General features: G+C 31.1%; 2 protein-coding genes across 3 annotated transcripts; both read left to right on the top strand.

Annotated features, from left to right (window-relative positions):
• Window positions 1–19147: 19147 nt before the first annotated feature.
• Window positions 19148–23141, top strand: LOC139528338 (uncharacterized). Of its 2 annotated transcripts, none has more exons than XM_071324276.1 (2): window positions 19148–19217; window positions 20486–22298. In XM_071324276.1, exon 2 carries the CDS (start codon window positions 20495–20497, stop codon window positions 22187–22189), a length of 1695 nt encoding a protein of 564 aa, XP_071180377.1. In that variant the 5' UTR covers window positions 19148–19217; window positions 20486–20494; the 3' UTR covers window positions 22190–22298. The 2 variants fall into 2 exon arrangements, with proteins under 2 accessions (XP_071180377.1, XP_071180378.1); XM_071324277.1 differs by having other exon boundaries at window positions 19156–19201; window positions 20486–23141.
• A 3346-nt stretch (window positions 23142–26487) lies between these two features.
• LOC139526602 (uncharacterized) lies at window positions 26488–48682 on the top strand. Its single transcript, XM_071321762.1, has 2 exons — window positions 26488–26526; window positions 47435–48682. Exons 1-2 carry the CDS (start codon window positions 26488–26490, stop codon window positions 48680–48682), a joined length of 1287 nt encoding a protein of 428 aa, XP_071177863.1.
• Window positions 48683–52684: the final 4002 nt, after the last annotated feature.

Genomic DNA, 52684 nt, shown 5'->3' with positions numbered 1-52684 from the left:
GTGAAAAATAATTGGCAAGTCCCTAGTATACATAGACTGATCGTATAAATAATAAGCTGTTGTCCTGTGAAAGAATTTGTTTTCCAACGACCCACAAAACTCCTTTTTAACGCTGAAGTTAAATTATCAATTATAATGTAATGCGATTATGATTTTTTTTTATTTGACCAAACCGGGTTATGCATTGTGAAATATATGACAAAACCGGGTGGTAAACATTGACAAAACCGGCCAGTTCCATTTTGACATGGCTCATTTCTTTCGTGCCATACTCAGAAATACAAGTATTGAGATGATCATAATGACTAGTTTTGCAATCTCCGTGTCAGTATCGATCTTCCCGTACATTTCTTTCCGTACAGTGTGATTAATTTTACGAGAAATTAAACAATTTCGAGGCAAGGTTCACGCAATTCTTCAATTCGACGTGCATCTTTACTCATTTCTCCGTTAATATAGAACGATTGTAGGAAAGATTGCATCTCACAATAGAAAATAGTTGTATATGTATATATGTTCTTCGATATCATAAAAAAAAGGAGAAACCTACTTTTCTTCTGTCTATTGATGTTCCAACATTGTGCTGGATGTTAGATACCACCGAGTCCGAACAATTTTTGCCGGTGTTGTTTAGACACAGTGGGGTTTATTTATACATTTTGTAAATGCATTACTAAAAAGAGTGTGCGGTAAATTGTGTTGTTTGGCTAGTATGTCATATCCGGTAAAATGCTAGTAGGAATTAAAAAAAAAGCATTACTTTGCAATGTACGAACTCTTATTTAAAGTCAAAATCGTAGGGTTTTTTTTCTGAGTCAGAATTTATTTTTCGCGCGAACGTTTTATTTAGTAAAACACAGTAACAGTGAAAAACACATTCGCGCGAAAAAAGTTTCGTCACTTTCAATCAATTTTTTTTTCAATATTTGTCACTTTATAAGGTACAGGGAAAATCTGGATTCAGACCAGAATATTTTTTTTTATCGAATTAGGGATCAGCATATATTTTTTAAGGCGAGCCCCCCGTTTTGAAGTTAAATGGTCGTTTCCTTATTGCAAGAAAGGTTTTCCAGACATTTGAGATCGACTTTATGTGATGATGTTTAAATGACATATAGTTTACAAGTGTGAAAAAAATATTATGTACAGGTAATTAAACCAGGTGACGTGTATAGATGTGAACAAGTTTAATGAGAAACCAGTGTACATTACATGTATCCAATTGTAAACAGGTTTACTGTACACAGCCTTATTCGTGTCACAGTATTTGTGATTTAAATAAATAAACAATTATAATCAGAAACAACTTGTTACTGACGGATTAAGGTAGGAAAGTAGAGTGCGTAAACAATCATTTTGTATGATATTTTCACCACTACAAACAATTATGCACCTGGTCCCTAATTGTTCTCGAACCTTTTTTATTCTCCTAACATTGTCTTAACATGTATGATTATTTTATCAAAATCCAAACTCCTTGTAAAATTAAAATCAGAATTTTCAATGGCAAACATGTTTTAAGGGGAAATTTGATACCACTAAATTGTATACGCCTTTGGTGTTACCTATTCTCTTCTTGACTCTAGACCTTAACACGGGAAAAAATTCACCTGTCTAATCCATCTTAAATCTTAGATCGAAAATGGAGGAGAAAATTGTGTGGGATTTCAAACAACAATTTTATTATGGACCCACTTGTAAGGGAAATAGTTCTTATCGAAGGTTCCAGGAATATTTTAAGTGGTAACAAGTGGTATTAATTGTATGATCCTAGACCTTTGAACTCATTGACGTGTAACTTGATGAGGATCGAAGATTAATATTAATATGAACTTGTTTTGAGATGAACTCGAATATTGATATAGCTAGTTTGACCATTTAAACACGTTTTTCTTTAACAACAAAATGTACAGCCTTATAACAAAGCAAATTGTTCAGACATAATACAAAACTATCATAATTTAAAAGTATCAGCCTAATGTCAACTGTTGCATGCTATTTTGTACATGTAGGTTTGATTACTTTTTTATTTTCGAATTCAAGGGCACTTAATGTTACCGTCTCCCTTATCTACATATTCACAACAAAACTAAATAATTTGGGAATTTCTAAAAAAGTGTTTTTGTATACCGGGAAAGGCCTTCTGAACAATAGCCTTCATTATATTTGCATCAATATTATATTGCAGTTTTGTGATATGGCCTCATTCTCCCAAAAGTGTGGTGTGTGTGACCTTCGAAATATCAACAAACCATCAATAATCTGGTGTACTGAATGTGATGAAGGGCTTTGTCAAGAATGTCAGGAACATCATAATTTATCCAAGGGAACAGTAACCATAACACCATAGCAATTACATAATACCAAACATTACATAGTGATGTACTGAAAATCACTCAATATTGTAACATACACAAAGAAAAATTTATAATTTACTGCCGGAAACATGAACGTCCCTGCTGCAGGAAATGTATAGTTGAAAGCCACAAGGAATGCCGGGATATCGACAATATAGAAGACGTCATTCAAAATGTAAAGTGCCATCTCCGATATGGAAGAAACTTTGGTTGAATTAGCAGAAAATTTAACGAAAATCAGTCAACATCAGCAGAAAAATCTGTTGAATTTGAAAGAAAAAAGAAAACAAATCGAAAATGAAATTCAAAAGAACCGAACAACAATCAACAAACATCTGGACAAATTACAAGAAGACTTGATAAAACAACTAAATGCTCTTGAAAAAAAAAGAGAACTCGAAAGTTTGTCAGTTGTTGTCATCACTAGAACCGAGAGAAAAAGAAATAACCAAATACCTGCAAAACCTTGCAAGCATTAAGAAACACGCCTCAGACCTTCAGATTTTTCTTTCACTTAAGCAAATCGAACAAGACATTAATATAAATGATAAATTCCTACAAACCGTAGTGGAAGGTGAGGAATTGAAGCAATGTCATCTAGAATATAGAACCAACATTGCTATTCAAGATATCATGTCCAATATCAAAAGTTTTGGAGAAGTACAGATTGAAACTAAACCATGTGACATCGTTCTCAGCAGGAAGAAGACTACACAAGCACAGATAATGGTACCAAACGTTCAAACAGGATCCATTGAGAATATAAAGCTGCAGAAGCACAAGACGATAAAAATACAAGGAAAAAACATCTTTGGATGTTGCATAATACCAGATGGTAGAATTGCGTTAACTTCCTATACTGAGTGTGCAGTTCGAGTATTTAGTTTTACTGGATTTAAAGACTTTGAGGTTGAGATGCCGTTTAACGTACAAGATATACTGTACAATATTAAAGACGAAACTTAAGCCGTTACATCGGGTAGTTCAAGTCAGAAGGGTATTTTTATTATAAACGTGAAAAAAAAGCAAATCATAAAAACAATTTCACTGGATTCGTTTGTTTATGGCATAGCCCTAAAACAAAATGAAATGATATATTCCGGTAGTGACAACGGCGTTCGAATGATCAATCTTTACGACGAGTCTATAACTCACATAGTCCAAGATAAAATGCACATGACTTGTTACATTGCAACATTTCGGAACCAATTATATCTCACAAACTCGAAAACATATACCGTTACTTGTTACGATCAACAAGGTGGACCGAAACGGAATTTCAAAAATGGAAGCCTTCTAAAGGCGCCTCGTGGTATTTGTGTAGATATGGATGGTAATGTGTACGTGGTTGGGGTAGGTTCGAACAATGTTGTAGTTATATCCCCTGACGGACAACACCATCGAGAAGTATTGACAGCAAATGATGGTCTTGATGGTCCTATTTCACTTTGTTATGATAAATCAAAGAAGCAGTTGCTAGTGGCTAACTGTAATAATGAGGCACACTTGTATGCTTTTATTAGAAAGGTGTTTAGACAATATTAGATAAACAATTGTATTTCAATTTTGATCGTCACAGCTACACATTTTTCGATAAAATGATTTGTTTGACAATAGACATAAATAATATTATGGAATTATTTTAATGTTTTGAATATGTTTTTCCTAAGATTTTTCATAAACAAACATAATAAACACCATCGAGAAGTATTGACCGTAAATGATGGTCTTGATGGTCCTATTTCACTTTGTTATGATAAATTCAAGGAAGCAGTTGCTAGTGGCTAACCTTGATAATATGGCAAACTTGTATTCTTTTATTTAAACAGTTTTTAGATAAGGTATGGATTAAATTTTTTTTTTTTTTTTTTTTTTGAAATTTGATCATACTTTATTGATAGTTTGACATTTATTAGTGGATACATCAAATACCGGTACCTTATCCCGGCCACGTTAACCGTTAGTAGCATATAGTCAATTTGGTTAGTATTTGTTAGTTTATTTAACTGTAATATATACATTTATAAATCATTGTGAATTATAATATATCCAACTAAAACATTATCAATATAGAATGATCAATAAATCTGAATAGATAAAAAAAAATAAAGAATAAATAAATAAAAATCAAAGAAATTTGGAATTTTGGAAAAAGCAAAAATAAAAAAAAATAAAAATAATAAATATATTTTACTTACAACATTCATAATATAGCTTGCAGGATTTATTTATTCAAATATTTGCGTATAGGCAATAACTTAGAGGAACATATATGTAGTTATAAACATAGACAAAAACATCAAGCATATATATAAACCAACATATAACAGTATCAAATCATAACATAGGTGGTGATGTGGATAAGGAAAGCAATGTATATAAAAATAATTCCGGTACATGATGTACCAATGTTTTGATAATGAACCTAGTCTTCTAAAATTGGAAGCCAGGGGTCCCAGCAGATATTGGCCATATGAAAAGGTTTTCATTTAAAAAATAAATTCTTTTCTAGTGCCAGAGATTCTTTGGGGTAGTTTTTAAGTCCTGTAAAATTTACCTTATTTTCTGTAAATATAGAATTTTGTCAGGAGTATAATTAAGTTTTTTATCATATTATTTCCGTTGTTACCTAAATTTCCAAATACAATAATATCTATATTAAATGGAATCAATATTTGTGTTTGATTATAAATCCAATCACCAAGTTCAATCCATAAATCTTAAATTTTATGGCATGTCCAAAATATGTGCTCAATATCTTCAACAGCTTCATTACAGAAAGTACATTTATCTGATTGTTTTATCTTAATTTTAAATAAAAATTCATTTGTGCCTATGATTCTGTGCACTATTCTGTACTGTAACCAATGAAGTTTAGAGCTTTTTGTGGTGTAGAAAGACATATTATGCACTTTTTTCCAATCAAAATTTTTATTTAATCTTAGAGACCATTTATTTTCACAACTAGGCCTTGTTCTACTTTTTTCTAAGAAAACATTATACATATCTTTTGACCCTTTATTTGACAAAAAAAAATGTTCTAATATTATTTGGTAGAATTGGTCATGAACTTTATAAAGATTTTCTATAGAGATATTATGTTTAAGAGAATTTTGATATGATTTTATTGCTGATATAACTCCATTATAAACTAGAAAGTTAGATTTAATTTCATAAATATTTTTGCATTGCTCAAACGCCATTAATTTACCCTCATTATCTACCAGATCATTAATCAACAAAATACTGTTATCAGCCCAGTCTTTATAGAACACAGATCTGTTACCTATTTTAATATTTATATTATTCCAAAGTGAATCTGTTAAAAATTCTTCTTCATTTTATGGTTTAAGTATTTTTAGCATTTCTGTCCATGCTTTAAAAACCTCTTTCCAAAAGGGGTTTTTACATTTGTTTGGTGGGCCTAGAAATACTAGATTTTCAAAATCAATATTTTCTGTGCTTTCTATAAGCTTTTTGAGTTTTGTATTAATTTTTAGCAATCGTCGGACCAATGTTAATTTTACCCTTTTATATATTCTTCAATATCTAACATTTTCAGCCCCCCAAATTTATGTTCCAGACATAATATTTCTCTTTTTATCTTGTCAGGCTTGTTTTCCCAAATAAATGAATATATTGTACGAATAAGTTGTTTAAGAGTAGTATTGCATGGTGTTGGTAATGTTAAAAACAGATGATTTAATTTTGAAATAATTAGTGTCTTGATAATTGTTATCTTTCCCACTGGAGTAAGTGTTTGTCTAGACCAAATATTGATTATATTTTCAATTTCTTTTATTTTAGGATAATAGTTCAAAGATTCCATTTCTTGCAAATTGACAGAAAAGTTTATTCCTAATAATGTAAACCTACTGGAACCCCATTCCAATCCCCACTTACACACATGGTGTCTTGACTATATTTTTTCTTTTCTATCCACACCACCTTTGTCTTGTCTAAGTTCATATGGAGACCAGACATTTCACCATATTTATGTAATAAGCGGAGAGATGCGTCAAGGCACTCTGGTGAACCGTCAAGAATAATTGACGTGTTATCAGCATATTGAGAGATCAAATATTCAGTATCATCTATTTTAATTCCCTTTATATCTTTATTTTTTCTAATTAATATTCCAAGTATTTCAGCACATAAAAGAAATATATAAGGTGATAAAGGATCTCCCTTGTCGACAACCTCTTTGAATTTCAAAGAATTCAGATAAAAAACAATTTTGAGAAACAGCAGAACTTATATTTTTGTAAAAGGTTCTTACCCATTGTTTTAAAGAGGGGCCGAAATTGAAAAAGTCTAAAACGTCTTTAATGAAATTCCATGATACAGAATCAAAAGCTTTTTCAAAATCTATGAGAAGGAGCAGTCCTGGTTAATCATTTAGCTCTGTATGAAATAATATATCGTAAATAAGACGAGTATTCTCCCCTATAAATCTACCCGGAATAAAACCGGTTTGATCACTGTTAATAATTTGAGGTAGAACTAATTTTATACGCTCAGCTATGCAGCTTAATGCTAATTTATATGTGGTATTTAGTAAACTTATTGGTCGCCAATTTTTCATGAATTTTCTCGGTTTTTCTCCCTTTGGTATACAGGTTATAATACCTTGTCTTTGAGTAATTGATAATTCCCCCTTTTCGTAACCATTAATTATAGACCGAAATACAAATTTTCCTATATCTATCCAAAAAAACTTGAAAAATTCATTTGTGAAACCATCTGACCCAGGGCTTTTTTCATTTTTCATTTTTCGCAAAGCAGTTGTCAATTCACCATAAGTAATTTCACCCTCCAAAGATTCTCTAATGGTATTATTTATTTTTTTAATATCAGTATTAGGGATTTCATTGTTTAGGTTAACGTTATTCAAACTTTCTGTTTTAGTATATAGCCTTTTGTAATAATTGTTTGCTTCTTTTAATATTTTGTTTTGCTCACTGATAGTGACCCCTTTTTCATTGACTAATTTTGGAATAGTTTTATTTATAAAATGTTTAGTTTCTAAATTTCGAAAAAAGTTTGAAGGTTTTTCTCCTTCTTCTATCCATTGAATTTTGGATGTGATGTAGGACCCCCTCATCTTTTCTTGTCTTAATACTTTTAGATCAGTTTTCTTTTTTTCAGTTTCAATAAATATTTCTTCTGTCAATATTTGTTCTTCTAGTTTTTTAAGAGCAATTCTCTGTAACCACCAACCTTTTTATATAGGGGGTCCGGTACGCATAGTCACCGATTTTCATGAAACTTAGCCAAAACATGTGATCATGTAAAAAAGTAAGAAAAATGCCCACTCAAATGTTGCTAGGTCATGGTTGCCATGGCAACTAAGTGAATGAGATTTCCCGCAAATTTTGAGGAATTTAGCATCGAAAAAACAACTACTTTGCAGTCATTCGTAATCAAAACTAGGTTTTATTTAATGATATTTGTAAATATTTTTTAGAAACATGAAACTTAAAAAACAAAATAGCAATGTCATATATACAAAAATATTAGGGCTGAATATTGTCACAACTGCAGAAGCAGAGGTCATTTTTCAATATAGTTCAGAATACAAATTTTACACATTTTGTATGAAAAAAATAGACATTTTTGCATCCACCTCCATTTAACCTGTGGTTATAAATGAAAAGTATCGATGTTTCTCATCAAAAAATTATAACAAAATGTTTGGGAAATAAGGTTCTAGGATGGTTGCTATGGAAACAGAAATGTGTCATTTTTTCCTTTTACCTCTAAAATTTAGCCGTTTAATTAAAATAATCCACAAAAAGTAAATATTATTGAATGACTATGATGTGCAAACTATTGGCAATTTAATTACCAATAATTTGTCCAAAGGTCAAAGGTCATTGATGACCTTGACCTTTGACCTTGTGAATATTTATTGAAATTTGAAAGGAAATATAATAGAAAGCGGCTACTACTATACATGGAGAAAATTATCAGGATGTTTGAAGCCACTTTTTATCAACATATGAAAAATAAAGAGTCAAGGTCATGTCAAAAGTGCTTAGCAACCACCCTTATTTGATAAAAAAATGTACCTAGCAACCATACATGATTTCATTCAGGACTATATAAACTATTACATAGACCTAACTTCAAAGGTCTAGAGGGTCTCATCACATAAGCTGTAAACAATCATTCATTTAAAGTGTAAAACTGACTAGCAACCATTTATTCATATTAGGAAAATGCCTAGCAACTATCGATTTATATTAAAAAAGTGCATAGCAACCAATAAATTATTTAGAAAAACTGAACAGCAACAGTTTATTTTAGATTTCATTTGGACCAAAATTAGATTTTTTTTTTTTTATAAAAAACACATTTCTAATCCGGAAAAGTCAATAATATAGCAAATTTAATTTCATAAGACTGATTACACATATATACAAAAGTTTAAAAGATGTCGTCTGATGAGACAACTCTCCAGAAGACAACCAAATGTTAATTAAAGGCAAATTATTTATATCTACAAGAAGAAGAGAAAAGGAATATAACTGCTAAGAGATTGACCAGTTTATTTTGGTTGGAGTTGGCCTTTCAAGCAAAGAAGTTATGCAAAGACAATATATTCATTTTCACTCGTTATAACTTATAAGGCTTGATTATTTCATATTTTTTGTCGAAATTTTTTTCATTGCATACACACTGTTTTTGTATTTTAAATAGTTTTAAATGTGCATCTCAATGTACAAACATTTGTTTTTAGCATGTTTTGGGCAATATTATTTATCTTCAGATCAAGACACTATTACTTTCATTTCGTTAACCTTCCATCATCCCCATCACAAAAGATAAAATGCTCTTTCCTAACTTATATAAATACCCTGCATCTATCCATTTGCTATTTTTGTTTATCAACAGTGGAAGATTAAAAAAAAAAAATATTAAAAAATACTTTGTGTGCTTAGCAAAAGTTATTTTAACAGAGTCTCAGTGCCAATTGAGATTTAGTAATCGAACAGACTAGGCCAATCAGGACCCCTTTTGGCCCCAAAATATATAATTAGCTTAAAAAATAAACTCTAACGCTATTTATAAGAAAGTAGAAAGCGAGTGTTAGATAAATATGAGTCATCTTTGACAACACATTGAAACAAGCGTTAGGAAATTAAGCACAAATGTTGAGACAAGAGATGAATTCGATAACTTCCATTTTAGACTAAGTCAAACAAAATGAAATGTAATAGCCAATTTGATTTATTTCCATATTTGAACTTGAATTTAAGTACATGTATTTGTAATGACCAAATCAGTTCATATCTTTAACACAAACTGATTGATTCAAGTGAAGTACACACTTTTAAAGTGTCTAAAATGTAACATTTTTGGAAAATTCATCTTTTAACCGGACATCTCCACAAACCAGATTTGGACACAATCATCATTAGAGTTATAATGTACTTTTAAAATGTATCCCATGATGTCTTACATGGCTTAAATAGAAGATAGGAATAAAATGCAAGTTTAAATTGTCCATCATCATAAAAATTGTTATAAATAGAATGCGTGAAAGGACCTTTATTATTCCGCGTGAAAGAGTCTACCTACTATCTATTTACAGGGGAATTTCTGGCCTGAAATGATGAATGTTAATCTTTTTATGAGCAGACGTGGCATTAAGTGTTACCCTTTTCATCTATTTGCACGTTTGTCCGTCCTTACTTGCCAAAAGTTGGTATTCGTTCTCTTATTTTAGTTTGCCTTATCCAAATATTGTTTAACTTGCATACCATGCTTATTGCCACATAATACAGATCAATTTGAAAATTGGGTGGCGTCAACTTTATCGTTTTGGAGTTATATGCCTTTATAAACATAATAATAATTGCACTTGTACAATTCTTTGGTTATGTCCCTTTATAATTTCATGATATGCAAGCGGAGGGGGGTATCATCTGTGTTCAACGCACACATTCCCCACTTATGGTTTTTTTGCCTATTATCTTGAAAACAATAACTAATATAACTTCCCTTTAGAAAGAGAAACATTACATTTAATAGGTTATCAGCAGCACTAGTTCTTCTTCGTCGAAATCGTCAACTGATTTTTATTGCAGTTATTGCCCTATAAAGACTGTGTGTGCTTTTTTGCCTTATATAAAAAATACCATATTATAGCAGGAGGAAACTAGAAATTCAAAAATTATCAACAAGATACCATTACAAATAATTTAATGGTTCAGGTAGATCATGAAAATATACTTTTTGAGACAGAATTTTCTTATTATTTGCTTAAATAAAGATTTTACTATGCTTTTTTTTTTAAATATAATAAAAGGGTTGGGTCTTAAACCGTGCTATTTCACAAGCTACGAATCATTGAAAATTGCCTAAATTTGGTAAAATTGTTCTTGAAAAAAACACTTTGAGATAGAATTTTTAATAATTGTGGGAAGATAGGTTTCATCATATGTTTTAAGAAATAAAAAGAAACAATGGTGTCACTGAACTCGTTTTCTCGCTATAAGTAATAATTAAAAAACAATCCCTAGAGGTCCAGTATATTTTTTTTTACTGAAAGAGTTATCTCTCCTTAAATGGCTCATTTGAAAAGAAAATTTTTATTAAAAAAAATAAGGACAATTGTTTTTTTATGAAATTTATGTTGCTAGATTCATACTTCAGAGGACACAAATCACAATTTATTAACCGTTGCTCAGGAATTTTTCTGTTGCTAAGTAGTTGCTAAGCAATTTGTGAACTCAAATTGCAGTGACTATTCATTTGTAACTTCAAGTTATTCTCAAACCAACCATCTTATTTGGAAAATATGGTTATTTGTACAGATACATTAATTCGTATGTGCTAATTATATTAAGAAGTAAAAATGGTTGCTAGGCAACCTTCTTTTTACCGGAACAAAAAAAATCATTTTTTTTAAAGTTTCTATACTAAAGCTAGCAATGGTTTGAATGAAGACTTCTTTTGAGAGTTCCTTCTCCGTTGTCGATTTAGGCAAATAACAAGACCAATTTGTACTGTGATTGTGCAATCCAAGATGGCGGTATACCATGAATCTACCTTAGATTCATTTGACAACCCTAATAAGAGTAAATACCCTTTAAAGTCAATTTGGGGTAACTATCGATTATGTAAGTATTTACATAATCATATTAATATACAATAAGCTATACATGTATAACTACAAGAGTAACTAAAAAAGAGTACATAATTGGGATAAGGAAACAAGAAAAAAATGTTGTTATTTGAATTTTTCTCCTTAAGTACTAGTATTCATTAAAAGGCAAAACGCCTATATGGAGTAAAATGAAATTTTCAAATATTTTGAGTAAATGATTGAGTCTTGTTGGTATTTTTTACTATTAAATTGTTCATTTATCCATATAAGTTTCAATAAAAATAACTTTTTTACATGCGTTGAAGATTCAAGATTAAGAACATAAAAGTTAAACACGAGCCCCCTAGTAAATGATATAATGATTCAACTGGTATTTTTTCGTAATCTTGATGAAATACTTTTGAAAAAAAACAGCATTTGAAATTTAAGTAAGAACAGGATACAAATTTGCTGGCGATTAACTGAAATTTACATGAGTACACTCATGTATGTGAATTATTAAAGAAACAAAATACATGTTCTTTAAAGAAATTTGAGAGTCTAAATGGAAGAATGAATTAAGTCTTTAGTAAAGCACCAATACAAGGATGGTTGCTATGCATTTTCTGATTATATGAGAATGGTTGGTATAGTTTATGTTGAAAATATTGACCCCTCAACTTTTTATTAGGATGTATATCATAGTTCGTATCAATCTGAACCCAACTATGCATGGTTGCTAGGTACTTTTAAATCAAGTAAGAGTCGTTGCTATGAACTTTTAACATGACCTTGACCTCTGGTATTTTGCTTTCAAACAAAATGTAAGCAAAATTTTGTTTAAACACTTTTTCTAAATACTTTTTGGGTTTATTTGATAAAATTTCTAACAAAATTAAATAAAAAAAGACCGAAGGTCAAAGTCAAGGTCATAAATAACCTTTGACCTTGAGCTCAACTTTCAGGTCATTGAATGCACAACATGTCCCAAGTAATTTTTATTTTGTATTTGTCACTGTTTTTGAACTATTTAAATAACAATGTCAAAATTTTTCTTCGAAATACCAAAAATGACACTTTTATGTTCCCATAGCAACCACCCTAGCTACCTATTTCCCAAACCTTTAATGATAAATTATTCCCAGGCAACAGCCATAATTTACATTTATCACTGTAGTATAATTGGTTGTGGATGCAAAAGTGTGAAATTATGTCATGCAAAATGCCTATTATTTGCCTTTTTGAATACATTGAAAATTCCACTTTTTGAACCAGTGCTGCCCCTTTCTTCCCCTTTTTTCAGGAATAATTTTTATCTTTCATCTTACTCATAAAGTGTTATATTTTAATTAATTATAGTCAAAATATTCATAAAACTTGAAATGTCTGCATGATAACTGCTTAAAATGGGTCATTTTTTATCCTCAAAATATGCATTTTTGAGGCAAAATTCAAGGGGACCCGTAACCATGGCAACGGGGGCATAAACAAATTTTTTGTCAACATTTTTCTTGATAGTTTATCGATAGCTACCAACAGACCAAGTTTCAAGAAAATCTGAGACTATGCGTGCCGCAACTTGGTTGGTGGTTACAGATCTAGAGAATTGCTATTAATATCTTCTGACAGTATTCTTTCTTTTTTATCTTTTTGTTTCTTCCTAAAAGAAGCATATGAAACTGATTTTCCTCTAATTTCTGTTAATAAAGTTTCTAGAAAGAGTTGATCGTTTATAGTAAATTGAATTTCTAAGTCATTTATCTTTTCTAATGTTTCTCTGTTGTATACTTGTGATACATAATGTTCTTTAACTTTATTTATAGTCTCTTTAACAGCGGTTGAATATTCAATATCATGTAAAAGTGAATTGTTAAATTTCCATAGACCTTTACCAATTATAAAGTTATTCATCTTTAAATGTAACATTATTGGGGAGTAATCGGATCTATAACTGTTGAGAATGTGTATATCATGTACATGTTGATTAAGGCCTTGCGATATTAAAAAGAAATCCAATCTTGCTTGTTTAATGGGATTATTTTTTCTCCATGTAAATTTTTTTAGTTCAGGGTACAATTTCCTATAGTGATCTGTTAAATCATAATTTTCTATTATATTTAAAACTTTCTCTTTGGATTTTGGGTTATTTACATTTTGGTAATTATAAGTATCAAGATTTTGGTTTTGGACTAAATTGTTATCTCCAGTTATTAAAACTCATTGGTTGTTCAAGTCTTCAATTGTATCACTTACTCTAGAACAAAATTCAGATGAATCTTTATTTGGACCATATAAGCTTATCAAAGTTCTTTTTTTTCCTTCAATTTCAATATCAATTCCTAACAGATTTCCTTGATCATCTTTTTTTATCCTATGTATCTTGTATTCAAAGTTTTTGGTAAAAAATATTGCTACCCCTCTTTTGTTTGTTGCAAAAGAATTGAAAATACAGTCTCCTCCCCATAGATTTTTTATTGATATTTCTTCTTTTTCTGAAAAATGTGTATCTTGTAAACAATATGTGTGGCATTAATTTCCTGCTATATCCTAAATATATCATAGTTTCCATACAATAAGTAATACTGTGTCAAAATGTAAATCAAACATAAAAATTAAAAAAACAACAAGAAAGAAAATTTGAGATCATAGTGTAAATATCAAACATCTAATAATAATTAAAAACAAATTGCTATTGTAGTGAAGAGTAACCTATCCACTTGTGTTCAAATATTTTTTAATACAGAATACTGTGTACAAAGGGAGATAAATCTATCTAATTTAAATTATAATAAAAATTATCTCCATTATATAATGTGTTTTCATATCAAAATCTACATTAAATATACACTGTTTTGGTTGATTTAAGTAACTTCTTATTTCATTTCAATTCAAATGAGTCCGACCGAAAGAAATAATGGGTTAATGAAGACAATAAATATGTGTATATTTAGTTTTTGCTTTCAACATGTACAAACAGACAAACAAATGTTTGTTTTTCAATGAAATCAATAGATTTGTTTTATCTATATTGTTCATGTAGTCCTAACATTTTCAGGATTTTGCAAGTAACAGGCTATTATTTGAACTTGGAACTATCTCCAATCATGGAACCTGCCCAACCTCCTGTTCTGGATATCCCTAACAAATTCCATGTTTAATCTGTACTTAAATGTTCTGTGCTGCGCACAACACTTTCTATTACAAAAACAGATAGTACATTTTCAATAGAATGTACTGTGCCGCGCACAACACTATCTATACAAAATACATTGTATGAACTGCTCAAAACATTATAATACCAAATAAACATGGAATTCATCAAAAATTCCAAGCACAAGAAACCATGCAAATTCCATAGCTAAAAATAATTCCAAGTTGAAACAATAGCCTGTTAAGTGTTTATTTTTTTCGTAATACACTTCATGATATTTACACCATGAGCACTGGAAAGCATGTATATGTAACTAATAATTAAAAGCAGCTAATCTAAAAGCTATTGACATGTACAAATTAAGCTTCAGTCATGCACAAATTAAGTTTCAGGCAAGTAAACACAAATAAAAATCATATAAAAATAAGCTAAGCAGTAAGCAGTAAGCAGTAAGCACTAGTAGAAAACATAAAGCATGTTTGATAGGGCTACACGATTGATTCTCTTTTAAAAGAAATAAAATTTAAAATTTCGCAATAAATTTTCAATTATTGGTACTCTTTGTTAAGCCAGTTTCACTTATTCATTCAAGTCATTTGTAATAATCTCACCTTCTATCATGGTATTATTTGAGACAAGATAACAGTAAAAAAATTCTGTCCCATAAAGTTTCATTAGCTTCTAATGATGAATTTTGTGTAACTTTAACTGTTTTACGGTTTCTATTATCGGGTGAGTGCTGACCTTACAACCAGTCATTTAAGCGTGAGAAATAAATAGTTGTTAAGCTTAACATAGTTTAACCTAGTATCCTATCTTTGCTATTTTTTTGGGGTAGGAAAACATTCCTGTTTTACCGACATTACATGCTGGAAAGCACTAAAATAAAAATATAAAGCTGTAGCAAACAAAAACGCAAAAAACCCAAAACCCAACATACACACATCACAAAAAAAAAACAAAAACAGAACATTAACACATCTATACTTACTGCTATGTCACACCCTAAAAAATATAAAAGTATTAAATATACATTTTTGTATATTTGTTTATGAATATATACATATTTATACCGAACAAGTAAATATACCAAAAAAACAGAGATACATATATAATTTATGTACTGTTTGTTCTACATGTACATGTACAAGTGTTGATCAGACACAACTGATATCTTTACGGACGTTCCAAACATCTCGTGCATTTAGACGGGTTTCTAAAACCAAGTGTACACCTCTTGCTCTTATCCTTGCTTGTAGTTTTTCTTTAGTCCTGATGTTATAGGCTATTTTCGCAAGATCGTTACGTGCCTCTTTCATAATAACGGGGAGATCATCAACAATTCTTATCCTCTTTTTTTTGCAAGTTTGTAAGCCTGAGCCATAATACATTGCTTGTCGTCATAATGCATGAACCTAACAATAATTGCATCAGGGCGTTTTTTACCGTCAACTTGAGCTTTAGCGGGAATCCTATGTGCATTTGCAATAGGGAAACTGTCGGCTTTAAATTTTTCTATACCAAGATCTTTAACAAATAAGTTATCAATCACTTCCCAAATTATCTCATTTGGTTTTTGTACGACTCCATAGATGAGGACGTTGTATTTCCTATCATGTTTCTCAAGTAGTACTTGACATTCTTTGAGTGAAGCAAGTTTTTTGTCTATGTCTAATTTGAGCAATTCTAATTTCTCGGTTTCTAAACAATTGAACTGAGATTCCAAATGTCCCACACCTCTCTCAAGCTCGTTGTGGTCTTGCCTAAGTTGTTGTACTTCAGTGTTTGTGATACTAAGGTCAGATTTTACTTGCCCTACTCAAGATTTCACATCACTAATGAGTTCAGTCAAGTTTTTCTTAACGGAGTCAAGCTTAGATGAAAAGTTTGTGACCTTACTGTCTATACTCATCATTATATTTTTAAGTTCAGCAACGTCTTCTTTCGTCGCCTTGTCTATTTCATTTAAATTTCAATCAATCAATGTACGGATATTTTTTTCGATATATTGTTTTTGTAGTGTTTATTTGTTATCACACTATTCTGAAAGTTTTATGACTGTTATATGACTATTAATTTCATATTTTCAACAACATAAACACATAAGAAATGGATACGTTACTCTTTTTTCTTCAGCTTGAAATTTTCATGGGCGCCGCTATGACAGGGGCGATAATACCATCTTTAAATAGATTTAAATTTTGACTGTCATAACAATAAATTTCAACAGGACGTCATTGTTTCTAGTTGGAAACATTGACAAGGCTATAGTCTAATATCCCAATAAAACATTGGTTGCACGTAAGCTGTGTTTTGAACAACACTAAAAATTCAAATGGACATCTGTGTGTGTGTTGCTTGCTACGAAATTATAAAAAAATGTATAAAAATTTTTTTTTAAATGTTTTTGTTGATTGGTTTAATCGTCAAACGGTTGGTTCTTTTTTTAATTCTATGTTTGCTTCATTAAATGGATACCTTACAAACCTGTGTTATAGGTCAGCTACGAAGTACAAAAGTTCATTTTTATTCTTTTATATTCGAAATAATTATTACCTACCATGTTCGGTGAAAAAGAGGGGCAAAATATACGCGAGGAACATTTAAACTCATATATCAATAATAATCTGACAACGCCACGGCTAAAACAGAAAAAGACAAACAGACAAATAATATTATACACAACATAGAAAACTAATGACTTAGCAACATGAACCCTACTAAAAACTAGGGGTGATCGCGGGTGCTCCGGAAGATTAAGCAAATCCTGCTCCACATGTGGCACCTGTCGTGTTATTGTAGTTGTTACAAACCAGGTAAATAGTATAATTTGGTAGGTCGCATTTGTGAAATTGGAACGAGATTGTAGGTACGGATGTTGACAAAAATAAAGCCCGCCCATGTTAAAATGAACATAGATCATGAGATAAAATAAATTACGTTCAGGAATTATCTTGACGTATTTTCAATGTTTTTTTAAAAGATTTTTCATCAACGAAATAAGTGAAAAAGAACGTGTGTTGTCAACCGTTTCTTAAGAAAAGGTTTGACATATTAAGAGACAAGTCAGGAATATGACAGTTGTTGTGTATTCATTTGATGAGCTTAATCAATTGATTTTGTCATTTGATTCGGGATTATTCGTTTTGAATTTTTACTCGCGGTACACTATTTCTGTGATTTTACTTTTTTCTTTTTTTTTTTTTTTTTAAATTTCTGATTTTTTTTTTATTTTGGCATTAGAAACAACTGTGATTGGGTGGATTTAATAAGTACTTACCGAATCTGACATCATAGCCACATTTATGATTCGTGTAAAACTTCGAAAGTATGAATTGTTAGTTCATGAGGTTTCACATTCATAATCAATATTGTGCGCTTGCTTTATATGAACCACGTTCAGCTTACTATACGGTGAATAATGTACTCATTTTTGAAAACCACAGGTTCCCATGTACATGTTAATATAACTGTTTCTTTTGTTTCTGATAGAATGAAGTGCCATTGGCTACTACTTACCCATTAATTTCACATTCATAACGTTTAAATATAATCATAAACATAATGAAATGAAATATGATAACCAATGAAATAATTATTCCCCAGAGACCAAATAACATGGATGTTAGAAACTATACTGATCACCCTGCTCATTTGAACAATAAAAAAAACGTAAGTCAGCTATGAAGGCAGGTAAATGACAAAATGTTAACCAAGAAAACCAACGGTCTTCTGTAAGGTAAAATAATAAACGAAAAACAAATATGTTACACAACATCCAACGACAACCACAAATAAATAAAGGTTTACTGATTGTTGACAGGCACATAAAAAAATGTGACAGGATTACTTTGTTAGCGTTCAATCGTTCCCTATCAGCGGTGGAACAGCACGTGTGACTCAACTTTAAAGATGATCGACTCTTTAGATAAGAAAACAATGACAAAAAAACAAGAAAACACAAACTTTCAAATAGATTTTATATATTTTATCTTTCATAACATGCCATATTCCATAATAAGCATGAGATAAACCCAATGAAATCCAAAACATGTCTAGCCAGATTGAGATTTGTCCATACTTGTTTTTGAATAAAACATATTACAAGTATTAGATTATTAAACCATTACGAAACACAGTTTTTTTTCCCAAGTCAACATATTTAAAACAGCTTAGATTAACGAATTTTGTAAAGAGTTTTCCCTTCAATGAAGACAATCAATATATCAGTATCTGTATTTACCTAAATTTAACTTGTAAAACAAATATGAGACTTTCTTGATTTTCAATGCTGACAAAAACATTATAGAGCGCAGATAAACGAAAAACAAGACCTCTAAAAAATAGAATAAAATAACTTTTTCAACACATTTATTTAAAACTCTAAAGTATTAAATCACTAACACAATTCGTTTGTAAAATATAAATGTTATATGTGATCTTTTATCAAAGCTTGGTTTGTATAAAAAGACAACAAAGATATATGATATTTGTAATAATAACATTTGTACATTAAATGCAAATTTAAATATTCCCGCCAGATAAAAGTTTCTATAACGATCACGTGACCAATTACCATCCTAGTTGAAATACCATCCGGTGCGTATTTACTAAGGTAAAAAACATATTTTCTTAATGTTTATAAGAATAATTATGCAAACAAAAGCTAAGTAGACATTTAGAATGATTTATTGGTAAAAATATTTCCGGCCTACATGTACGTATTTACCTTTGAAAATATCGACTTTCGTTTTTGTAATGTCAACTAGCTGTGGTGTGTTTTCATTATTTTTTTTATTTTTTTTTTCGTATTTGGGATCCAATTGAAAAAAATTACATACTTAATTTTTCGTTTGTGTTGTTTTACATTTGGTCATGTTGGTTCTTTTGTAGATTACTTCATGATATGGATTTTGCATTGTTGCATATCATACGATGACGCGTATGTCATTTGATATGTTGTGGATCATTAATAACTTCATATTTTTGTTTTTATTTTTACACTGATAATTTCTTTGTTTATGTCTTATTCAAGTGACAATATTTATTTTTATTTGTCGTGAAAACGATATCTTCAACAGGATTACTAGAAGCTAGTAAGTGTAAATGTACATAAACAAGTACGAGAAATATGGTTCAAGGGGACATAATTAAGCCAAATCCATCTAACATATTATGGGCTATATAATATTCGAGTTTGGCATCTTATAGTCATTATGATTTAGAAAGAAGGTATGAATGAAGTTGACATTTCAAAAATTGTTATAATAAGTCTAGACTATGAAAACAATGTTGATTAAATAAATAAATGAACAGGTTAATATAAGCTGGACACTTAAGTGCAGAAAGAATCCTCTGGTTTTATAAATGCTTCAAAATGCACTTTACATATTTATGATATAGTTCTTGAAAAACATATGCGAACAAAGGATTTATACAAAAATATGTTTTATACAAATTAACATTTTATTTAATACAATTTGTTACAAAAATGATTTTGGTATATGTCCCTGCTCCACTCTTAATACTTTGGAAAATATCTCTACAAACTATAGACTGTTTCAGGAGTTTTTCAAGATTGCTTTTATCAAAGAAGTTAACAGCCAAATATGTCATACAGAATACAAAACTATCATTACAATTGAGTATAAGCTTAATGTCTAACAAACAATTGCTGCATGCTATTAAGTACACTTAGTGTTTAATTACTTTTTTATTTTCGCATTCAAGTCCACAACATGTTACCGTTTCCTTTATCTACATATTGACAAATATTTTCAACAAAACAAAATAATTTGGGAACTTGTATCCCTTCAAAAAAAGACCGGGAAAGGCATTCTGAACAATAGCCTTAATTATATTTGATTTGATATTATCTTGCAGTTTTGTGATATGGCCTCATCCTCCCAAAGTTGTGGTGTGTGTGACCTCCGACACATCAACAAACCATCAATAATCTGGTGTACGGAATGTGATGAAGGGCTTTGTCAAGATTGTCAGGAACACCATAGTTTATCCAAGGGAACCAGAAACCACAACACCATAACAATAAAGGAATATAAAACATTACCAAGTGAAGTACTTAAAATCACTCAATACTGTAGCACACATAATGACAAATTTATAATGTATTGCCGGAAACACGAACGTCCCTGCTGCAGAAAATGTATAGTTGAAACTCATAAAGAATGCCTGGATATCGATAATTTAGAAGACGTCATTAAAAATGTAAAAACCTCAAATGCCTTCCACGATATTGAAGAAACATTGGTTGAAGTAGCAGAAAATTTAAAGAAAATCAGTCAACATCAGCAGAAGAATCTGTTGAATTTGAAAGAAAAAAGAAAACAAATTGAAAAAGAAATTCAAAAGACCCGTACAACAATCAACAACCATCTGGACAAATTACAAGGAGATTTGATAAAACAACTTAATTCTATTGAAGAAACCCAGAACTCGAAAATTTGTCAGTTGTTGTCATCACTTGAACAGAGAGAAAAAGAAACAACCAAATACCAGCAAAACTTTGCAAACATTAAACAACACGCCTCAGACCTTCAGATTTTTCTCGCACTTAAGCAAATCGAACAAGACATTAATATAAATGATAAATTCCTACAATCCATAGTGGAAGGTGAGGAATTGAAGCAATGTCATCTAGAATATAGAACCAACATTGCTATTCAGGATATCATGTCCAATATCAAACGTTTTGGAGAAGTACAGATTGAAACTAAACCATGTGACATCGTTCTCAGCAGAAAGAAGACTACACATGCACAGATAATGGTACCAAACGTTCAAACAAGATCCATTGAGAATATAAAGCTGCAGATGCACAAAACAGCAGTAGCAACTGAAGGAAGATACGTCTACGGGTGTTGCCTGATACCAGATGGTAGAATGGCATTTACTTACTACAATGATCGTGCAGTTAGAGTTTTCAGTGATAAAGGATCAAAAGACTTTGAGGTGAAGATGCCGTGTTACGTATTAGATATACTGTATATTAGTAAGGACGATACATTAGCCGTAACATCTGGTGGTTCAAGTCAGCATTGTATTTTTATTATATACGTTAAAAGAAAACAAATCACGAAAACAATTACACTCGACTCGTGTATTTATGGCATAGCACTTAGAGAAAATGAATTAATATATTCCGGTTATAACAAAGGAATCAGAATGATCAATCTTTCCGATGAGTCAAGTACACAAATAGTCCGAGATAAAATGCCTTTTGACTGTTACATTGCAACATTTCGAAACCAAATATATCACACAAACTCGGAACCACATGCCGTTACTTGTTACGATCAACAAGGTAAACCGCAATGGACATTCAAAAATGGCAGCATTCTGAAAGATCCTCGTGGTATTGATGTAGATATGGATGGTAATTTGTATGTGGTGGGTAAGGGATCGAACAATGTTGTAGTTATCTCCCCTGACGGACAACGCTATAGAGAAGTGTTAACAGCAAGCGATGGGCTTGATCGTCCTACTTCACTTTGTTTTAATAATTCAAAGAAGCAGTTGCTAGTGACTAACTTGAATAATGAGGCCCGACTGTATGCTTTGATTTGAAAAGTCTGTTTAATTATGTATTATCTTTAATTTTGTATCGTCACAGCTACACATTTGTCGATGAAATGATTAGTTTGACAGTTGACATAAATTATGTTATGAAATCATCTTTATGTTTTAAATATGTTTTTATTAAATTTTTCATAAATAAAATACATAAAATAGAACGATTTTACACGATCCATTCTCTAAAAAAGTGTTGATTTATAATTTACAAAGTTGCGAAATAATTGTGTTAGCACATACACTGTATGTTCTGATCAGAAAGTGCAAAAGGAATTTTGCCTTTTTCCATTGATTAATGTAAAGAAATACATGTTAATTTTAACGTCGAAGATAGTACCTGATACATCGATTTTTCATTCTACACTTTGAATTTTTTTGAACAACTAGGTATGTTCTTATCCCAGGAATAGATTACCTTAGCGTATTTGGCACAATTTTTTTGGAATTTTCAATCCTCAATGCTCTTCAAATTCGTACTTGTTTGGCTTATAAATAGTTTGAAATAAGCATCACGGATGGGTCTTATGAAGACGAAACGCGCGTCTTGCGTACTTACTTATAATCATGGTACCTTTGATAACTATATACATCAATTTTCATTCTACGATCATTGCATTAACTATGTTATATTGCGATTTATTCAACTTTAGTATTTAAAGTACCACGGGAAATGTTTTGTTGGTTAGGCCAAGTGAAGTTATTCATTCAAAACAACCTAGGGAGGACCCACACACGCAGCTTAGAATAAATGTCTCTATTCCTAGAACAGATATAGGTGCATATATATTTTTCCTCCCTCGCCTTTTGCCAAAACAAACACTCCTCTGTGGTGTTGATTAACTGCCGGTATGATTTATAATTTACTATTTAGAAATTAATCGAATCTTTGATTACATGTTATCACGTTTGCTTACTTCGAATAAAGTTTTATAGTATGGAAATAAAACAGTATTGTTAGTACTCGCTCAAACCTTATCATATTCGTGAAAAATTTCATTAGTATGAATAGGTAGTTCGTAAGGTACACATTTAAAATTGTACGCCTGGTTGATATAAACAAGCTTCAACTACATATACGGTATAAGTTGTGTTCATTACCGTAGACATCATGGTGACTCCTTGCTGTTTATATTGATAACTGTTTTTTTATTATTTATGAAAATTTTTGTCATAAGCACTCATACTACTAGTACCTCTCATTACTTTTATCTTCATAATAATCAAATGTTAAACTCATAAACATTATGAGAATTATAGAAGGTTACACATTTAAAATTGTGCGCTTGACTGGTATTACCAAGATAGCGCTACTAATGCGGTATGTGTTGTGTTTATTACTACAGACAGTATGGTGTCTTGTTGCTGTTTATATTGATAAATGTAATAATCATAAACATTATGAGGTTAGTTATGATTACCAACGAAATAACTATCCGTTAGAGACCAATTGTTGTGGATGTTAAGAACTATAGGTTACCTTACGGCTTTGAACAATAAGCAAAATCCATACTGTATAGTAAGCAATGAATGCCACAAAATGAAAAATCTTACACGAGAAATCCAACGGCCGTTTATAAGGTAAAACAAATAACGAAAAAGAAATATGTCAGAAAACAAACAATGAAAACCATAAAATTACAGGTTACTGACTTTAGTCAAACACATAATGAATATGACAGGATAACCATTTTGTTAGCGTCATCCCTCCTCACCTAGCACAAGGGAATATGAATCAGCTGTAAAATTCAATTGGAAAGGGGTCGACTCGTTATATAGGCACGATCAACAAAAGGAACACCAACAAAACACAACCACTCATCATGTTTTAAAAGAAAATGTTTCAAATACATTTAATAAAGGTTATCAATGAAACCTTATCATTGATTCAACATTAATGACTGAACGGAACTTGTAAATGCCTTTTTCACAGACATAAGATGTATTAATATGAATTGGTGTACAATTCAATAAATCGACGATAAGAGACAGTACAAGGTAAAACACTGTCTGGAATATAAGAGTTGACAAACTACCTCTCAACATATAAATTTTAACATGAATTCTAAGATTTAGGGATAAACCATTTGCAGTATTTCAAACGGTGAAATGCTTATCTAACTGAATATTTATATTTAAAATTGTTTTATCATTAATTTTACCTCCCTTTTAAAGTTACAGATTGTGCAAAAGTAGTGATAACGAAATTATTAACATAATTAGCAATACTTTAATAAAGCATTGTGGTGTCATGGATATTCTTAGTTGAAAAGGGAGGGAGTATTCTTCAACACTGCTATTTGTGATAGTGTTTCTTCTTTTTGTCTCTTGCTCAACGCGTTACAGGGGATATAGAAACATCGGGCGTGTGTCCCTCCTTTTAGATACCTACGGGTATGTGCGTCCGTCTGTCTGATCTTGTTAGCGCTCTTATCTATAATGTGTTTTTACAACCACTGGGTCGCCACCACTGCTGGTTGAGTTTTAATTCCCCGAGGGTATCACCAGCCCAGTAGTTAGCACTTCTGTGTTGACTTCAGTTATCATTGATACATTCATAATTGTAAATCAACTGTTAACAAAACTTTCAATTTTTGAAATACTAAGGCTTTTCTACCTCAGGAATAGATTACCTAAGCTGTTTTTGGCAAAACTTTTAGGAATCTTTAGTCCTCAATGCTCTTCAACTTCGTACTGTATTTGGCCTTGTCAACATTTTTTTTTATTCAAGCGTCACTGATGAGTCTTTTGTAGACCAAACGCGCGTCTGGCGTAAATATAAAAGTTCGTTCCTGGTTATTATGAAGAGTTTATTTACATTCTTGCCATATTTTTATAACATTTGTATCATATGTTTATATCAGCAGTCTCTTAGGCAAGTTCGAAAATCAGTGCCAATCAATATGATTTTAAAAAGAGTGAAGCCCCTTGTAAGGAGCACCAATTTAATCGTTGTTATCTGAATTTATACTCTGTAAAAACAGGTTACATTCTAATTTTACTGCATTATATACGCGTGTTGACAATATATGTCACATCAGTGATTCTCTAAGCTTAAGTGGACAATTGACAAAATTAAACTAATAGAAATATTAATAGAAATAGACTTTCTGTGGGAAATATTATGCTACTCTTCAATAACACCAACTTAGCTCTTAAAATTGAAAAGGTTAAAAGTATGTAACGGGTTTTTAAAATTTGACTGGTGGTGTGTTAAAATTTTCTAGATAGGTTTCCCCTCCAGATCTGAAATCTTTACAGGTCTTTGAAAATAATATGAAGGCATCATCTAAAATGGATGGAGGGAGAATAATTTTTAGCTTCAAAGAAAATGCGTGCATAAATTGCTGACAATAAGATCAACTGGAAGTTCAGTTACTTTCTCCTTATATTTCCTATGACTTATGATGGCAATAAGAAAAAGTTTGGACTTTACAATCTTGAGATCAAGAGTTTCTTTTTTAGAAGAACAATAATTATTTTAACAGATGTTGAAGGCTTATAGTATTATCGTAGTAAATGCCGATCTTCTTCTACTATGTTAATAATTACGTGTAGAATTTAGGTAAACCTACATTTGTATAAGTTTTGTTTCTTTAATATATATATTTGTAACATTCTAACATGACGTTCTTCGACCGCTTTGAGTACACACCCGTGGTAAAATATGAATATATTGTTTATGCTGTTCCGATCGTACTCCCAAGTCATATGCTTTTATATGAATGAGCTACCCGACGTCATAGATTGAAGACATAAGAATACAAGCATTTTACTGAAAAAACACACGCATGTGAAACCGAAAATCATCACTACAATGAAACGTAAACAAAAGATGCTAAAATGCCTTATATAAGTCATTTTTTGTATACATATAAGACATATTATAAATGCAATTGTCATTTAGATACATCCAAACCTATTTTAATATGTTATTGTTCCAATCGTTCTCCCACGTTATATGCTTTTTTTATGAATGAGTTGCCCGATGTAATAGAACAACGAAGTAAGAATATAAGCATTGTAGAAATGATTGATACAAAGGTTCCTGATAAAAGAGATAGTAGAACCTGATTTACAATTTATCAGCTTGACTGGTAGATAACTTTATGTCTTCAAACTTAGTATTAAGATGATATTTGTTTTTTACTGGTCTAAAAAAATGAATGAAATATTAATTAACTTCGTGCATCTGAGGAGAATCTTCTCCAGAACGCTTTAACCCATGGTTTGAGAACTTTTTCAAATAAAGGATGTACAAAATTGTCAGATTGTGTAATGATTATACAAGTAACATGGAAAAACCTTATATCTATGTTGGATTAGAAAGAAAAGTAAGTAATAGGATTCATAATAAAATATGAATAGTTTGGTTTTAGAAAGTGTTTTCAGTAAGTGAACAGAAAATTAGGAATTGTCGTAATCGTGTTGTAATTATATAACAAATAATGATAATTCTTATATCATTTAATTATCTAAAAATACTTGGATTGGTCAATTAGAATTTTTCTCTTGGTTTACACTTCGATAAACCATGTTTCCAAAACTGCTTTCGTAATCTATTCATGCGCGATACATATTCTTGCAAGGGTACTGGGATTTTCAGCAAATTGAGATTACAAAACACTTGCATAACAGCATGAACAGTTTATTCTATTCTAATGCATACATAACACAAAAAAAGAAAAAAAAAGAAATGCCCTAAAGCTTCGAAAATGTATAAAAATATAATGTTCATAAAATGCCGCGAAATGTCATGAAGGATTTGGCGAGTTTACGTCATGGCAAAACACGACGTCACACGAATGAAAATGTTCAAGGGAAAGATTATTTCGTTACGTGTACGCTTCAGGATAATATCTAATTAAAATGAAATTTTTGAGGTAGTTGCTATTTCATTTTAGATTCTGTTGCATTTATTGGACATCTATGGCTTTTAGAAAGTCAAGATGGCGGCGTACTCCTTAGTTACGACATGCCATTGTGCTTTTGATGGTAAATAAAGAAGCCGTCAAACAAATGATGTAAATAGATAATGGCGTATGTTTGGCTGAAGAATTATAAGGATTAAACACATTTTTTCTAGAGGTTATTGATGTGTAAACCGGGTCTCTTACTCACAAACATAACATAAAAGTCCTTCGGACTCTTATTCAGCTTGTGAGTTAATCGCCCCGGTTTACACATCAATAACCTCTAGAAAAAATGTGTTTCATCCTATAATAGCCTAACTATATCACTTTCTAAAATTATCTATCTTCGATTATCTATCCAATGACATGACAGTTCTTTAATTTTTGGAATCATTTAATGATTTTTATAAATTTCCTGTTTACAAAACTTTGAATTTTTCGAAAAACTAAGGATTTTATTATCTCAGATATAGATTTTCTTAGCCATATTTGGCACAACTTTTTGGAATTTTGGATCCTCAATGCTCCTCATCTTTGTACTTGTTTGGCTTTATAACTATTTTGATATGAGCGTCACTGATAAGTCTTGTGTAGACGAAACGGGCGTCTGACGTTCTAAATTATAATCCTGGAACCTTTGATAACTATTGAAAACATGTTTTGTTTGGATTAAGTTGTTGACAATCGATAGACCCTTTTTTCTCTCCATTCAAGTGACAAATTCCATTATTGTATCCCATTTGCTACTTTAATCAAACTTGCATTCAAAACAAATATTAAGACCTATCATTAAAATTTTATTTCAACGTAGGAAGTCCTAATGTTAAACGAAAGAAACACCTGCGATCAGAACCTTTTCGCGTTTGTGAAATCAGTTTTTGATTCCATTTGGTATGTTTTGTTTTGATTATAACATTCAAAAAGTAACAGCAGCCAGGTTTACGAACCGGAATATTGGGAATACATGTACTTTACACATGTACATGCCTCTTTGCAAGGAAAATACTGTACACATTGATGTGTTTTCAGACACCTTTATTGAAACATAAATTATTTTGTATCCACATAAGGTACTTATCACTTAAATCAAAGTGTGTAAACGGTTAATGTTATATATTGAATTTCATATCGACACTAAATCAGTCATGCACCGATGTTGCTCTTCATTTAAAAATTCTTCGTTTTGAAAATTCATTGGGGATGTAAAAGCGTTGACTGCGATTTATTCTGAAAATTTGCGCACGGTCAACACTTTTAAAAATCTTGATAAAAGCGATTGCTATCAACTGTTTCTTTTATTTACCTGTCCACTTAACTGCGGAGGCTCGTGTCATCATTAATGTTAAATTTCAATTTGTAATTTCAGAATGACGCGAGATTGCTGTTACCAATTCAAAATAAAAAGCGATGTAAAATATCACAGTTATCTTTCTTTCCATATAACTTTTTAAAGTGCTTTCTATTTTAATGGTGAATTAGATTCGATTAATAAGATATTGGTAAGACTTGAAAATCATGAAGAACTCCATACCCAAGAGAAAAGACAAATAGAAATTAAACAGATACTTTGTTGCTCTACAAAAAATACTCATAACCAAAAACTTTACATATTGCAATTCAACAATCTGTGCCAAGAACCAGGTTTCCCATTGGATTCAGTTGGGGGTAATTTTCGACAAAATGGCAGGTGTTTATTGACGTTGACATTTTTAGAACTTTTAAGGTTGAATAGTTTTTATATACTCTTATCTTAAAAATAAAGAAGATTTGAAGGGTTCTGGTCTAAGAAACAGCAAACCAACGACAAAAGTAATAAATTGGAAACAAATTTACATAAAGGATACATCAACATTTGTGCCATCATCAACAATTTTCAATTCTCTTTTGTATATTTTGTATTTTTCTTATTTTCTTATTCTTTTTTTTTAAAGACGTGAGATTGGTTTTATTTCATTGCAATCTACTAGCTGAAAAGTATATATTGTATGAATTTGGTTTAATATTTAAGCTTTTTATTGCTTTGCCATACTTTACGAAGCTTTTATAGTTTCGTTTGACATTCACGCCACATTGAAATTGTTTTTAACAACTATCGATTTTGATTAGTTGCCGTATGAGCAATTTATGATACAGCGATGTGTTCCGTGTCTTTTAAAATCATTAGAATTAGATTAATTTCAGCAAGCCAGGAAACGGTCTTCTAATTAATATACTCAAAATACTTCACCATGTTTTATAAGCATTTAAAAGAAAAAAATCTGAAATACACTTCATATGTAAGGTGCATTTAAACACATAAGTTCTTTTTTGAAAATTAATCTTCAAGCGACTATTTTTAAAATTAACATGATAAGCACCAAACATTATAAGTACCTAAACAAAGTTGTTGGTTTTATTTCAAACGAAGCAGCATGCTATATTCATACATGTAGTGGATTTTTATACATGCTCATCAAAATCACATCTTTGTCTATTATCTAAATGTCTTAAAACATAAGTACTGGTTTGATTTTAAAAAATTGCTCTATTTAGCAATCGAGCCACTTTTACCGCTGAAAATACAACAGAAATATATACCTTGTACAATGATATCGGCAATATGTTGTTTCTTCTTTCCATCCATTTTGTCTGTATCCATTCTTGCAGTTTCACTTTCACTTCTTCTTTCTCTCATTGTTAAATTAAATACTGATTGAAGTTGTTGGAAAATCCCGTTCTCTGAACAAAGACCAAGTATAAAATGGACTTGGTATTCGTTCGTCATCTATTATAGTCAGACGATCGGGGAGGGATGTCTGGTACATTTCGCCTTCTTGTCAGCCGTACTTAATGGGTTTATAAATGACAAAGGAAAAAGTTCCGGTTGTCCTTTTGTTAAGTGGGAAAAAAATAAAATTGGAAAATTGCATATCTATTTCTTTACTGTTTTTATTTTCATATTATATGAAAGGTTGACGTTTTATCATTTAGACTGAATACCGGAATTGAATCAAGCTGCGCATGTCGACGTAAAATAAACCTAATGAAGCCAGTTTTATATTACATTTGTACGTTTATATTAGTAATTATGAGTAGGAATACAAATATATCGAAGAATTCATTTGACGTTATAGAAACATTTTTATTGTATGCTTTTTACTTATCATGACTTTAATGCACGAAAAATATAAAATTTTGCTGCATAAAGGTGGAGGTATGATCCTTTGTTCCGTTTTTTTTTTGTATCGAAATTTGAAATTCATCGGCAGTTTCAGAGGAGTGCGTACGGCGTTTGTTTCATTAATTGAAAACACAATGTTTGCTTAAAACCGTAAAAAAATTACCTCGCGAGTATTTCACCATTATAGTCAATTATGCTCCTCCCATTTCCATACCCTTGATTGGTTTCTGAAAATGGGAAGGATTGAGCCCTTGAAATACTAGAATAAGGCACATGTTCAAATCTAGTATTTTGTTAATTAAAGACCCCCATTACAATTGGAAAACTGAACCCTTAATATTTTTCACATGTTTTGTCATAGACGAGCATAAATATATACTTATTATCATAATTGTAAATAGTAAATAGTAAATCACATTTATGGTATACATTTTTTCGTGACACATCAAATCTATTCTATGCTAAAAAAAATACTCAGGACAAACATTTCTTGTAACAACCGAAACTAAACTAAAAAAATTACTAACTTTCTAAAGAAATAAAATTAACATTTTAAAATCATAAAAATCTGATCCCCCAATTTGATTGAGAAAAAAACTATTGTGGTCAAGCAGATGACAAAAAAATGTATTCTGAATCCAGATTTTCCAATATTCTTCTAACTCAGACAAAAAAATCACTCCTGAAGTTAAAGGGTTGCTACCTAATGTAGACCAAGAGCGGTTAATTAACATACAACGCTAATCCAGGACTCCCTATCACACTCCATCAGACAATCACTGTGATAAACATGCTCCGGAAATACACGATAAAAAATTTAAATAATATCACATCTGGCAGAACAACTGACCACACTAATACCCGACTAGGATGTAAAGAAATATGGTCATCATCGGGATGCATAAATACACATGTACGCAGCCACGTGATATCATAATGCTTTGTATAGAGAGATTGCCACATTCTGCACATTAAAAACCCTAACTTTAACTCATTCCCTATTTCATCAGTTTTATTACTTATTCTGATTTTTGTTATCTGAATTCTTTGACTCATGCTCCCTATAGACAGAAATGTCCTCTTAAAGGTACACTAGCTGTGAAATACATGATAACTGATTTGACTCAAATTCTCATATTTGATTTATAACAATGTAAAACATTTATCCAAACTATAAAAAGTCTAAAAAAACAGTTTACAGAGCATGGGGTAGATAATATATAGGTTCGTTTCGTGTGTAATTTAGTCCAGACGCCATCTAATTAACTATCGATTTGACCTCAGATGACCATATAAGCGATGTATACATAAATAAAGATATGGATAGATTAAACCAGAGACATTGTATTATATGTCTCTAATTAAACCAACACATGCAATTGGATTTGTATAGGTCTGTTTGATTTTATTCTATAGATTAAGAATAGATGTTTCTCATTGTTTTAACCGTATAAGAATGATTGTATATGCATCGAATTAGTAATCAAATGATTTACCGTAGTTTCACTTTCATTGTTGACATTCTTTTTCTTTAAATAACCAGTACACGTACAATGCATGCGTTGTCAATCTTTAGCTAGATATTAAATTGAAGTTCACGTGAATACGGATTTAAAGAGGTCGATTCATTCACTTGCAAGTTAATAACTAATTATCAATGTTTCTTAGCGTAATTTGACAAAATTGAACCTTTTTTGCTGCAAAAAGCGAATTGTTATTGCACTATTTCACTTTCATAATTGATTGAACAAAAAAAAAATAACTTTAGATTTTTTATATATCTCGTAGCTAGTGCCCTTTAAAGAGCTATATATGTTCTGGTTTTATTTACAACTGGCATATTTTTATGTCATCCTTTAAAGATAAATACCTTAAGTGATTGTACGTGTGTTTAAACCAATTTAAAATAACTTTTAAAACTAGGCATAGTATTTTAAAATTCGAGATAAATCCATAATTAAATACTTTAAGTTTTGACCTCATAGAATTATACCCGAAAAAATCATCATTAAGTCCAGGATCGTTTAATGTTATATTTAACATTGCCATTCAAGCAGGAGGTTTTGCATTCCACATTTTTTTTTACCTTGTAAATATTGTATCGTGAATAACAACATGCCTTAAGCCAATGTTTTAAAATTATAACAAAAACGTTTGTACTTCAAACTTTAATATTGTTTAGGAGAGAAATCTAAAGTAGGTGTTTCAAATGAAAGAAATCCCATTTGATTGATATAGTGTCTAATCAAACTTCAATTCTTTAGATATGAAACAGTCATTGTTTAAGAACGAATATACAAGGTATACATTTAAAAATGCCTGTACCAAGTCAGGAATATGACAGTTCTTGTCCATTCGTTTTTGATGCGTTTTGTTATTTGATTTTGCCATGTGATTATAGACTTTCCGAATTGATTTTCCTCTAAGTTCAGTATTTTTGTGATTTTACTTTTTTCAATATTGAAATATCAACTATCAATACGTAAATTTGAGAAATTGAGAAACGTCAATTCTATAGATATGAAACAGCCATTGTTTGAGAACGGATATACAAGGTATACTAAATCACACTTACATACAGTAAACGTGTGTCAATAAATAAAGTGTACTGAGTTAATTGAACTTTATATTTGTTAATAAATTATAAACAACCAGCTTATTTCTCCTGCTATCAAACACAACACATTTGATAATATTTCTCAAAAGCGTATTTTTCATTCACAATACGTTCTTAAGTAAATGCAGTTTAAATCTTACTTAAAAAGAAACAGAAAGAGGAGCGTAGTATACAAATGACGAAACTGTCAAAATGTTTGATACTAACGTACGTGTATTCGTCCTTTCTACCTATTCAAGTCGGTACGTTTTTATTAAATCAAACGTTGGCTTTTTTTTTCATATAACATTCATCTTTAAAAAGTGCAATAAAATGCATAGATTAAAATAAAGTATTTCCCGATACATGCACCAGTGTACTAACGTAACTTAAATGAACAAGGTACTGCGCCGTATCATATAAGAAACGAGATAGCAGTTAAAACTTTGAAAAAGCATCTAATCTTTTAGTGCCTCAAGCACAAGGTGTTCAAATGCGATATTCTGAAGGAAAAAAAACCTTCTGTTGATTTCATTAGAACTTAAGCTACTATAGTAAATACTTAAGGCGCACATTAATTTGTCGTACATGTATATCATCTATTTTGAAAACCAAAAGCAATATCAAAATGAATGCAACATTTTAATTAAATCACTTGACATTTTTGTCCTATGGTTTAAACATCCGTTTTAAAGCTTGAAATGAAACCAGTACATATTTGTACCAATTTCAATCGTAACACATCCATTAAGTTGTGTATGAAACTTGGTATAAAATTAGATTATACTTCGGACTAATTTTCTTCGGCAGCAACAGTCTTGCTGAAATAAGACAAATGTTTGGTTATGAGGGGTTAACAAATATATGCAGCCACGTTGATCAGAATATGTACGTTCAATATGATGACGTTGATCAGAATGTGTACGTCAATATGATGACGTTGATCAGAATGTGTACGTACAATATGATGACGTTGATCAGAATGTGTACGTACAATATGGTGACGTTGATTAGAATGTGTACGTACAATATGATAACGTTGATCAGAATGTGTACGTACAATATGATGACGTTGATCGGAATGTGTACGTACAATATGATGAATATATAAAAAAAGAAGATGTGGTATGATTGCCAATGAGACAACTATCCACAAAAGACCAAAAATAACACAGACATTAACAACTTTAGGTCACCGTACGGCCTTCAACAATTAGAAAAGCCGATACCGCATAGTCAGCTATAATGGGCCCCGATAAGACAATGTAATACAATTCAAACGAGAAAACTAACGGCCTTATTTATGTAGTTGATCAGAATGTATACGTACAATATGATGACGTTGATCGGAATGTGTGCGTACAATATGATGTCCTGTCAAGAGAGTGTGTCAATTAACCATTGCAACAACTTCTTGGTGGGTCCGCAGATGTCCCATATGAGGGCACTGATCCATTGACGAAATACCACCATTTTAAAGTAGTTCTCGACATTTGCGTCTTTCATACCGGTCGATCTACTTTTGAAGAACCTAGCTTTTAAATTTTTAAATATTTTTCAATGGACATTAAATGGGTACGAGCTACGAAATATATAAAAAATCAAAAGTATGATTTTTTTTGGTTCATTCATTAACGTAAGTGAAATAGTGAATTAATAATATGCTTTTATCAGCTAAACTGATTCAATTTTGTCAAATTAAGCGAATTTACATTGATAATGAATTATTCACTTGCAAGTGAATAACTCGACCTCGTTAAATGCGTATTCATGTGAACTCTAATTTCACCCCGTAAAAAGAGACAGAATAAAGCATGTATTTTCCGTCTGAAAGAGGCCTGAAACTCCTCTTATTTCATATTATTTATTTCATAAAATAATATCGACTTTCACAGTACTCTCACTTACATAGTAAAATGATTCGCCTAGCGCAGCCCTTAACGAGCACACAGACACAACATTTGAGGCATGCTATGACACCCTTTTAAAGCTTAATACTGTCGAATTTGGATTATAATAATATGTATGACAACATATAGGTTTCTGAAACAAAAAATATGTGGTGAAAGATATTGAAAATTTTAAATGGGACAGTCAGTTTCCTTAGTATGGTGTGATATAAAAAAAAATCTAGTAACATGGTTAGATTCAGCATATCCAACAACCACGTAAATATAGTCTACTGGCTGTAACAAGCACATACTAATTAGTCGGGGTTAAACCTATTTATGAATGTGCAATCATGCCGCTAACGTTGTGTGCAAGAATGTGTTGATTGTAATATAAGAGATTAAATAAGGATAGACAAATTCATCCCAAACAATATAAGACAAACTTAGGCGCGATTCAGTATGTTGTACAAAAATTAAGAAATTTGATATTCAGTTTATACATTGCTTTATTTAAACTATGTGCCAAAATGCTTGTGATAGCCTAACCATCACACTCAGACGTTTGGGTATATGAAGGGTTAGATATAAAAAAATAAATGTATTTCTACTTATATTTTAATGTTTGACCTTAAATAGTCACCTAAGAATAAAAACATATTTTATCATCAGAATATTTAAGTACAATGCATGAATAAAGGTTTCTTGTTGTTGCGTCGTATACACAGTTTATTGCATATAACTGTATTTATAAACTATCATTTAAAAAAAATGTCGTTTGGCAACAAATAACAGCTTCTGCTTATCTATCCGTTTATACGTCATTTAGTTCTTTCATTCTTACTTATATCTCCATTCCTTGCTAACTTAAATATAGAAAAAGTACAATAAACCCGTAGTTTCTGAAAATTTTAACGTAAAACTTTGTACTCGAGGGAAAATATATAAAGAAATCGACAGGTTGTTTATGTTACTATAAATTCTCTGTCATTTTCAAGAGCTGTTGGCGTTGCCTTTCTTTATCGATCTTTCTGGGTATTTGGCGTCGTCTGTGGTATTCTTTTTCTGTATCGATCTTCGTGAATATTGAGCATCAACCATGCTTTTCCTTTCTCTAACGATCTTCCTGAATATTGAGATTCGTTTGTTGTAGTCTTTCCTATATCGATCTTCCTAAATACTGAGAGCCGTTTCTTGTACTCTTTACTCTATCGATCGTCATGAACATTGAGCGTCGACTATGCTTCTCTTTTCCCTAACGATCTTCCTGGATATTGAGCGTCGTTAACAATATTGTACTCCTTTGAGTTGGTTGTCATCTTGGTTGGTATTCAATGCCAGCATTATGTACTATACAAGTAAAGACAAGAGTACTCCGATTAAAAGGCCTGAAAAGCAGAAACAAATAAAAGTATTTTCAAGCCAATTTATTTAACATCAATATTTTTTTTTTATTTCTGACATACATATTTATAAATGTAAACACATATTTATTAATATGATATCATCAAATAAGTAAACAATAACCATACTAATAAGATTTTCTTAATGAAAATGCTAATGAAAATAATGTATTCACATTGTTCTCTGGCTTATTGTTCATTAGGATAGCTTGAGTCTGGTACATTTACAATGGTATTTCAGTGAATGAATCGGGTCTTGTTAAAATACTGTGGACTTAGTTGGATTCAATTTGTTTCGAAAATAAAAATGATAAAGTTAAATAAGTGCAATAAACAATCTGTATATAATCTGTACAATATACTGTATCAACCTATATCATGTATGTATAGAATAATACACGGGATTCTAATATCAGTACCAAGGGCTGATATTGGTCGAGTGTTGATTCAGCATGCCATACGGATCATGTATTATTCTGATTATAAAATAATTTGACAGAATCTGATTCATGGAATATCTGTTTTTTTTTCAATCGTCCTAAAAATATAGGCAAAAAAAGGAAATTATAATTTTCCTGTTTTTTCCAGCTGACTTTTTTTTTACAGACTTCCTTATTTGCTGAGTTTCCTCATCGTTATGTCCACTATAACCTAATTACATTCTCAATATACTTTTAAAACCGTTTATTTAGATAATTCACTTAGTTAACAAATCTGAGAAATGTTTCAGGTTAACGACAAATCTGTGTTACAGTGCCCACTTTTTTCTCCTCAAATGCAAAATAAGTGGTTTAAATAGTATGTAACTTTTGGAAACCTAAAAAGAAGAATTTACTAATCAAAAGTAACCTTACATATAACCTTGTCAAATTACATTAAAAAAAATGTATTTTTGCTATTCTATTTTTAGAAATGTGTTATTGTTACTATAGTATATTATTATAATAATAGAAAAAATAGAAAGTTTAAAATTTGTCAATCTTATATCTTCGCAAGTTAAAAAATAAATGTTTTAGCAGAGCATTCAAAATTAACACTTACATTAACTTTACATTTTTTCCATTCTAAAAACAAATTTGAGAAACTTTTACCGTATCGATTTCGAGAAATTTTGATTAATAATGTCAAGGTCAAAGTTACTAAATGGAGATTTGACATCACAGTTTTGTTGTTTTTTATTTTTGGTATAGACCATGTAAATCTTCACAAAATTCACAATACTTCGTATAAACTTATAATTATAATAAACTATGACATCTATGACGCGTAAAGTTTAAAAGGTCAAAGGTCAAGATAATTTTTGAAGCTAGAATAAGTCAATAATCTCCTTTTTGCTAAGTTTTCAAAAATAAATCTACCTATTGGCCCCATAATTGTTATAACCTTTGTTAATAAAGACCATTTGATAATATTCAAAAGGTCAAGCAAGGGTTTAATCCTTTAGGGGTCAACAGGTGAAAGGTCAAGTAATTTTAGGAGCGAGACTTAACCAGAGACCTCCTTTTTTGGCTAAATTTTCAAAAGTTAACTTACGTTTAGGTACTATAATCTTAAATTACATTTGTTATTTATTATAATTTTATGAAATGCAATAAATAAAAGATTAGCTTCAACCTTAAGGTCAAATGGTCAAAGGTCAAGAAAATTTTAGGACATGAAATAAGACAATTCTTTCAAAAGCAGGAAAAATTAAAAGTTTAGTACTTAGTAAACATGGTAAACATATTTTCATTCTTTAATTCTATATGCCCTTTGACCAAAGGGTTGAAGCCTATCCTTAGTCTATTGAATATCATTGAAAGGGACCCTTTTGGTAAAAACATTTATTTTAGCAACATAGTAAAAATACTTGTTGAATAGATATATGTCATGTTTGTATATATGTATATATATATACAACTCGTCTAAACATCAACTCAACAATGTTAGATCTGTAAATTTGCTTTCGCAAATTTTGTGTTCTTCCCTCACCGGGATTCGAACCCATGCTACTGAGATATCGTGACACCAAATCGCCTGCACTGTAGCCGTCCCACTAGACCACACGACCACCTTGACTTCACAATAATAAAACTTTCGGTGGCCGGGTGTTACCTTTCCTCGTCAGTTTTAATCTAGCGTCGTACTACAGTACATGATATATAAGGCATGGAGATGTTATTGTTACAGATCAGTTAAACTATCTACAGTAAAGGATCCTACAAATTAATGCAAGATACAGTCACAGAAAATAATTATATTTATATATATAAATGTATGTGAAAAATGATTAATGTGTTTTATAGTGGCAAAGTCTTTTGTTAATGGTTTTTGAAGAATGTAATCATAGACAGTTTTTATGGTTTTTCTACATATTTCTGATTTTGTCCAATGTGTTACACCAGATATCACATGAACAGCATCAGGTTTTATTGAATGCAGAGAAAGACAATTCTTTTATTTCATACCATCATTAACTAGAGCTCAATAAAAGATACCCTATCAACCCTGTCCCCCATTGGACTCAGTTAGGTCAATTATCTCCCTTGCAATATTTTTCATCGGGTTTATACTAATTCATGCACATAATAAATAATGTAAATCTTGTATTATGAAATTCAATAAAACTCAATAACTTTTAATTATTCGTTTGCACATTATCATGTTTTTTTTTAAAGAAAGTATAACATGGTCATGATGGTTCAGAGGGTACAAATAAATATAATCATATTCAAACAATCAATATTAAGACTTTCATCATAAAATATTCCAGTAAAGGAAATTCTAATTGAATTTAAGATAAATTTTCAGTGTAGAAAACAAGAGTGTACACTGAAATATCATACCTTCGTCAGTGTTCAATATTGACTATTGTTGAAGTTAAAAAAGAATAATATTACACTAAAAGTAATACATTATTAAATTAGCATTCCAATGATCAATGTATAACTTGAGATCAAGGCGAGATAGACACATGTAGGCTGGACAATCATTGCATACAACAAATTTGATTTAGAACAAACCACAACACGAAAACTGAACTTTGGCTATTGAACTACACAATGTGGTCAAGACAGACAGACATTTGCACCTTGCGATATATGACTTGTCACTTATATTATCTGAGAAATAAGCCAACATTTAAAAGATTTACAAGTATAAATAATTCGTGAAAATCAGGCCAAGATCAGATTACAATTCCAAATGGACATACACACTTTACCACACTTATTACCTACCAAAATATGGTTCACATGTCCTAATGTATCTGAAAAACATACCAAAATAGGGGAAACTAACATTTCAAGGTAAGATGACACCTGCCAGACAGATATATACACCTTACAAATATTATATAAACAAATGAAATATAGTTTACCTATTACTAACTAGTTAATGACAAACATGTCTAAACCAGAAAAAAAATGATCAATAAATCTTGAAAATGAGATCAGGATCAATCATACAATACAACACATATAGCAGACCTATTGCTTTTTGAATCTGATATATGGACATACATTTGTTCACTGGTACATGACATGTGATTATTGTTAAGTGAAAACTGTTTTACAGACATGCAGAACTTACAATGCATGCTCATATATAGATATCCTAGTATTCATAAGAGAGAATTAACTTGAAAAAACATTAAAACATAAATGATACAGGTTTCAAATATCTGTAATGCAGCAACAACTTTTCGCTTTAGTCTAAGGTTGGTCTAATCCAACATAATTCCTGTTATGTCTTCAGCTCCTGATGATATTGGAGCTTTAAGTACCACCTAACATGAAAACTGGTTGCCAGTTTCATGTTCTACAACAACTATCTGTTTGATATGAGGGATAAAATCTTGCCTAACTTGAATAAATTCATTGCAAATTAATTAAAACTTTTAAATTGAGCATTCTCAAGAAGAAAAGTTATAGTTATATCATTATAGTGTATGGTTGTAGATAGCAGATTTCTAAGACTGAAATGCATCAAGAAAATAATTACGTTATGATATATATGTCAGTTTTGCAGTTAGAATAATGATGGGATTTTAACTTGGGTACAATTTTCCCACATTTCTGTTTTTCATTATCCAGAAAGCAATGACTACCAAACACAAAGGGCTGTTCCAAAAATAAATGTAGGGGGGGGGGGGGGAGTCGGAAGACACTTTAATTTAACCCAACCATGCATAAATTTTTAATTAGACATAAATTTCCTTTAAATGTCCAAGCACTACATGTATAACCACAGCCCATCAAACTTTAATAAAGTTAAAGTTATGTCGGTAGCATGACAAAATCTCTAGTAACATGACATATTTCGTAACAGAAAAGAATTTGTTTCCTAAACAATTCCTTTCTTTCATAGATTCAGTAAAACACATCATTTAAAATCGGTCACAATTGGAAGATAACAGCAAACAATGTCTGTCATTAATCTTTTAAAACTTTACTTTCAAGATGAAAAATCTGCCTAGGTAATGAAAAATTCAAAAATAAATTAATTTCTGTTACCATCTACTATACTAGAATTTCACAATGTTCTGTGCTGTTATCAAAAGTAAAAAGCTGTCTTTTCATTCAAAATATTGTATATTATGTTGGGTTCTATTAAATTGTATGATAATAACTTATATTAATGCAATGGTTTACATATAGAAGATTAACTTTGTATTACATCGGAAAAATTGTCTTTTAATGAGGCTCGAGGGTATACAAAATAAGCAAATTTTTAAACTTTTTTATTCATCACAAAGTATATTTATTACACTATTTATATATATGTAGTTGTTATTTTATGATATGGTAAAAAATCAACCCCAAAAAAACCAATCATGGGTATCACCAGCCAAGTAGTCAACAATGTGGTGTTAACATGAATATCAATAATTTGGTCATTCTTATAAATTTCCTGTTTACAAAACTTTGAATTTTTCGAAAAAATAAGGATTGGTTTTTTTTTATCCCAGGCATAGATTACCTTAGCCGTATTTGACACAACTTTTTGAAATTTGGATTCTCAATGCTCTTTAACTTTGTACTTGTTTGGCTTTATAAATGTTTTTATATGAGCGTCACTGATGAGTCTTATGTAGACGAAACGCGATAACTATTTGGCCGTAAATGACTTTTAGAATGTTTATATCATTGAAAGAGCTCAAAATTATCACCCTAAAGTGATTTTGTTTTAACTCATCGGTGACCTATATTTTTTTTATTACTTTTCTCAAATAAGCTGTACTTAAACTTAACTATTGTAAAATTTAAGCGATTTCTGAAATTGAAAAATGCATGCTTCTTTTGCCATTGTTCACAGGCAGTTTGTGAGTTTAAATAAACTGTGATCCCATAATTTTATTCTATTTTTCTATTGGTATAGGATAAAGTTAATTTATAGAAAAAAGTAGCCTAATCCTATATTAGAAAACAGTGGATATATATCCGCGAGCCCCTTAACATGCTTCCTTTTACGGATTACGGCTTTGCTGTTACTTTTCTATCAAGTAACATGACAGAACGTAACACAAAAGAATTACACAGTTGTGTCCTTTTCTTTGAATTGTGTCGAAGTTTACTTCCATCTACATATGAATTTATTACGATACTTAAAAGAAATTTAATGTTATATTGCTGACAATCAAGTATTATCAGAAGGTACACAAAAATGCTGTAACAGGAGAGAGCAACAAAATAATTGTTCACTAAATTCTTATTTTTGGTGAGCTCGGATTTTCAAACTGGCTGCCATTCAAACAATACAAGAAGAGTCATACTCTCAGGACATGCATAATAAGAAATCAAATCAAACGTTTCCACAGGAGAAAAACCAGAGGTAACAAGAGAGAAATTACCCCTTGAAACAAAAATTATTTTTCTTTAATTTTCCAAATTTTATTACAGGCTTTAGTTATAATAAAAACTGACAAGTCAGGAACAAGTTTCTCATATGATTTTAAAATTTGTAAAAATTGAAACCCTGTTAACTTCATTTGGATATTATTTGAATGTTTTAGTTGTCAGAAAACAACATGATTTTTAAGGGGGATGAACATTCAAATAATATTTTATTGTAAGAAATATAAGGAGGAGTGTACAATTGGCAATAGTTGGTGCAATTTACTCTTGTTAAAACTGAAACATAAAATTTTCTAAAAAGATGGTTAAATAAAAAATAAATTGACGGTTGAAGATGGAAACCAGGAAAATAGACTTTTTTTTTAGGTATTGTCTCATTATTTTAAAATACTATCAATGCAAATTTGAATATTCCCACCCACTATTAGTTTCTATAATGGTCACGTGATTAACAACCTCCCTAGTTGAAAGTCAACAGGACCGTATGTACTAATGTAAGTACGTATTTTTTAAATGTTTATAAGAGTAATTATAAAAACAAAATCAAGTTAGACATTGAGAATGATTTATTTGTAAATATTGACCGGCCAATATGTATACGTATTTACTATTAAAAGAAATCAACTTTCGTTTTTGTTATGTCAGTCAGGTGGTCTATTGTTATAGTGTGTAATTGTGATATAATTGATAAAGCACATACTGCATTCCTCGCGTGTTTTTTACATTTGGTTATGTGGGGTGTTTTATAGCTTATTTTATGCTATGGATATTTAATTGACCATTGTTGAAGGTCACACGATGACCCTCGTCATTTGGTGTATGGTCAGTGTCAAATTAAAATTTATGTTCGTGTTTTTATTTTAAATTTATAATTTCCTTGTTTTGATAAGTGTTTTATTCATCCACTTAATCCGTGTTCACATCGACCTAAACACAGTGTTATGTTAGTATTATTCACATGTGAACTAAACATAATTTCGTTTCCATTGATAAAACTCAATGTTTACATCAAGTTTAAATCAATTGTTGTCTACATTCAGTCGATAGATATTGTAGTGCTTGTGTGGTTTTAGTGTACACAAAACTGGCTATTTAGAACATGAATTTTACCGTGTCTATTTAAAGGAGTAAAGATTTTTAAATTTATTTAATATTTATCGCTTCTGTGTGTGTTGAATTGCTGTTTGTTTTTTTTTGTTGCACTTTAGTGTTTCTTTGTCTTCCTTTTCTGTTTTATGTGTTTCCCGAAGTTTTAGTTTTTGACCCGGATTTGGTTTCTCTCAATCGGTTTGTGACTTTCGAACATCGGTTTACTACTGTTGCCTTTATTGAATTAAATTATCTATAGTATAATTTGTCTTAACTTGATATATTGCTTTTTTTTAGAAAAAAAAACAACGATAGCTAGCCTTATTAACCCGTTATCAAGACTCGAAGCATAATTGTTGCCAAACATAATTCATTTGAAAAGGTCTTCCCAAATGGACGTCATATAAATGTTTGCCACTGGTCTTTACACAATCATTGATTTACTCATACATTTTGTAAATGCATTACAAAAAAGAGTGTGCGGTAAATTGTTTTGTTTGGCTAGTATCTCATATCCTGTAAAATCTTAGAATAAAAAAGCATTAATTTGCAATGTACGAATAATTATTCTAAAGCCAAAGTCGTAGTATATTTTTTTTCTGAATCAATTTTTTCTTCTCGCGAGCCATTTATTCAGTGAACAATAACACGTTTGCGCGACAAAAAGTTTCGTCGCTATCAATCATTTTGTCTTCAGTATTTGTCACTCTTTAAGGTAAAGGGAAAATCTGGATTCTGGATTTTTTTTCGAATTGGGGATCAGAATATTTTTTTAAGGCTACCCCCCCCCCCCCCCTCTTTTTAAAAATGAATGGTTGTGTCCTTAATTCTAGAAAAATTGTCCAGAAATTTGCGTTTGCCTTCATGTACTGATATTTAAATGACGTATATTTTACAAGTGTAAGCAAATCTTACGTACAGGTAATCAAACCAGCTGTATGGATGTGAACAAGTTTAATGTGAAACCAGTGTACATAACATTTATCCAATTGTAAACTTGTTTACTGTATATGGCGTTTGGTGTGAACACGGCCTTATTCGTGTCACAGTATTTGTGATTAAAATAAAAATAAAATTATAATCAGAAACAACTTATTACTGACGGATTAAGGTAGGAAAGTAGAGTGCGTTAAAGAATAATTTTTTATGACATTTTCGTCACCACTACAAACAATTATGGCGCCGGTCCCCCATTTTTCTCGAGCCTTTATCTTCCCTTGACAGTGTATTAACATGCATGTTTATTTGCAAAAGCATACATATACAATATATGTATGTTGTTGGAAAATATAAAATGTATTTGTATGAGCTTTAGAAACAGGACGAAAAGCGAGGCTATGCCGAGCTTTTGTCCTGTATCGTAGTGAGTACAAATGTATTTTATATTTGCCGGCAATGTACATATATTGTTTTAACCTGAAATTACTTTTAACACTTGAATCTGTAGTTATTAAAATCAAAATTATTGTCTTTAATGTTTCGAAGAAATCAACATCGTTGAAACGCTGATCGCGAAGAGAACCCCAAAATGAACTAGTTTGAAAACAGAAATGTTCATATTGCCGTTTGCTCAGCATGTAATTTGGATAACAGGAGACTTTATTTGTACAATTCCTAATAAAGCAAACATTCATTTGTATACCTGTTATTTGTACAATAGATGGCTAATTGCAGGAAAAACAGCGGTAGTGTTGCTAGGGAGAAAATTATTTTTAATGGTGTACGTTATAGATAATGCATATTTTAAGGTTTTTCTTGTCGTAGAACACACCGAGGGGTGTCAGGATTGAGGGCTTTCTTTGAACAATCCTGACACCCTGAGGTGTGTTCTACGACAAGAAAAACCTTAAAATATGCATTATGACTTATTTAGTATCCTATTTTACCGACAACACTAAAGTGGGATAATCCTTTCTAATGTGTTCAGGTTTTAATACGCCCTGCGGCTCATTTAGAATGTGAAATAAAACTCACTAAATAATTTAGATATAAATCTTTTAAAAAATATTATCCATACACAATTGAAATATTACTTTAACTGCATGAAGTACATGTAAGACACAAATGTATTGTTACCATCCGATAACGGTGTATGACAAATACAAGACGCATTGTGAGTACTTTATTGTACCACTTAGCTTATGAAAAAGGGGGAGGGGTATGTTTTTTTCTTCTATTTGCTATGTTATTTCTATCACTGAAAAGTGGTTATTTTTTTAACAATATTACTTGAATCGAATGAAAAATTCAGAAAGATTGTCTTTTGAATAGCAATACATTTTATTAAAAGATAATCAGGATATAATTATATACCCTCCACACCCGACCCTTTCGTAAGATACGTAAATGTTATTCAATAGAATATAAGATTATCTTATTAGTTGATCATTTGATAGAGTAAAAGGTATACATAAATTTTAAAAAGTTAAGAACTGACACAAAGACGAATATAAATACATGTAGGTCACAGTATGAATTCCTATTCAGTGTGTATCGGTCTGAACATGCATGAAATATTTGCCACTGGACGTTCAGCAAGCAACCAAAAATCAATCAACCTATTCAGTTTGACTCAATAAGATTTTCAAAATCTTACACACGAATATGTTAAATCTGGATTTATTTTATGATAGTCTACATTAAAATTCATCTGTCATATATGATAATGTATCTTTATTATAGCGATAAATTAACAAAACTTCACGTTATTTGTCTCCTAAATTAAAATGTAGGACTACAATGACGGTTTCTTTTACACCTATCGTCGATTGAACTTTAAAAAATAAATTTCCAAATAGGCAACAAAAATCTATTAGACGAATAAAGTTTTGAAGTAAATCATAGATTACATGTTTATCAAGGAAAATAATGACCTCACACAGGTCATTATTTTATGCCTCGGAGCATATATCATTGAAAGATGGTATCGTCCAGGTTGATTCTGAAAAAGAATGACCTGTCGTTCTGAAAGAAAATTACTCCATATAGGTATATAAGTCTTAACTATGTTCAATGAGGACATATGAGTTGAGAAGTTATTTTTGTTGTCCGCATATTTTGAAAACCTTTTCAGAACAGTTATATGAAACACGTTTTATGCAGACTAAAATAATTTGCTATTGATCCTGGCCGACCGAAATTTTATTTAAAGAATTAATTTATCAAAAGCCGAACTCCTTGTCGAATTAAACTCAGAATCTTGAATAGCAAACATGTTTTAAGGGGAAATAAGATACCACTAAGTTGTAGACGCCTTTGGTGTTAACAATTCTCTTCTTGACTCTAGAGCTTGGCCCGTGAAAAAGTTCACCATGACTAATCCATCTTAAACCTTAGATTTAAAATGGGGAGAAAAATTTTGAGGACATCAAACAACAATTGTTTTATGTCTTGGTGGTGAAAGATGGACCCACTTGTAAGGGAAATAATTATTATCGAAGGTTCCAGGAATATTTTTAGTGGTAACAAGTGGTATAAATCGTATGAACCTAGACCTTTGAACTCATTGACGTGTAACTTGATAAGAATCGAGATTACTATTACTATAAACTTGTTTTGAGATAAACTTGAATATTGATATAGCTATTTTGAGTATCTTAACAAATTAGTCTGAAACAAAAACGTTAACAGCCTTATAAAAATGCAAATAGGTCAGACAGAATACAAAACTATCATAACTAATTAGTATCAGCATAATGTCTAACAAACAACTGTTGCATGGTTTTTTGTACATGCAGGTTTGAATTACTTTTTATTTTTGAACTCAAGGGCACAAAATGTTGACGATAATTTGGGAACTTCTAAAAAGGTAAAACTTTAAACAGTTCATTTTGTAGACCAGGAAGGATCTTCTGAACAATATATATATAGCCTTATTTATATTTGCATTAATAATATTTTGCAGTTTTGTGATATGGCCTCATCCTCCCAAAATTGTGGTGTGTGTGACCTCCGACACGTCAACAAACGATCCATAATCTGGTGTACGGAATGTGATGAAGGGCTTTGCCAAGAATTTCAGGAACACCATAGTTTGTCCAAGGGATCCAGAAACCATAATACCATAGCAATCACGGAATACCAAACATTACCTAGTGATGTACTACAAATCACTCAATACTGTAACATACACAAAGAAAAATTTATAATTTACTGCCGGAAACACGAACGTCCCTGCTGCAGGAAATGTATAGTCGAAACTCATAAAGAATGCCGGGATATCGACAATTTAGAAGACGTCATTCAAAATGTAAAAACCTCGAATGCCTTCTACTATATTGAAGAAACATTGGTTGAAGTAGCAGAAAATTTAAAGGAAATCTGTCAACATCAGCAGAAAAGTCTGTTGAATTTGAAAGAAAAAAAGGAAACAAATCGAAACGGAAATTGAAAAGACTCGAACAACAATCAACAACCATCTGGACAAATTACAAGAAGATTTGATAAAACAACTTAATGCTATTGAGGAAACCCAAGACTCGAAAATTTGTCAGTTGTTGTCATCACTTGAACAGAGAGAAAAAGAAATAACCAAGTACAGAGAAAACTTTGCTAGCATTAAACAACACGCCTCAGAACTACAGATTTTTCTTTCATTGAAGCAACTAGAAGAAGATATTGATATCGAAGATAAATTCCTACAATCCGTAGTGAAAGGTGAGGAATTGAAGCAATGTAATCTAGAATATAGAACCAACATTGCTATTCAAGATATCATGTCCAATATCAAAAGTTTTGGAGAAGTACAGATTGAAACTAAACCATTGGACATCGTTCTTAGCAGGAAGAAGACCAAACAAGCACAGATAATGGTACCTACCGCTCAAAGAAGATCCATTGAAAATATAAAGCTGAAGAAAAACAAGACAATAGCAACTCAAGGAATATCCATAAACGGATGTTGCCAGATACCAGATGGAAGAATGGCGTTTACTTATTTCTTTGATATGGCAGTTAGAGTATTCAGTGATACAGGATTAAAAGACTTTGAGGTGAGGATGCCATGTTACGCACAAGATATACTGTATATTAGTAAGGACGATACTTTAGCCGTATCATCTTGTGGTCATTTGAAGCAGTGTATTGCCATAATAAACGTTAAAAGAAAACAAATCACGAGAACAATTTCACTAGATTCGGAAATATATGGCATAGCACTTAGAGAAAATAATTTAATATATTCCGTTCAAAAAAAAGGAATACGAATTATCAATCTTTCCGATGAGTCTATTACTCAAATAGTCCAAGATAAAATGTCTCCTGTCTGTTACATTGCAACATTTCGGAACCAAATATATCACACAAACTCGGAAACACATGCCGTTACTTGTTACGATCGACAAGGTAAACCGCAATGGACATTTAAAAATGGCAGCATTCTGAAAGATCCTCGTGGTATTGATGTAGATATGGATGGTAATGTGTATGTTACAGGGATTGGTTCGAACAATGTTGTAGTTATCTCCCCTGACGGACAACGACATCGAGAATTATTGACAGCAAGTGATGGTCTTGATCGTCCTATTTCACTTTGTTATGATAATTCAAAGAAGCAGTTGCTAGTGGCTTACTTTGAAAATGAGGCACACTTGTATGCATTTATTTGAAAATATTTTGGATAAGCTATTGTTTATCAATTTTGATCGTCACAGTTGAAAATTTTGCGATGAAATGATTTGTCTGGCAAAAGACATAAATTATGCTATGAAAACTTCTTGATGTTTTAAATATGTTTTTATTAAATTGTTGATAAACAAAATAAATAAAATAGAACGATATACACGATCCATTCTTCACATAGTGTTGATTTATAATTTACAAAGTTGCAAAATATTCAGCATTCGGAATTTTGTTAAAGATCTTTAAATTTTAACCTTATTTGGGCAAGAGATATGTTTCCATAATGAAAAATATCAATATTAGCTAATTAATGTGTTAAAACTATATATGGAGATAATATCTTGCATATCCTACATCAGTGTTAAAGCTTACATTATGTTAACGAAATTTTTGTGTTGACACATGCACTGTTTGTTCTGATCAGAAAGGGCAAAAGGAATTTCGCCCTTTTTCAATGATTATTGTATAACAAAATCTGATAATTTTAACGTCGAAGAAAGGTATCTGATACATCAATTTTCATTCTACAATCATTGCATTAACTATGATATATTGCGATATATTCAACCTTCGTATTTAAAGTACCACAGGAAATGGTTTGTTGGTTAGGCTGAGAGAGGTTTTTCATTCAAAGCAACATCTGGAGGACCTCTACACGCAGCTTAGAATTAAGGTTTCCATTCCCAGAACGGACATGCGTACAAATACCTTTATTCCTCCCTCGCATATTGCCAAAATGAACAATCCTCTGTAGCATGGATTTTACTGCAGGATGGTGGTATGATTTATAATTTACTATTTAGAAATGAATCGAGTCTTTGATTAAATGTTATCACATTTGCTTACTTCGAATAAAGTTTGGTAGAATGGATTAAAACAGTATTGTTAGTACTTGCTGAACCTGACAGTATAACAACATTCGTGTAAAATTTCGACAGTATGAATTGTTAGTTCGTAAGGTCTAAAATTGTGCGCTTGGTTGTTATAAACCAGCTGCAACTTCTTATACGGTATGTGTTGTGTTCATTGCTGAAGACAGTGTTGTTGTTTATATTTAGAACTTTTTATGAAGTTTTGTCATAAGCACTTATACTACTAGTACCTCCCATCACCTTAATCTGCATAATTTTCAAATATTATAATCATAAACATTATGAGATGAGTTATGATTACAACTATCCACTAGAGACCAATTGTCGTTTATGTTAGCAACTATAGGTTACCTTACGGCTTTGAACAATAAGCAAAATCCATACTGTATAGTAAGCAATGAAAGCCATGAAATGACAAATGTTAAACGAAAAACCCAACGGCTTTATGTAAGGCAAAACAAATAACGAAAACAAATATGTCAGACAACAAACAATGACAACTATAAAATTACAGGTTACTGACTTTGGACAGACATATAAATCAGCTGTAAAATTCAATTGGAAAGGGGTCGACAACAGGAACACCAACAAAACACAACGCACTTATTATGTTTTTCAAGAAAACTTTTCAAATACATTTTAATAAATATTATTAATGAAATCTTATTATTAATACAACACTACAGACCGAACGGAACTTGTAAATGCTTTTTTCACAGACATAAGATGTATTAATATGAATTAGTATACAATTCAATAAATCGCCCACAAGAGACAGAACAAGGTGAAAACACTGTCTGCAATAGAAGATTGATAAACTACCTCTCAATATAGAAATTTTAGCATGAATTATAAAATTCATTGCCTAACCCCCTCTCAATATATTTTTTTAGCATGAACTCTAAGATTCATTGTCAAACCATTTGAGGTATTTCAAACGAACTTAGTGTTAAGCCATACGCTTATCTAACTGAATGTTTACATTTAAAGTTTGTGTCATCATTAATTGTACCTCTCTTTTAAAGTTATAGATTTTGCAAAAGAAGGGATGACAAACTTATTAAGATTCGCTGTCATTTGAATCACGTAGTTAGACGATACTTTAATAACGATTTGTGGTTTCATGGATACTCGTAGTTGAAAGGGGAGGGGGTATTCCTCAACACATACTGCTATTTCTGACAATGCTTCTACTTTTTGTCCCTTGCGCAACGCGGTGCAGGGGACATAGAAACACTGGGCGTGGGTCCGTCCATCTATCGACCCACCGGTATTTGCGTCCGTCTATCTAATCTTGTTATCGCTCTTATCTATGATGAGATCATTTACAACCACTGGGTCGATGCCGATGCTGGTGGAGTTTTGCTTTCGCGAGGGTATCACAAACCCAGTAGTCAGCACTTCTGTGTTGACTTCAGTTATCATTGATATATTCATAATTATAAATTATCTGTTAACAAAACTTTCAATTTTTGAAATACTAAGGCTTTTCTACCTTAGGAATAGATTACCTTAGCTGTATTTGGCAAAACTTTTAGGAAAATTTAGCCCTCAATGCTCTTCGTCTTCGAACTTTATTCTGCCTTTTCAATTTTTTTAATCGAGCGTCACTGATGAGTCTTTTGTAGACTGACGAAACGCGCTTCTGGCGTAAATAAAATTTCAATCCTGGTATCTATGATGTGTACATTTACTTATACAATTCTTGTCAGATTTTTATAACATTTATATCATATGTTTATATCAGCAATGTTTTAGAAAAGTTTGAAAATCAGTGCCAATCAATATGTTTTGACGGGTGAAGCCCCTGGTAAGGAGCATCGACTTAATCGATGTTATCTGAACTGATACTCTGTAAAAACAGGTTACATACTAATTTTACTGCAACATATGTGCGAGTTGACAATACATGTCTCATCAGTTAATCTCTAAGCTTAAATGGACAATTGACAAAACCAATAGACATAATTGATACAATAGTTCCTGATAAAAGATATAGTAGAAACCGGCCTACAATTCATCAGCTATAACTGGTAGAAAACATTACGTCTCAAAACTTCCTGGTAAAAAAAAAATATTTATTAACTTCGTGCGGCCGAAGCGAATTCTGGATTTATCTTCTTAAGGACGCGATTTTGTAATGATTATACATGGAAAAAACGCAATTTCTTTATTTGAATAGAAAGAAAAGCAAGTAATATGATATACAATAAAATATGAATAGCTTGCTTTTATAGAATTTTTCAGCTAGTGAAGTTAGTGAACAGAAAATTAGGAATTATCATAATAGTAATGTAATTCTATAACAAAATATGATAGCTTAACTACATTACTTTTTTAACATTATCTATCTTCGATAATTTATCCCATGACATAACAGTTTCAATTTTTGTTAATCATTTGAAACATTTTTTGTCTGGATTAGGTTGTTCCCAATCGATAGGGGGAGGGTTGAGATCTCACAAACATGTTTAACCCCGCCGCATTTTAGCGCCTGTCCCAAGTCAGGAGCCTCTGGCCTTTGTTGGTCTTGTATTATTTTAATATTAGTTTCTTGTGTACAATTTGAAAATTAGTATGGCGTTCATTATCACTGAACTAGTATATATTTGTTAAAGGGCCAGTTGAAGGACGCCTCCGGGTGCGGGAATTTTTCGCTACATTGAAGACCTGTTGGTGACCTTCTGTTGTTGTTTTTTTCTATGGTCGGGTTGTTGTCTCTTTGGCACATTCCCCATTTCCATTCTCAATTTTACCATTCATTTTAAGTGTCATTTTAATGACAAATTCCATTTCTGCATCACATGTGTTACTTTAATTTCCACGAAGAAAGGTTTAGTGTTAAAAGAAACAAAAACCTGCTATTAGAAAATTTTCGCGGTTGTGAAATCGGTTTATATTCCATTTGCTGATTTTGATTTTAATGGAAGATTTCAAAAAAGAAATATGACACGGTAGACATGTTAACAAACTGAAATAGTGGGAATACGTGTACTTTACAAAGAAAAATACTGTACACATAGCCGAGTTTATTGTTTATTGAAAAATACTTTTTAGTATCCACATAACGTACCGATCCCGTAAAGCCAAGTGTGAAAATGGTCTGCACCAGCTACC

The sequence above is a fragment of the Mytilus edulis genome, chromosome 6 (assembly GCF_963676685.1).
Source record: "Mytilus edulis chromosome 6, xbMytEdul2.2, whole genome shotgun sequence".
Lineage (NCBI taxonomy): Eukaryota > Metazoa > Mollusca > Bivalvia > Mytilida > Mytilidae > Mytilus > Mytilus edulis.
The sequence above is the reverse complement of the archived record's forward strand: the minus strand, read 5'-3'. Positions and strand labels throughout refer to the sequence as shown.

What these genes read in the sequence shown, in the direction of transcription:
- LOC139528338 (XM_071324277.1), top strand. Translation starts at nt 20,495, where the DNA reads ATGGCCTCATCCTCCCAAAGTTGTGGTGTGTGTGACCTCCGACACATC.
- LOC139526602 (XM_071321762.1), top strand. Translation starts at nt 26,488, where the DNA reads ATGGAAAAACCTTATATCTATGTTGGATTAGAAAGAAAA. An exon ending in ATGTTGGATTAGAAAGAAAA is followed by an intron (nt 26,527 to 47,434) that starts GTAAGTAATAGG and finishes TGAATTTGAAAG; the next exon opens with AAAAAAAGGAAACAAATCGA.